Source organism: Castor canadensis, chromosome 7 (assembly GCF_047511655.1).
Source record: "Castor canadensis chromosome 7, mCasCan1.hap1v2, whole genome shotgun sequence".
NCBI classification, from domain to species: Eukaryota; Metazoa; Chordata; class Mammalia; order Rodentia; family Castoridae; genus Castor; species Castor canadensis.
The window spans coordinates 84,743-156,831 of NC_133392.1; the positions used below are offsets into that span (position 1 = coordinate 84,743).

Below are 72,089 nucleotides of genomic sequence, written 5' to 3' on the forward strand. Positions count from 1 at the left end.
AAGAATTACCCTCAGACTTGAGATTCTGACAGTTTGTTCTGCCTCTTCTGTGTTGGCTGATCCAATTGAACTATGTCTATCTGTGTGCACCCATAAATGTCTGATCCACAGAACCACCATCCCAAGTCCTGACAGGTATACTTCTTCCATTTGGGGAAACAGGCTATCAATCCTGGGTGCCTCCAAAGAGCATGGCTTTTCTCAGCTAAGCTCTTGCTCAGTTGCCACTACCCACTTCAATAAACCCAAATCCAGGCAAAAGGGTCACTGACTGTATTTGTACTGTTGTGGCAGGGTAGTCAGAGGAGAAACCAAGCGACACTCAGAGGAGTGGAGAACTCAGGTTTTTATTTTTTTTTTTACGCCAGCGGGCTCAGATGTGTACCTGTGTCTGAGCCCTGAACAAAGGATTCACAAGATATTTAAAAGGTAGTGTAGGGCATCAGGTTACAAAGATGTGCTCAGGTCATGGTGTCCTAACCAGTGAGTTAGATTGTTTAGGTTAATTGGGCTGGTAGTGAGCTAGGGACCTAGTGTTGTTTAGATAAGAACAGTAGGGGAGACCTGCTTTGGAAAGTTTATTTACAAGTGGAGACAAAGAAAGGCAGGAACGGGTGCTTATCTCTGCATGATGCCTTTCATCTCGGTCCTGAACTTTTGCATGGCTCTAATGGGCAATTCCTCACAGCTCTGTCCGAGGTTACAGCTTTTAATTGACAGTTTACCATGTTTTACAACCCTGTTTCAAGGCTATCTTCCTCTTCAGTACCTTTGTGCCCTACACCTACACATTGTGAAGTAAAGAATGTTGTGTGCCCAGAGTCCCCTCCCTTCTTCAGTACATGGTCAGGTTTTCAGGGCCCTCCTTCTGCCACCTCTCAGAGCCTCTTTCATCTCAGTCAAAAGTGAAACATTACTATGCCTCATGAGGCTCTGGCTACCTGGACCTCCACAAACACCCCTTGTTCTACCTGAACCTCCCACTATCTATCTACTTCAAATTGACTAATGTGAATAATGGCGTAGGGCTTTTCCTCATTGAACACATTTGAATTCCCTTAATGCCGTCTCCAACGCATGTTGCTGACCGTCAAATGAATAATTTATCTCTGTTTCTGTCCATTGTCTATGGCAAGGCACCACACAACCACATTGACAAGTTTGTGGGAGCCATTATCCCTCTCCTAACTGAATATCCACCAGCCAGTGGCTGTCCCACAGCTTTGTCTGTTGCATCCAAGGAACTCAGTTGGCCGGTGGTACTATCTCAGGCCTCATCTTTCTAAGTGTCTGGGCAAGACCATTTGAGGAACTGTTGTGATCACAAGGCTATTCGATCTTTTGTGCTTAGCTTTTGCTTCACATTTTTGGGTTCCCTACACCTCATTCCCATACATCAGGGTGATACTCAATCCATATCACCATCAGCAAAAGACTCCATATCCCAGTACCTTCATTCTGTCCTCCATCAGTGTCACCTCAGAGCTGGAAGACCCTTTCTGTGGTATCTTCCTGAACAGTTCCATCAAAGACTCTCACTTACAAAATGGCCTTACACCCACTATCTCTGTGAACACGTCCTAAGGCCCTTCTTTGCCCAAATGCTGAACTTGTCCTCTGAGCTCCACACAAAATGACCCAAATCCCACTTTAAATTTGCCCCCTTGGCTTCAGCTGTGCTTGTTTCTTCATGATCTATTTAAAGTGCTCTTTGCCTCCTGCTGTGTATTGAATTGTGTCCCCAAAATGTGTTGAAGTTCTGGTGTCCAGTTTATGAATGTGATCTCACATTCACAGATGTACCTAGAGAAGATAGAGTCATTAGAATGAGTCCTTAGTCAGTATGTCAGAGATACACAGGAAGAATGCATGTGAGGTCAGAGGCAGAGACTGAAAAGGGCATTTATAAGCTGAGGTTCTCAGGTTAACAGCAACACTTGAACCCAGAGGAGGCAACAAAGGATTCTCTCCTACTGGCTTCAGAGGTAGAAAGGCCCTGTTGACTAATTTATTGTGGTATTTCCGCCCAGAACTATGAAAAAATTAATTTCTGTGGCTTTATGATTCATAGCCTCTGATAAACTGTCACCAGTGCACTGAGAATATCCTACACATTTCATCAAAGTATGTAAACCAGCTCATAAGGACCTGGGTGGATGAACTGTTCATATGGGCATGGGAAGAGGGTCCAGAGTGTTATTCCCTGAGGTGGACTAAAGCATATGTGGTACAAGATGTAAGTTCATCCTTGAACCCTAGAGTGAAGGTGTTGCTTGTATGTTGATTACTTGATGGATTTTTCTCTGAATGTAAAATGGCACTAGTGGAATGAAGTCCAATATCAGCAGGTGAATACTGAGAGTATTTCTCCTGTACTATGGGGTCCTCTCCATTCCTCCCCACTGTGAGATGAGAGCACTGCAGGGGTCAGCCATGTCCAAAGCTCCTCATTACTGAGTTGAGATTTTAGAGAATAAATCATGATAAGCAATGAAAACAAAAGCTGGTTCTTCTAAGATTTCTACAACATTGACAAACTTAATTTGTTTTACCAAAAGTCAAAAGAAGACTTAATTACTAAAACCAAGAATTAAAAAGCTGACATCATTAAAGGACTTTTAGACAAAATTAGTTCTATGGAAATAGTAAGGACAGGTATATGCCAATATATTAGATATCTTCAATGAACTGAGCAAATTTATATGTTCACACAAACTAGATTCAAGGAATAATAGTAAATTTAAGTAGATTTGTAATACATAAGGAGATTGAATTAAACACTAAAACTTTCCACACAAAACAGACAAAATAAGCAAATGTTTGGGTCTAAGGCCTTATTAGTAAATTCTAGCAAATATTTCTTTAAAAAATTAACATTGATCCTTTGCAAATTTCTCCAAGAGCACTTCCAAATTCTGGTATCAAAACATAAAACAACAGCATAAGGAGAGAAACTACAGACAAGTATCACTCATGAACACATTGAGAAACATTCAACAAAATACTAAGAGACAAAAATCAGTAATATATGAAAAAGGAAGGAGGACAGAAGAGAGGGAGAGAGAGAGGAAGGGAAGAAGGGAGGGAGTGAGGAAGGCAGAGGGAGGAAGGGTGAGGGGGAAGGAAGAAGGAAGGAAGGAAGGAAGAGAAAGGAAGGAAACAAACTCCATCATTTGATAAAAGACCATCTACAAAATCAACAGCTAACGTACAACTTAGTGGTACTTTAATGAGTCCTATCTTCTTAGTCAGCTTTCATTATCATAACAAATACCACAGATAATCAAGTTAATAAGAGAAAATATTTATTTGGCACATACTTGTAGAGGTTCTTGGCCTTGTTATTTTTAGGCCTGTAGTGAGGCAACACATCATGGCGGAAGGCTATGGCAGGGCTAAGACACTCATCCATAGGCAAGCCAGGAAAACAATAGTGAGTAGAAGATGCAAGGTTCAATAATTCCTTTCATGGGCACACTCTTAATGACCCAAAAATATTCCACTAGGCCCAAATTCTCAAAGCTTCCACCACCTCCCAATAGCACCATGCCAGTCCCAACCCCCAAGACAAGGGCCTTTAAGACATTTAAGATCCAAACCATAGCACTGCCTCTTAAAATCAGGAATAAGGCAAATAGATGGCATGTCTGGGGAACATTGTACCAGAGTTCATAAGTAAAGAAAAGAAGTAAGTATACCCAAATTGGGAAGAATAAAATGTATTTCTATGTATTCACAAATGCATTTCCTGTATACACAAAATCCTAAGAACTTCAGTAAGAACACAGTTAAGTCTAATAAACAGCAAGGATTCAGAATGAATATACAAAAATAAACTTCATTTGTACATATTCACAATAAAAGTCTAAAATAAAAGAAAGTAACTCACTTAAAATAACTTCAAAGAACAAAATTCCTAGACTAAACTTAAGTAGTACAAATATTAAACACTGAAAATCATATAACACTGTTGAAATAAAGTAAGGTCTACATAAGGAATTCCCACATTCATGGATTAGAAGATTTACAGGAATGAAGATGGAAATAGAAAAGCAAATCAAAAGCTCATAGCAATCACAATAAGAATTACAATGCTTGTTTGGAAATATTGACAAGCTCATCCTAAAGTTCATCAGGAAATGTAAGGGACCAGAATAGCCAAAGGAGTCTTGGAAAAGAAGAACGGGGTTGGATGACACACAGTTTCCATTTCACAATTTACTACAAAGCTATGGTAATCAAGGCTATGTGGAACTGGCATGGGGAGAAAGAGTGAATGGAATAGAATTGAAATTCTAGAAATGAACTCATTATGATGACCAATTGCTTTTCACAAGGGTGCCAATACAATTCCATAGGATACGATTAATTTTTTCAACAAATGGTGTTGGGAAAAGTGAATATTCATATGTAAAAGTGTGGACTGAAATCCTTTCTCACCACTTACAAAATGGAACATAGAGAAGAATGCAGGAGTTAAACTAACTGTTCAAGGAGAATGAGATGAGGAGGAAGAGAGCATGAGGAAATGAGACTTTGTGGCCTTGGGTTAGACAGGTGGCAACTCAGTAGAGAAAGGTGGCAACTCAGTAGAGAAAGGACAGTCTTTGCAATGAATGGTGTGGAAACAGTTTGATGTGCTTTCTTCCCCCAGGCCCATCCTTCATCTAGTTAATCCTTCAACTCAAAGTTTAAATGTCACACCACACCAGAACACCTAAGGTAAACCCATCTGTGATTCATTGACATAGTTCCTGTTTTGCTTATGGCTTTCCTCCACATTTTGCCTCATCTTTTAGTCATGTTTTTGTGTGACCACAAATGCTAGCAAGGATGCAGGTGAAAAGGAACTCTCATCCACTGTTGGTAGTGTGTAAACTTGTGCAACCACTGTGGAAATCAGTGTGGAGGTTCATCCAAAAACTAAAAATAAACCATTTCATAAACATCAGTCGCACTACTGTAATATAAGCTATAGTCTGTTGTTCACCCAAACAGTACAGTACACCAAATGCTCACAGGTAACAAACAGACATACCCACACATTCTATAAACATTTTTTGTGGATTCAGATTATAGGGACACATGCATCACAAAATGTTAACATTACACCACATGCAACACCATGTGACACCAACACTCAAGGGACAGTCAGGCCACACATAGCACATCATGCAGGGAGAGGTGCTGAGACCTAGGTTGAAACTGTGATTTAGCAAACTTTGACGTGCTGCATGTTCAGGAAGAAGCCACTATGATGCATCTGACTCACATGTGACCTTTTGGGATGTTGGGAAATGAAGACTTTCAGTAGGAATAAGAGGACCAAAAACTCTTCTCATCTACAGGAGATTTTCTTCCCTCAGGTCTGAGTGACCAACAAAGCCCTGGAACAAAATATGAAATGAGAATTGGAAAGATGAAAGCACAGGCAAGCCATGCCTGCCAGGGGTCCATAGGAGGCATGGCCAAGTGCAAGGTTTCCCATCACTGGGACAATGTGTGGTTGCTATTACTTAAGGGGCTTGAGGGATTTGGGACTGTACATTACAAGATCCTACAATTCTGATCTAACCAGCAGTGAGATTTGACTAAAAGAGTCAGAGAAATATCTAATGTTTAAGACCACTGAATGTACTAGATGTGTGGCAATGACTAAGGCTTATTAAATCTTTAAAAAAGTAGTGAATCAGGTATTCTCTGGCACAAAGTATGGTGTTCTCCACAAGCACACTGTTGGACAGCCATCCTGGGTGATGTCTCAACCTATGTCCCCTAGATTCAGGATGAGTCCAGTATGAGTTCTTTTCCTCCCTCAGTGTCATTTAGGGAATAATGGGAGTTTATTAATGGATGTTTTGAGCTCTTGTTTCTCAGGGTGTGGATGAATGGGTTGAATAAGAGGGAGACACCATGTTGTACAGAATGGCAATAACCTTGTCCAGAAGTCCAGTGGAGCCCAGGGCTGACCCAACATAAGTGTAGAGCAGAGTGAAGTTATGCAAGACAACAATTGCAAGGTGGGACTGCACATGGAGAAGGCACTCCGCTTGCACAGATGCTGAGGATGCTGGAGATGATGCAGCTGTAAGACGTCATAGTCATCAGGAGGTTCAGGCCAGTTTGGAATATGTCTGTCTTGACATCATTGATGAAGGATGGGCTGAAGGACAGCAGCAGTACAGAGGGGATCCCTCAGAGGAAATGGGCAATTAAGTTGGGATCACAGAAACACAGTCGCAGGACCCAGAAGTTGAGAACAAAGGAAGTGAGAGCCCCTGTAGACCACATGAAGACTGCCAGGGCCACACAAGCCCTTCTACTCATCAGGGAACCATAGTGGAGTGGCCAGCAGATGGCCAGGTAGTGGTCATAAGCCATGGTGCAGAGGAGAAGCTCAGAGCTCAAGACCCAGGAGAAGACAAAATCTGGGCTAAGCAGTGCCAAACCTTGGGCAGGATGGTCACAGTTTAGACCACACCCAGCAGGGCTAGGATGACCAAGAAAAAACACACAGGAGTATAAAGGTTGGGGCTGCAGTGGATGACCATGATGATCAGGACATTGCTGGCCAGGGCCACCACAAACAGGGTGAAGAAGAAGCAGAGGAGGGTGGCCTGCAGCCAAGGGTCACCCATGAAGATTTATAGGAAGAAAATGATCATTGCCAGCTGGTTCCCAGGGGCCAAGCTAGTATGAGGGTCTGGGAACACAGCTTGGATTTACTCCATGACAATGAGTAAGCTTTATTTTAAGTAAACTTTTGGAAAATATGTCAAGAATTGATTCACATAACGAGTGACCTGTCTGATAGGAAAATAATGGTTTAAAATTTCCACTCATGATTAAAATGCACTTGGCTCACTCATTAAAGCAAAGAGCAGGCCAGGGGCAGGTTACGCAAAGACTCTTTAGACACTGGGATCAGGTCCCTGTGAAATGGGACTACATGCCTGCGATTCCACATAACATGGAGGCAGAGATGTCCATGAATATGTCACCAGGACACATTCTCCTGTGGGGGGACCAGCTGAGGGGAAGGTGACAAGACAGGGTAAATCTGCAATGGGACCATGTGTGCTGTGGAAGCAGGACATGGGCATGCTTTAGAGCTGGATGGCAGTCTTCTGTGGGAAAGAGGAGAAATACACAAGAACCAAAGCAGGTGTCACACTCTCCCTGCACAGACACGAACATGCTCACTGTGACAATACAGCTCCTCCTTGGGGAGGCAGAAACAGGCCCAGATCTCCTCCCAGGTGCTTCCCTTTGACCAGAACACCCAAGAGTGAAGAGCAGCCAGGAGCACAGGTGAAGGCCCAGAAGCTGACCATGAAGATCATACCAATCCTCAGTCTGAGCAAGATGGCCTGTGCTCCTTTGCACTCAGGGATCCAGAGCTGGTGAGACACTTCAGCTGGTGCTGACCCTGGGGCCCTAGGGTCTCAGATCTGCTCCCCTCTTGCTACACCACAACAGACCCTGCAGGGCTTCCCAAGAGAGCCAATCCAGTGTATTTGGGCAGATCCAGCCAGTACTACATGCTGCAAGCCAGTGTCCCGTGCATGTCTGGGACACACAGACCTTGAAGACTAAAAGGTCAGGCTCCACACACAGCAGATAGAGTGCCCTGGCTCCTCAGGCCCAGACAGCTGGAGCTGTGCAAGCATGGGTCCCATCAACCTAATGAACAAGAATAGGACCCCTGCATTGAGGCTCATGAATCAGAAGCAGGCACCAGGCTGGGGGTGACAGGACCTCCCAGTGTGGCCTTTCACAGGGACAGCCCCAAGGATGAGAAGCTATTTTGTGCTCACCATCAAAACTAGAATGGAAATGAGTATCAGGGACCTGAGCAAAGGTTGCTTCATGTGTTTCCAGTGAATGAGTTCTAGATCAAATGGAGCTGGAGATTTGGGTGTTGGGTCTGCATTATTGTAACTCCAGAGCTCTGTGGCCTCCTCTATTTACTCCATCCGTCCAACTCCCTGGAGTGGAGCAGCTGCTCCCATTTGAAAACCAGCAAAACTAATGACACTGTGGAAAAGCACCATCATGGCTAGAGGCCTCAAGCCCCTCTTCCAGGGACATGTTGAATCTCCCTTCTGTTCATTTTGCTCCTACCCAGTCCACATGCCCTGGGCCACAGTCCACTCCTGCTCAGACTGCACCATCAGTCACTGGTCAGTGGCTGGGGTATTCACATGGCTACCCTGAGTACCACATGTTCCACACATGGTAGCCAGATGTAGCAAAGAGTCTGCAGGATGCCCAGTTGAACTTGAATTCCTGAAAGTGAGCACACTTTCAGTTCACGTATGTCCTAAATCCTGCTGGGAAATTCTGACACTTAACAGTTCCTGCCACTGATCTAAAGTTAAAGTGGAAATGGAGGTCCTAAATATTATCTGGACACCTTGGTCCAGACTCGACAAGACATCCCTTCTCTGTGCATGTCCTTGAAGTCAGCAGCATTCAGGGATGTGTCAAAGTTAACATACCTCACAGGTAAACTCTCCAGGTAAACACTGACCTCCGAACACCTTCCTGTCCCCAACCCCATGCTCACCTCAATGTCTCCTCTACAGTAACCTGCCCAACGTGACCTGACACAGACTGAACGCTAAGATGCCAGGCAGAACAAGAGTGGACACACTCAGGGGCCACATTTCCTGCTGAGAGAGGGAGGGAGGTAGTCTCTCTGTACTCTGTCCACCCTCAGTCAAGAGGTAAGGTGGAGAGAGGCACAAGTGCCCTGGGAACAGGCATGGAGGACGGTGCCCACCAGGGCTAGGTGCAGGGGCTACAGCAAAGAGGCTGACCCTCTAGTTCCTATAGTGGAATCCAGTTCCACATGCTCCTGAATCAAACCTACACGTGTTGATCTTGTTTTGTGCATTCGTGAACAAGACACACAAACTATGGAAACAAACACTCAGTTTCCAAGAGATTAGAAAAATCAGGTGACCATCAAGCCCAGTGTGGCCCTGGGCATCCATGCTGGGCTCCCAGCAGAGTCAGTGGAGAAAAGCCTGAGCAAGATTGTGCCACCACCCTGAGTCCATGCATCCCTCACCCCATCCTCCTGTGATATTTATTAGAAATCCTTGAACCTTTTTGCTGGACATCAGAAATTCTCACAGAACCATGTGTGTGTCCTCCTGACACAGGAGGCCCTGGGGCCCTCAGGTACTCAGACTCAGGAATCTCCTGATTCGACAGCTGAAAGGGGATGGAGAGGTAAAGCCTGATTGTGAACAGCAGCACACACCAGAGTTGTTCTAAATTAGTGAAACATTTCAGATGAGGACATGATGGATGTGGACACAAGGGCAGAGAACCCTGCCCAGGGAGAGCAAGGCCTGGCACTGGAAGAAGGGCCAGCCAGGGCTAAGGTCCCCAGGTCCTCACCATTCCATTCATGCTCTGATGGCCATAGTTTGCTGTTCTGGGTCCAGAGGTGGCTGCTGGCTTCAGGTAACACTGGTTTACATAATTTTGACTTTGGTCATATTATGCAATCCAATCCCTCTGGACGTCTGCCTTATGCCCTCACTGAGGTGGCCTTCATGTTGGTCTGTGAAGTCTATGGTAGAGGGTCATACAGAAAGCCATCCCCAAAGAGGGAACGCTTCTGTCTTAGGGGAGTTGAAAAGGACGGTGGTCTTTTTGCTGCATGTGGTATGAATCCAGGCACTGCAAGAGCAGCTCAGTACTTGGCACCCAAGTCTCAGGTAGAGACACAGCCTTGGAGGGCTCATGGGTACAACTGGCTCAGGTTCACCAGGAAAGGTTCTGTACTCTCTCTAATCTCACCGACTTATTCTGGTGCTCTGATGAGGAAATGTGAGTTGGAAAGTGAACTATTTACTTCCTGTATCCTGACTGACTTGGAACATCCAGTTGGGAGCCCAGGCCAGACGGGAGCTCAAGACCAGGCTGCTTTGCCTTTGTGCCTGCACCCATCAGGAACCCTGGGGTCTTGGTACTAGACAAAGTCCTGCTCCCCCTAGCATTTATTGGCCAGGCTTCTTAGAATGGACTCATTCATTGATCATTAAATTCTCAGACTTTCTCACCATGAAGAAAATTTCAGACTAAGAAAATCCTACAGCATTACAAACTGCAGACAGAAAAAACAGAATGAATATGGAGATAGTATCATCGGTGTCAGAAGGACTTTATTTTCATTGGAAAATGTAGGACTTTAAGTACTGATTTTTTAAATTTTTATGCCTGTGCCCAAAAATAATATCCTTTGGCAGAAATGATGCCATTTCCACCATTGTTTCCTTGCACTTCCAACTATCCGGTGTTGCCAAGTGTTTGCATAGCCTGAAGTTTTTATCATCAGGAAGAAAATTTGAGGTAATTCTAGACTTACAGAAGAGTTCAAAAAACACTACAAGGTTGCCACACCCTTCACCCATCTTCCCTGACCTTCTTCTATGACCTTACACAACCATCTAACCTTTGTTGGATAAGCACTAACCTCAGTGCATTATGACATCACTAAGCACAGAATTCATTTAAGTCACCAGTTTTCCCACAGATGCCATTTTTCTTCTGAGGACTCACTTTGCCTGTCCTCTCCATGGGGAAATCTCTGGTTCTTCCTTGTCTTTCATTTCTGGGAGGCATTTCAGGACTACTTATTTGCAAAAGGCATCTCAATGTGGTTGTCTGATGTTTTCTCAAGGCTGGTAGAGGGTAGGAGTTATAGGAGTGTCTGTAGGTTACTGTCCCTTCTCAGTGCATTGCCCCAGGGGTCTGCCCCACCCATGGGTCTGCACAATAACCTGAACTTGGACCACTTGCCTACAGCAGTATCTGCCTGGCTCTTTACTATAAAGTTATTCTTTGTCATAATTTGAAATTTTTTAAATGTTGTGGAATGGAGGGATGGGTCTGAGACTATGAAAATATCCTGCCTCTCTTTAACCTCTCACTCAGCAATCTCTTCAGGACTGGAGGATCTAGCTTGAGGCAATACCTTGAGGTATTCTAGGTATTTAGAATTCCTTGAGGAATATCCTAGGTATTTAGAATTCCTTGAGGAATTCTAAAGGTGAATTCCTATTCCCCATTCCTTGCTTATGTACTCCTTGGAATTCTTCTGAAAGGAAAGGTCATTCTTCACAACTTATTTCTTTTTATTTTATTTGTTTATTGTTTTAGACGATGTCTCACTATGCTGTTCAAGCTGGTCTCAAATTACTGAATTCCAGGAATCCTCCTGCCCCAGCCTCCTGTGTAGCTGGGACTACAGTTGTGATCCACAATACCTGGCTTTTATTTATGTATTTATTTCAGAATGAGCTCATAGATTTCTTCTTTGTCTTGAGTTGGGATCCAACATGGTCACTGTTGGTATTATGGCTCAAATTGTCCCTATTTTAGCCATTGGGAGCACCTTCAGGATAGCTTCTCCAGAATAGACATATTCCTCACTTTCTTTTTATTATGTCCCATGGTCTGTCACCAAAAGGTATTACTGATTCATATTTCATTAATCCTGTTCCAATTCTTTTGTTGACCTCTTCTCCAAGGAGCGTAAATTCTGTTTATTGGAGAACAGAATTCAGAAACCAGGATCTAGGTATAAAGAGGAAGATAGCCTTGGAACAGGGTTGTAAAACATGGTAAACTGTCAATTAAAAGCTGTAACCTCGGACAGAGCTGTGAGGAATTGCCCATTAGAGCCCTGCAAAAGCTCAGGACTGAGATAAGAGGCACCAAGCAGAGATAAGCACCCATTCCTGCCTTTCTTTGTCTCCACTTGTAAATAAACTTTCCAAAGCAGGTCTCCCCTGCTGTTCTTATCTAAACAACACTAGGTCCCTAGCTCACTACCAGCCCAATTAACCTAAACAATCTAACTCACTGGTTAGGACACCATGACCTGAGCGCATCTTTGTAACCTGATGCCCCACACTACCTTTTAAATATCTTGTGAATCCTTTGTTCAGGGCTCAGACACAGGTACACATCTGAGCCTGATGGCGTAAAAAAAATAAAAACCTGAGTTCTCCACTCCTCTGAGTGTCGCTTGGTTTCTCCTCTGACTACCCTGCCACAACAGGTAGAGACTATTATTGTGTACTGCACTGTCCCCACTGCTGATCCCACTGTAGGAATAGACCTAGAAAATACATGCTTGTGTACTAAGTCAAGTGTAATGCACATCTATGTTTCTACTTCATATATATGTGTATGTCTATGTCTATCCATTTATCCATCTAGCTATGTGAATACATCTGTGTATAAGTTAATAACTCATACAGATATCCCATTCCAGTCCAACACCACAGGTCTTATTTAATTCTCTTCCCTTGATTAGCTTCCTTTCTTCAATCCATCACCCACCCAACCAACCATTCATATATCCATCATACCTCCATCTGTCACCCATCCACTTACCCACTCATTAATCCATCCAACCATCCAACATCCATCTATGCATTATTCCATCCACCCAACATCCATCCATGCATTATTCCATCCACCCATGCATATATCCAATCATACATACATCTAAATATCAACCTATCCATCATTAACCTATGTGTCCATCTATCCACCCAATAATCCATACATCTACCAACCCAATACACCATTCATCTACCCATTTCCTTACCTCCATACATGTACTCATCCATCATTCATACCACCAATCATTCATTCATCCACCCACAAATCAACTATCCATATATCTACTCATCCATCCACACAAACATTCACCCATGCACTCATATACACAACATCCATCTAGCCACCCACCTAACCACCCATCTACCCATCCACCTATTTATGCATCATCCACTCATCCATTCATTCAGCCATCCATTCAATTATCCATCCACTGATCCACCCATCCTGCCATACATCTATCAATCCACCCTTCATCCTACCCACCCATTCATCATTCATCTACCTGTATGTTCATTTATCCACCAGTCCACATACCCATCCATCTACCCATACAGCCAGGCAGTCAAATGGACACCAACCCTTCATTCCACCCACCTATCTATTCGCCTGTAAACCCACACACTGACATGCCCAACTATCTACTCATCAAATCACCCATCCACTCACACACAAAAACACCTACACAACAACCAGTCAATACATCCTCCACTACCCATCTACCCACCCATTCACCCACACACCCACCTATCACATGACTTTCACAATCTATCTATAAATTTCTACAAAAAAAGAACACTAGGATTTGATTGGGACTATAGTGAATCTATAAATCAACATGGAGAGAACTGATATCTTGACTATATTGAATCTCCAAATGCATGAACATAGTATAGCTGTCTGCTAGTTTGGTCTTAATTTCTTGCAGCAATGTTTTATGAATTTTAGTGTACACACTTCCACATGTTCTGTCATATATGTCACTAAGTATGGGGACTTTTTTATTGTTTTAGTATGCTTTTCTCTATTTGAATCATAGACTGCTCTGCATGAATAATCTCATGTGCAAATAAATATAAGCTTACTGCTTACTTTCTATCTGATGTCCTTCATGTCTTCTCACCTTCTTATATTGGCAGAAAATTCTAGAACAATGTTCAATAGAAGCAGTGAGAGGAAATATGTTATGCTGATTTTTGTTCTTAGGGAAAACTGCTTAGTTTTACACCATTATGGGTGACGGTAGGTGCCAGTTTTTCATAAATGACCTGTAGAAAATTGAGGAAGAGCTCCTGTTTTCCTAGTTCACTGGACAAAACAAAAGCATACTGAAGAAAACTCAGAAATTTGGAACAAAAGCCATCAAGTTTCAACTTTGTAATTTGGCTCTGCAGAGTTACAGAAGTAGTGAGCACAGTGGAAGTGCTGAAAGGACAGTGAAGGAAATTTAAGCAAAGTATTGAACTGCTTAGATGTAGGAAGAGGAAAGTGATACTAGAAAGCACAAAATACTCTCAGGAATTATCCATTTTTTGTGTCCATTTCGTATGAATTATTAACACAGAACACAAAGGAAACAGGAGGGCCTCAGAAGAGTCCACTTACCACATGGTGGAACCTTCCACCAAAGGCATTTGAATCCCAGTGATACCCTAGGGAGCACATGCAGGGGGCTGTGAGGGGAGGGGCTGCAGTATGAGCAGCTCTGTCACCTGTGAGGCTTCCTGCCCCACATCATCCACACCACTCTGTAGAAAGCTTGGTCCTGAAGCCAAGAGTCACATTTAATTGCTCCTGAGAGCTTTCACTTTGAGTTTGCCTCCCCAGGGACCCCAGGTTGAACACTTACCATGGTCTCAAAAAAGCACAGGTGTCCTTGAAGGCCAGGAGACACTCTGTCCAGAGATAGTCAGAAGGACACTGGAGACACCTTTGATGCAGAAAGGAGCATCGTTGCTCAGCACAACACTTACTTTGGGCCAAAGCCACCTTCACAGATGCTCTCTGAGACCACTGTGACAGGCAAAGGTGAGTGCAGCCTGTCCTCCTTCCCTGTGATCATTGGAGCTTCTCAAACACCATTTCACCATGAAGGTGATCTTCAAACCAGTGCTTGACCTCAGCTTGCAGAGACAGCACCACACAATAGTCATGGTTTTTTATGATTAAATTTTATAAAAAGTGGTGGATCACATCAGGATATGGTAGACAGCTTTGGTTTCATGCTCTGTCATTTCAAAAGCAGAATATCAAACTTGATTTCATGACCAGAGAGTTTACTCATATCTGTTATTTTTACCTTATGTTCAGATCCTGGCCTCCTCACTCACCTTCCCTGCCGGTCACACTAGTTTTGCAATGAGATCATCTTTGAAGAATCTAAGGTCCATATCCATGGCTAAGATCCAAATCTGTCCTTTCAGCTATGGCCCCCACAGAGGACTTCGAGAAACTGTCAGAGGGTAGCCTCTTTTTTTTTTTATTCATATGTGCATACAATGTTTGGGTCATTTCTCCCCCCTTCCCCTACCCCCTAGCTTACCCCCATCCCGCTCCCTCCCTCTGCCCCCCACCCCCTCGCTACCCGGCAGAAATTATTTTGCCCTTATCTCTAATTTTGTTGAAGAGAGAGTATAAGCAATAATAGGAAGGAACAAGGGTTTTTGCTAGTTGAGATAAGGATAGCTATACAGGGAGTTGACTCGCATTGCTTTCCTGTGTGTGTGTGTGTTACCTTCTAGGTTAATTCTTCTGGAACTAACCTTTTCTCTAGTTCCTGGTCCCCTTCTCCTATTGGCCTCAGTTGCCGCAAAATATCTGCTTTAGTTTCTCTGCGTTGAGGGCAATAAATGATATCTAGTTTCTTAGGTGTCTTACCTATCCTCACCCCTCCCTTGTGTGCTCTCGCTTTTATCATGTGCTCATAGTCCAATCCCCTTGTTGTGTTTGCCCTTGATCTAATGTCCACATATGAGGGAGAACATACGATTTTTGGTCTTTTGAGCCAGGCTAACCTCACTCAGAATGATGTTCTCCAATTCCATCCATTTACCAGCGAATGATAACATTTCGTTCTTCTCCATGGCTGCATAAAATTCCATTGAGTATACATACCACATTTTCTTAATCCATTCGTCAGTGGTGGGGCATCTTGGCTGTTTCCATAACTTGGCTATTGTGAATAGTGCCGCAATAAACATGGGTGTGGAGGTGAGATGGCACCCTCTTATCCCAATGTTGAGAGACCAAGTTTAAGTGCAGAAAGAGGCTGTCACCTCCCACAGAGGTGAAGTGAAAATACTAGTCCACTCATGCTGGTGCTGGTTTTGTTTCATTCCAACTTCCTCCCTCTATCACTCCCTTCCTTTCTTTCTGTCTTCCTCCTTCTCTTATAGAAGATCATACAATTACAGTAGTAATGCATTTTGGTTCCTGGTTTACTGGTTTTTATTTTCTTTGTAGATTTTTGTTTTATGGTTACTATGAAGTTTATGAAAATATCCTTCGACCATAACATCTCATTTTGAAATAATAGCAACTTATCATGATCAGTAAATTTAGAAAACAAAGAAAAAACACTAATAACAATTCCTCACTTGCAACCCATTCCTCCCCACATTTTGAATCTTAATATCCCATATTGTGTGTGGTTGGAAGTATTAGGGTTTGAACTTACAGCTTCCTGCTGACAAAGCAGGTGCTCAAGTGCTTGGGCCACATCACCCATCCATTTTGTTCTGGTTTTAGTCAGAGATGGGGATGGGGATCTCCCAAAGTAGTTACCTGGGCCTCAATCCTCCTGACCGCAGCCTCCCCAGTAGCTTGGATTTCAGGTGTGAGCCGCTGGCTTCCAGCTAACGTGACATTTTAAGTCATTTCATATTGCCTAGTAATTTAGAAATATAGTTATTTTTATTGGCTTGTTTTTAATCTGCATATCAAAGACATTAATGTCTCTCATCTCACATTTGCTGTACCCTGAATTTGTATCATTACTACTGTGAGTTTTAGACTTGCTGATGTTTGCTTTATACTAATTAGTATCCCTTTATTTCACCTCAAAGATGTCTGATTAGCATTTCTTGTAGGACAGGTTTGGTGATCATACAGTCTTTCTGTTTTGAATGGAAATGTGTTTATCTCTTCTCTTCACATTTGTAAAAGTTAGTTTGGCTTGATATAGTATTCTTAGTTGGCAGGGTTTTTTTTTTTCCTTTACTACTATTAAAATCTCATCCCACTTCTGATTTCTGTAGAGAAGTGTGCTCCAGGTGAATCAAGACACCCTTCTGTGTTATTTGTTTCATGACTTGGCTCTGAGTTGCCAATTTTCTCTTTATCACTACTGTTTGGGAGCTTGATTACGATACTTGCTAGACTTGTGCAAGTCAAATCTGACTGGTGACATTACCGTCCTACACCTGGATATCTGCATTCTTCTCTGGGACTGGAAGGTTTTGTTTCTATCTCTACAAGCTTTTTATTGGTATGGCATTCTCAAGTCCTTCTTGAAGCCCAGTCATCTAAGTGTGCCCTCTTTTTGTATTGTCCCAAAAGTCCTCCAAGCTTTCTGCATTCTTTTTTATTTCTCTTTTCTTCTGCAACCATGTATTTTCAATTACCTTTCTTGAACTCACTAACCTTTCTTCTGTTTGATCTATTCTGCATTTTAAATTTTCTTAGTGTATTTTTCAGTCCAAAGATTTCTGTTTGACTTTTCAAAGACTTCTTCTACTTCTCTGTCTTGAATCAGATCTTTGCATTTCCTTAAAATGTCTGTTTTACATTCTCCATATGAGTCTTCACCCATGTTGATACCTGTACGGCGCATTTCTGGTGCCATAATTTAACTGTTCATGGTTCAAGGCAAGTCAGTGTGCAATATTGTGCATTGAAGGATTATGTATTTACTACAGTCTTTATTATCTGGGTTTGTTTGTATCTGCCTGCTCAGAAATTCTAAGAACACCATTTATTTTCTCTTGGCCTACAGTCATGTACGCTACATCAGCTTTAGATGAATAAGTTCAGTATTGCCGTGGGTTCTCTGTTGGTGTGCTGTTATTGATTCAGCACTGGAAGGAGATCTAGCCTAGATCCACAGTTGGTGTGTTGTTCAACATGGGCTGAAGGACTACCTTAAAGGCAATCCATATCTACAAGGCTTCCTGGAGCTGGCATAGGCCCAGACACCTCATACACAGTCACTGCCTTGTGGTCAGGCACTGCAGAATTCTGCCTGGCTTTGGGCAGAATTACCATGGAGGGAACAGCCCCATGCTCCCATGCCATGCCTTGCTGTCACCTCCCTTTTCTTTCTTTATTTGGTTATTCTCTCCATAGCTTATAGTCTGACATCTCAATGCTGTGTCACAGGGGGGCTGACAGCCTGCTGAAACAAGCATAGCACTAGGGCAAGACTAAAGTTCACTGCTATTGGCTGCCTACTACTGAGGCTGACTCTTGGCCCCAGTCTGCTACAAGCAGCCAGAGGTGGTACTGGACATAATACAAGTCCAAGAGATATGCGCTGCTCTTCCCCTCCTAGCACTGTTCCAGAGGCTATGTCTGTAGGCTTTTGCTTGGGATGGGAACGTTAGGACATACCTGGTTTTAAGAGTATGGCACTGAGTTCCAAGGCAAAGTGTTGTGCTTACTACCTTGTCTCCTCCCAGTGAATGGAGTCTTGCTCCACGCTGTGTTGCCTGAAGGTTGGATAACATTGTGAAAGCAGTCCCTTCACCACTAAGGCTGATGTTAAGCTGGGTTAGCTAAGTCTCATAGCTGCCAGGACCTTCATTTTCTCAGGAGTGTCTTTAGGTCCACACTGTAGTAGGTGGTGATGCAGGCTAAGACACATGTTCATCCCAACAGATTACAGGACTGTGCCTACTGCTGGGGTAGGTCTAGAGGCTTTGCCTGTAGGCACCAGCCTGGAGATAGTTATACTGTTTAAGGTTGAAGGACAGTTGGTAAAAACAGTCCCTTGGACACCCAAGGTGTCCCTAAGCTGGGTCACACCTGAGTCGCAAAGTGGCAGGTACCTGTGCAGTCTGCTGGTGTGGTCCCCTGGTTCACTCCCAGTTTGGCAATGATGAAGGCCAAAACATGTCTGTCTCGTTAGGACACAAGTTTCTGCCCAATGCCAAGTCAAGTGACAAATCTCTGTCTGTGTGCTCTGGTCTGGGTATAGGGGCTTTTGGTTTTTAAGTGGTACTGGGTCTCACTTCAGTGAGTCTGGCATTGACTTCAATGGTAAAGTCTTGTACTAGCTTTTCTGTTCCCCAGTGGGTGGAGTCTTCCTCTAAATGTGTTGCCCAATGTTGGGGGAGGTGAGGAGGGGTAGTCCTTGCCTGCCTTGCTAATGGTTCCCCAGGCTCAGCCTGTGGATACTAGACTGAAGGCAAGTGTTACAGGACCCTGCACAGCACTGGGAAAATGATGCATATCTGGTGTGAGTTTCAACTTTAAGGCCTAGATTTAATTTCTTCTCCCTCTCAAGCCGAAAGCCTCTCTCTGGTCATGAGCAGCTCTTTGCTTCCTGCCTTCTCCAATGTGTCTTTTCTTCTTTTTTTTTAATTTCTTTTATTCACATGTGCATACAATGTTTGGGTCATTTCTACCCCCCTTCCCCTGCCCCCTCCCTCTCCCTCCATTTACCCTTGCTACCAGGCAGAAACTATTTTGCCCTTATCTCTAATTTTGTTGAAGAGAGAGTATAAGCAATAACAGGAAGGAACAAGGGTTTTTGCTTGTTGAGATAAGGATAGCTATACAGGGAGTTTACTTGCATTGCTTTCCAGTACATATGTGTGACATTCTAAATTAATTCTTCTAGAACTAACCCTTTCTCTAGTTCCTGTTCCCCTTCTCCTATATTGGCCTCTGTCACTTTAAATTTTCTGCATTAGTTCCTTTGCATTGAGGAAATCAAATGCTATCTTGTTTTTTTTTTTTTTTTGGGTTTCTTGCCTATCCTCATACCTGCCTTGTGTGCTCTTGCCTCATCATGTGATCAAAGTTCAATCTCCTTGTCGTGTTTGCCCTTGATCTAAAGTCCCCATATGAGGGAGAACATACGATTTTTGTTCTTCTGGGCCTGGTTAACCTCACTCAGAATGATGTTCTCCAGTTCCATCCATTTACTTGCAAATGATAACATTTCGTTCTTCTTCATGGCTGAGTAGTATTCCATTGTGTATAAATACCACATTTTCTTTTTTTTTTTTTCATTTTTCTTTTATTATTCATATGTGCATACAAGGCTTGGTTCATTTCTCCCCCCTGCCCCCACCCCCTCCCTTACCACCCACTCCACCCCCTCCCGCTCCCCCCTCAATACCCAGCAGAAACTATTTTGCCCTTATCTCTAATTTTGTTGAAGAGAGGGTATAAGCAATAATAGGAAGGAACAAGGGGTTTTGCTGGTTGAGATAAGGATAGCTATACAGGGCATTGACTCACATTGATTTCCTGTGCGTGGGTGTTACCTTCTAGGTTAATTCTTTTTAATCTAACCTTTTCTCTAGTTCCTGGTCCCCTTTTCCTATTGGCCTCAGTTGCTTTAAGGTATCTGCTTTAGTTTCTCTGCATTAAGGGCAACAAATGCTAGCTAGTTTTTTAGGTGTCTTACCTATCCTCACCCCTCCCTTGTGTGCTCTCGCTTTTATCATGTGCTCATAGTCCAATCCCCTTGTTGTGTTTGCCCTTGATCTAATGTCCACATATGAGGGAGAACATACGATTTTTGGTCTTTTGAGCCAGGCTAACCTCACTCAGAATGATGTTCTCCAATTCCATCCATTTACCAGCGAATGATAACATTTTGTTCTTCTTCATGGCTGCATAAAATTCCATTGTGTATAGATACCACATTTTCTTAATCCATTCGTCAGTGCTGGGACATCTTGGCTGTTTCCATAACTTGGCTATTGTGAATAGTGCCGCAATAAACATGGATGTGCAGGTGCCTCTGGAGTAACAGTCTTTTGGGTATATCCCCGAGAGTGGTATTGCTGGATCAAATGGTAGATCGATGTCCATCTTTTTAAGTAGCCTCCAAATTTTTTTCCAGAGTGGTTGTACTAGTCTACATTCCCACCAACAGTGTAAAAGGGTTCCTTTTTCCCCGCATCCTCGCCAACACCTGTTGTTGGTGGTGTTGCTGATGATGGCTATTCTAACAGGGGTGAGGTGGAATCTTAGTGTGGTTTTAATTTGCATTTCCTTTATTGCTAGAGATGGTGAGCATTTTTTCATGTGTTTTCTGGCCATTTGAATTTCTTCTTTTGAGAAAGTTCTGTTTAGTTCACATGCCCATTTCTTTATTGGTTCATTAGTTTTGGGAGAATTTAGTTTTTTAAGTTCCCTGTATATTCTGGTTATCAGTCCTTTGTCTGATGTATAATTGGCAAATATTTTCTCCCACTCTGTGGGTGTTCTCTTCAGTTTAGAGACCATTTCTTTTGATGAACAGAAGCTTTTTAGTTTTATGAAGTCCCATTTATCTATGCTATCTCTTAGTTGCTGTGCTGCTGGGGTTTCATTGAGAAAGTTCTTACCTATACCTACTAACTCCAGAGTATTTCCTACTCTTTCTTGTATCAACTTAAGAGTTTGGGGTCTGATATTAAGATCCTTGATCCATTTTGAGTTAATCTTGGTATAGGGTGATATACATGGATCTGGTTTCAGTTTTTTGCAGACTGCTAACCAGTTTTCCCAGCAGTTTTTGTTGAAGAGGCTGCTATTTCTCCATCTTATATTTTTAGCTCCTTCGTCAAAGATAAGTTGCTCATAGTTGTGTGGCTTCATATCTGGATCCTCTATTCTGTTCCACTGGTCTTCATATCTGTTTTTGTGCCAGTACCATGCTGTTTTTATTGTTATTGCTTTGTAATATAGTTTGAAGTCAGGTATTGTGATACCTCCTGCATTGTTCTTTTGACTGAGTATTGCCTTGGCTATTCGTGGCCTCTTGTGTTTCCATATAAATTTCACAGTAGATTTTTCAATCTCTTTAATGAATGTCATTGGAATTTTGATGGGAATTGCATTAAACATGTAGATTACTTTGGGGAGTATCGACTTTTTTACTATGTTGATTCTACCAATCCATGAGCATGGGAGATCTCTCCACTTTCTATAGTCTTCCTCAATCTCTTTCTTCAGAAGTGTATAGTTTTCCTTGTAGAGGTCTTTCACATCTTTTGTTAGGTTTACACCTAGGTATTTGATTTTTTTTGAGGCTATTGTAAATGGAATTGTTTTCATACATTCTTTTTCCGTTTGCTCATTGTTAGTGTATAGAAATGCTAATGATTTTTCTATGTTGATTTTATATCCTGCTACTTTGCTATAGCTATTGATGATGTCTAGAAGCTTCTGAGTAGAGTTTTTTGGGTCTTTAAGGTATAGGATCATGTCGTCTGCAAATAGGGATATTTTGACAGTTTCTTTACCTATTTGTATTCCTTTTATTCCTTCTTCTTGCCTAATTGCTCTGGCTAGGAATTCCAGTACTATGTTGAATAGGAGTGGAGATAGTGGGCATCCTTGTCTGGTTCCTGATTTTAGAGGGAATGGTTTTAATTTTTCTCCGTTAAGTATAATGCTGGCTGTAGGTTTGTCATATATAGCTTTTATAATGTTGAGGAACTTTCCTTCTATTCCTAGTTTTCTTAGAGCTTTTATCATGAAATGATGTTGGATCTTATCAAAGGCTTTTTCTGCATCTATTGAGATGATCAAGTGTTTTGTCTGTTAATGTGGTTTATTACGTTTATTGATTTTCGTATGTTGAACTACCCCTGCATCCCTGGGATGAAGCCTACCTGGTCGTGGTGGATAATCTTTTTGATGTGTTGCTGAATTCGATTTGCCATTATTTTGTTGAGGATTTTTGCATCATTGTTCATTAAGGAGATTGGCCTATAGTTCTCCTTTTTGGAGGTGTCTTTGCCTGGTTTTGGGATAAGTGTAATACTGGCTTCATAAAATGTGTTTGGCAGTTTTCCTTCCCTTTCTATTTCATGGAACAGTTTAAGGAGGGTTGAAATACCACATTTTCTTAATCCATTCATCAATAGTGGGGCATCTTGGCTGTTTCTATAACTTGGCTATTGTGAATAGTGCCACAATAAACATGGGTGTGCAGGTGCCTCTGGAGTAACCTGTGTCACAGTCTTTTGGGTAGATCCCCAAGAGTGGTATTGCTGGATCAAATGGGAGATCAATGTTTAGCTTTTTAAGTAGCCTCCAAATTTTTTTCCAGAGTGGTTGTACTAGTCTACATTCCCACCAACAGTGTAAGAGGGTTCCTTTTTCCCCGCATCCTCGCCAACACCTGTTGTTGGTGGTGTTGCTGATGATGGCTATTCTAACAGGGGTGAGGTGGAATCTTAGTGTGGCTTTAATTTGCATTTCCTTTATTGCTAGAAATGGTGAGCATTTTTTCGTGTGTTTTTTGGCCATTTCAATTTCTTCTTTTGAGAAAGTTCTGTTTAGTTCACTTGCTCATCTCTTTATTGGTTCATTAATCTTGGGAGAGTTTAGTTTTTTGAGTTCCTTATATATTCTGGTTATCAGTCCTTTGTCTGATGTGTAGCTGGCAAATATTTTCTCTCACTCTGTGGGTGGTCTCTTCAGTTTAGAGACCATTTCTTTTGTTGAGTAGAAGCTTTTTAGTTTTATGAGGTCCCATTTGTCTATGCTATCTCTTAGTTGCTGAGCTGCTGGAGTTCACTGAGAAAGTTCTTGCCTATACCTATTAGTTCCAAAGTATTTCCTACTCTTTCCTGTATCAACTTAAGAGTTTGGGGTCTGATATTAAGATCCTTGATCCATTTTTAGCTAATCTTGGTATAGGGTGATATACATGGATCTAGTTTCAGTTTTTTGCAGACTGCTAGCCAGTTTTCCCAGCAGTTTTTGTTGAAGAGGCTGTCTTTTCTCCATCGTATATTTTTAGCGCCTTTGTCAAAGAAAAGTTGGTTATAGTTGTGTGGCTTCATATCCAGGTCCTCTATTCTGTTCCACTGGTCTTCATGTGTGTTTTTGTGCCAGTACCATGCTGTTTTTATTGCTATTTCTTTGTAATATAGTTTGAAGTTGGGTATTGTGATACCTCCAGCGTTGTTCTTTTTGCTGAGTATTGCCTTGGCTATTCGTGGTCTCTTGTGTTTCCAAATAAATTTAATGGTAGATTTTTCAGGCTTTTTGATGAATGTCATTGGAATTTTGATGGGAATTGCATTAAACATGTAGATTACTTTGGGGAGCATCGACATTTTTACTATGTTGATTCTACCAATCCGTGAGCATGGGAGATCTCTCCATTTTCTATAGTCTTCCTCAATCTCTTTCTTCAGGAGTTTGTAGTTTTCCTTGTAGAGGTCATTCACATCCTTTATTAGGTTTACACTTAGGTATTTGATTTTTTGGGGGGCTATTGTAAATGGAATTATTTTCATATATTTTTTTCTCAGTTTGTTCATTATTAGTGTATAGAAATACTAATGATCTTTCTATGTTGATTTTATATCCTGCTACCTTGCTGTAGCTGTTGATAGTGTTAGGAGCTTTTAAGTAGAGTTTTTTGGGTCTTTAAGGTATAGGATCATATTGTCTGCAAATAGGGATATTTTGACAGTGTCTTTACCTATTTGTATTCCTTTTATTCCTTCTTCTTGCCTAATTGCTCTGGCTAGGAATTCCAGTACTATGTTGAATAGGAGTGGAGATAGTGGGCATCCTTGTCTAGTTCCTGATTTTAGAGGAAAAGGTTTCAGTTTTTCTCCATTAAGTATAATGCTGGCTGTAGGTTTGTCACATATAGCTTTTATAATGTTGAGGTACTTTCCTTCTATTCCTAGTTTTCTTAGAGCTTTTATCATGAAATGGTGTTGGATCTTATCAAAGGCTTTTTCTGCATCTATTGGCATGATGAAGTGGTTTTTGTCTTTGCTTCTGTTAATGTGGTTTATTACGTTTATTGATTTTCATATGTTGAACCACCCCTGCATCCCTGGGATGAAACCTACTTGGTCGTGGTGAATAATCTTTTTGATGTGTTGTTGAATTCGGTTTGCCATTATTTTGTTGAGGATTTTTGCATCAATGTTCATTAAGGAGATTGGCCTATAATTCTCCTTTTTGGAGGTGTCTGCCTGGTTTTGGGATAATTGTAATACTGGCTTAATAAAATGTGTTAGGCAGTTTTCCTTCCCTTTCTATTTTGTGGAACTGTTTAAGGAGGGTTGGTGTCAGTTCTTCTTTAAAGGTCTGATAGAATTCAGCAGAGAATCCATCAGGTCCTGGACTTTTCTTTTTGGGGAGACTCTTGATTGCTGCTTCAATTTCATTTTGTGTTATAGGTCTATTCAGGTGATAAATGTCCTCTTGGTTTAGTTTTGGATGATCATAAGTATCTAGAAGTCTGTCCATTTCTTCAAGATTTTCAAACTTATTTGAATATAGGTTCTCAAAGTAGTCTCTGATGATTTCCTGGACTTCCATGGTGTTTGTTGTTATCTCCCCTTTTGCACTTCTGATTTTACTGATTTGGGTTTTTTCTCTCCTCATTTTAGTCAGGTTTGCCAGGGGTCTATCAATCTTGTTTATTTTTTTTTGAGAACCAACTTTTTGTTTCATTAATTCTTTGTATGGTTTTTTTGGTTTCTTTTTCATTGATTTCAGCTCTTATTTTTATTGTTTCTCTCCTTCTATTTGTTTTGGGATTTGCTTGTTATTGTTTTTCGAGGTGTTTGAGATGTATCATTAGGTCATTGATTTGAGATCTTTCAGTCTTTTTAATATATGCACTCATGGCTATAAACTTTCCTCTCAGGACTGCCTTTGCTGTGTCCCATAGGTTCCAGTAAGTTGTGTTTTCACTTTCATTGACTTCCAAGAACCTTTTAATTTCCTCTTTTATTTCATCAATGACCCATTGTTCATTAAGCAATGAGTTATTCAGTTTCCAGTTGTTTGCATGGTTTTTGTCTTTATTTTTGTTGTTGAGCTCTAGTTTTAATGCATTGTGATCAGATAGAATGCATGGTATAATTTCTATTTTCTTATATTTGCTGAGGCTTGCTTTGTGCCCTAAGATATAATTTATTTTGGAAAAGTTTCCATGGGCTGCTGAGAAAAATGTATATTTTCTAGAAGTTGGATGAAATGTTCTGTAGACATCAACTAGGTCCATTTTATCTATGGTATGTTTTAGATCTAGGATTTCTTTATTGATTTTTTGTTTGGATGACCTATTTATTGATGATAGTGTGGTGTTAAAGTCTCCCACTTTCACTGTGTTGGAGTTAATATATGGTTTTAGGTCCTTCAAGGTATGATTGATGAAATTGGGTGTGTTGACATTGGTGCATATAGGTTGATAATTGTTATTTCCTTTTGGTCTATTTCCCCTTTTATTAGTTTGGAATGTCCTTCTTTATCTCATTTGATCAACGTAGATTTGAAGTCTACTTTGTCCAAGATAAGTAGTGCTACTCCTGCCTGTTTTCAGGGGCCATTGGCTTGGTAAATCTTCTTCCAGCCTTTCATCCTAAGCCTATGCTTATTTCTATCAATGAGATGGGTTTCCTGTAAGCAACAAATTGTTGGATCCAGCTTGTCAAATGGTGCCTTTTGATGGGAGAATTAAGTCCATTAACATTAAGTGTTAGTACTGATAGGTATGTGGTGATTCCTGTCATTTAGTTGACTTAGTTGTTTGAAGGTTTGATTGTGTGTAGCTAAATCAATGTTACTCTCTACTTTCTTGCTCTTTCTTTTCCTGTGGTTTGGTGTTGCCTGCCCTTTCATGGTTATGTTGGGTTTTACTTTCTGTGTGCAGAATCCCTTCTAGAATCTTTTGTAGTGGTGGCTTTGTGGTCACATGTTGTTTTAGTTTCTGCTTATCATGGAAGACTTTTATTGTTCCATCTATTTTGAATGATAGTTTTGCTGGGTAGAGTATCCTGGGGTTGAAGTTATTTTCATTCAGTGCCCAGAAGATCTCACCTCAAGCTCTTCTTGCTTTTAATGTTTCTGTTGAGAAGTCTGCAGTGATTTTGATGGGTTTACTTTTGTATGTTACTTGTTTTTTCTCTCTTACAGCCTTCAGTATTCTTTCTCTAGTCTCTGTAATTGTTGCTTTAATGATAACATGTCATGGGTTAGTTCTATTTTGGTCAGGTCTGTTTGGTGTTCTGGAGGCTTCCTGTACCTGTATGGGCATAGTTTTCCTAGATTTGGGAAATTTTCTGTTATTATTTTGTTGAATATATTACACATTCCTTTTTCTTGCACCTCTTCTCCTTCTTCAATGCTCATGATTCTCAAGTTTGGTCTTTTGATGGATTCAGTAAGTTCTTGCATTTTCTTTTCACAGATCTTGAGTTGTTTAACTAATAGTTCTTCACTTTTCCTTTAATTACCATTTCATCTTCGAGTTCTGAGATTCTGTCTTCTTCTTGTTCTAGTCTACTGGATTGGCCTTCCATTTTGTTTTGCATTTCTGTTTCATTCTTTTTTTCTGAGGTTTTCCATATTCTGAGTCTATTCCTCTTTAATGTTGTCTATTTTCATCTTGAGTTCATTTATCTCTTTATTTATCATGTTCTTTGTTTCACTTTGGTGTTTATACAGTGCTTCTATGGCTTCTTTTATTTCTTCTTGTGCTTTTTCAAATTCTCTATTTTTGTTGTCTTGGAATTTCTTGAGTGTCTCCTGTGCATTTTGGTTGACCATATCCAGTATCATCTCTATAAAATAGTGACTAGAGGGAGGAAGCAGAAAGTGTGCTTCTTAAAGTAATCTCTTGGAGAGACGCTGGAGATACACCTGGCAGGAAAAACCACCAAGAAGAGGCAAAACTCCAACACCTCCCCACCCCTAGCCCGTGCATAGCATCCCCACACCACTTTAAACAGAGAAACCAGGAGGGCTCCCGTGCCACCTTATGCCAGCTTCTAACCTGCTTGGGAGACCACCAGATATCATCATTGTTACTATTACAAGGTAGACAATACTGAATTACACAAAGTACAAGGACAGTAACCGTAGCAAGGGGAATGATGGGAAGACCGAAAAAAGAGGGAAACCACTTCCCCCCCAAGAATAAATTAGTACAGGAACCAGAGGGAAATGAAGAAAACAGATGCCCAGATCCAGACACCAACAAAACAAAGATAAACTATGCCAAAGAACCCAATGAAGCCCACAAGAACACCCTGAAAGAAGAAATCCTTTCTTTTTAATATAATAATCTATGCTCTCTTACCTGGCTTCCTTACCTCTTGTGAAGGCAGTTTGGTGCATGAGTAGCTTTCCAAATTAGTGTGTCTATAGTTGAGGATCTTAGCCACCATCATCTCCACCACATTAAATGATGTTTTAGTACTAAATGACCTTTGCATTCCCAGGATAAACCCTTAACAATCAGGGTGAATTATTCCTTGAATATGTTGCTGGATATTTTGACCAGGGTTTTATAAAGTATTTTTATACATGAGCTTAGCTTATCATTTCCTGTTATGTATTTTCATCTTTTCTTCTTTTTTTTTTTTTTTTGCTGTTCTCATAAAATGAGTTGGAAATGGTTTCTCCTGCTCTGCTTACTGAGTTTCATCATTATTTGTCTAATTTCTTCATTAAGTGTTTCCTAAATCTCCCTGTGTAACCATCTGGGAGAACATTCTTAATTTTTTTATACCAATTCAATAACAGTTAAATTTCTTTCATATGAATGATTTTTCTTTTTTTGCTTGGTTGATATATTTTAAGTAATTTTTGCATTTTTCCATGATTTCAAATTTTGTCATGAAAATTTTCAATACTTTGCACTTTTTCTTTTAAGATGTGTGTTCTGAAGTTAATTCCTTCTTCCTCTCACATTAATGGTGATTTCCTACTTTATTCTCAATTAACCTTTCCAGGCTGCTATCAATTTAAGTTAGCCCCTCTAAAGGAGAAGCTTTTAACTATTTTCTCTGTTCTTTATTTTATGATTCCTTTGTCTGCTTTCCTTTATCATTCCCTTCTTTCTTCTTACTTTTTACTTTCTTCTTACTTAGCCTCTTATTCACTGAAATGTGGAAACACAAATTATTGATTTAAACCTTTCTTATCTTTGAAGGGATTTATTTTTAATTGTTTAAAGCTGTAAGTTTGTCTCTATAACTTTGTTTCCCACAAATTTGATATGATGTGATTTCAATCATTCACTTGAAAGTATTTTCTCATTTCCCCTTGGTATGTTCTTTAGAAATTTCTTATTTATTTTACACATATTTAATATTTTGTAGATATGCTGTTGATATGGAGTTAATTCTATCATATTCAGCAAATGTATTCTGAAATTTTTCAATACTTTAAAATTTATTAAGCCTCTCATGGCCCAACCTGTGGCCCATGTGGGTGATGCTCCACGTGTTCTGAGGCACATGCATCCTGCTAGTGGTGAGTCTGTATCTGTAAGCTGGTAGGTCAGGGTGTTTGTTTTATGGCTGTTCAGCTCTTCTGTGTCACTGTTGACTTTGTGTCTGCTTTTAAAATTACTAGTAAAGGCAAGAAAATCACCAGATGAATATTCAGGCTTTGCAGTTTCTTTCTTTAATTTTGTTAATTACTGTTCCCTAAATTGTGATGCCTTACTATGAGGCACATCCACATTTATTATAAAATTGACTATTATCATGTGGAATTCCTCTGTGTCCCTGGTAACACCTCTAATTTTGAAGTCTATTTTTATGATATCATTATAGCTCCTCTGCTTTCTTGAACTTTTTGTTTGCATGATATTTCCTTTTTCTACCTGACTTTCTATTTAAATTATGTTCCTTATAGCATGTAGTGAAGAGTTGCATGTTCACTCTTTCTGACACTTTTATATTTTGGTTGGAAGATTTTTAACATAATTATAGTCATATTTGGTTCTACCACATTTCAATTTTTGTTCTATCTTTTATGATTGTTCCTCAATTCCTTCTTTCTTGCATTTTTGTCCTATTATACCATTATTACTATACATGCTATACTAATGTTTAATGTTTTCAATGGCTTCATTATCCAATACTATATTGTTGCATGAATCTCAAGCTGAGATACAGGACACTGAGGCAGTTTAGCAGGAAGCAACATTTATTGTGCCGACACAGACTCGTGTCCAAAGGCTAAGCCCCGAGAACAAAGATGTCTCATCTTGTACACTCTTGCAAACAGGTTACAGAAGAAAGAAGCAAAGCTCAACCCACATGTGGCTGCATGTGACTTCATTTGCTATTTCATTCCCCCAGTGCTATGTAATATTCTTCATGTTTCAATTTTTAAAGTTTTGTCTCTCTGCTTTGCCATTTCTTCCTCCTGCCTCATTATCAGAACACAGTCTGTCTGTTTCCTCTTCTGATCCTCCTCTCTGCTACAGTATCTACTGAAACACTGTCTCAAACATTTTTTAAAAAGAAAAAGAAAGGAGGGAAGGGAAGGAGAATTGGAGGGAGGAGGGAGGAAGGGAGGAAGGAAGGAGGGAGGGAGGGGAGGAGGGAGGGATGGAGAAAAGAAGGAAGGAAGGAAGGGAAGGATGGAGGGATGGAGAAAAGAAGAGAGGGAAGAAGGGAGAGAGAGAGGAAGGAAGGAAGAAGGGAAGGGAGCAAGAAAGGAAAATTACAAAATTGTGTATATTTCTGTTGTACATGGTGTTTTGAAATGCAACCATATTGTGGGCTAGATAAATAAGCTAATTAACACAGGCATTACCTCATGTTCTTACCATTTTTTCAGTGAGAACAATTTTGTACAGCAACAATGTACACATTACTACTACTGTCACCATGGCCCATTACAAAAGGCCAGAACAGACTCCACTTAACTGAAACTTTGTATCTTTTGTTCAGTATCCCCCTTCTAATGCCAGCCTCTGGTCACCACTATTCCACTTTCTTCTTCAGTAAAGCTGAATTTTTTTAGATTTTGCAGAATATTGAGATTATGAAGTATTTTCACCTGTTTCATGCAGCTGTACCAGAATGCCACAGCCTGGGTGATTTATAATGAGATATCTATTATTTCACCATTGTGGAGGCCGGTACTGCTTATCAATTGTCAGCATCTGGTGAGGACTCTTCTGCTGCATTATCATATGGAGGAAGCAGAGAGAGAGAGAGAAAGGGCCAAATTTGCCTTTTTCTAAAGGCATTGGTCAGAGTCCCAAGGGCAGAGCCTCCATGGCCTATTCTTCTCTTTAAAGTCTCACCTCCTCTTTTTCAGTTTGTTTTGTTTTGTTTTTTGGTACGACTGGGGTTTAAACTCAGGGCTTTGCACTGGCAAACCAGGCACTCTACCACTTGAGCCACACCAAACTGTGACTCTCCTCTTCCCAACCTCCCAAGTAGCCAGAATTATAGGTGTGAGCCTCCAGCGCCTGGCTAGGTCTCACCTCCTAATACTGTTACAAGGGCTATTCAATTTCAACAAAAGTTTGAGAGAGGACAACCATTCAAACCACAGAAAGCAGTATTTTTCTTCCTTTGCTTGGCTTAGTTCACTCAACATGATGTCATCCAAGTTCATCCATGTTGTCACAAATGAAAATGTTTCTATGTTTTAAGGCTGAATAATATCTTATTTGAGAATGCACCATATTTTTATTTATGCATCAATTTATTGTTGATCACAAGATCAGCCTATGTATTGTTTATTGTACATAATGTTGCAGTGAACAAGGGAGTACAGTTATCTCCTTGACGCATGAATTTTTTTCCTTGGGGTATATTCCCAATAGCTGGATCACATGGTGGTCATAGTGTTGTGGGAATCTCAAGCTGAGATATGGTACACTGAGGCAGTTTAGCAGGAAGCAACATTTTATTGTGTGGACACAGACCTAGTGGACTTGTGTCCAAAGGCTGAACCCCGAGAACAAAAAGACCTCACCTTATATACTCTTGCAAGCAGGTTACTGAAGCAAAAAGCAAAGCTCAACCCACTTGAGGCTGCATGTGATTTTACTGGCTATTTCATTTTCCCAGTGCTATGTGACCTTCATTTCAATTCTTTAAGTTTTATCTCTCTGCTTTGCCATCCCTTCCCCCTATTTCATCAGAACACAACCTGTCTGTTTCTTTTCTGGCCCTCCTCCCTGCTATAGCAGTTCTAATTTTTTTTCAGAATTATATAATGGCTTCCATAATGGCTGTACTAATTTACTTTCTCACCCACAATGTACAAGTGTGTCTTTTATAATTTCCTCACCAACACTTATTAGCTTTTGTCTCTTTGGTAATACCCATTCTAACAGGCTGGAAGAGATGCCATTCTGGTTTTAATTTGCATTTCTCAGTGACTAATACTACTGACCATTTTTTCACTTGCCTGTAGGCCACGTGTATGTCTTCTTTTGAGAAACATCTGTTCATCTTCTCATTGGTTGTTCAGTAATATGTTGGTTAATATCCACATTTTGTGGATTTACCCAAGTTCTTCCTGCTATTGATTTGTAGTTTCATATCTCTGTGGACAAAAAAGAGCTTACTCTGATCAGTCTTCTTCAATTTGTTGTTTGTTTCATGGCTTCACACATAATCTATCCCAGAGGACATTGGGTGCCATTTGGGAAGAAGGTATCTCTACTGCTGCTGGACGGAATGTGCTGGATCTGTCCGTCAGGTTCTTTGGTCTAAAGCATATGTCAAGGCTGCTGTGGTTAGGATGGAGTGTGTCCTCAAAGTGTCATAATTTTATCTGATATATATGTAGTTTCTTTTCTGACTTTTGGTTCCAATGGATTGAATACCATTTTCTGCCTCTTTCCTTTAATCTCTGTGTATGATCTTAAAGGTGAAATAACCCTTACATATACCACATAGCAAGCCTTGTTTTTCAAAATCAGTTATGCCCCTCAATGACTTTGTTTGAAGAATTTAATTTGCATCTGAGGCATTTTGGGTATTTAAGGACTTAATATGCTGTTTTGTGAATTATTCAGATATTTTCCTTTGTCTGGAGTTCTTATTGCGACATAGGTTTTCAATGACATCATTTTTGTGAGATTTTTAAGACATTGGTGAGGCGGGCATAACCAGCCACTTCTGTGACATCAAGGAAACCTGCTCAGACATACATACTGTCTGCATGGGTGTATGGGGTAAAGTTGATGTTCAGCAACCCCAGGTTGGCATAGGAAGCACCTATGGGAATGACAGCAATCTTTGACCAACTCAAGGGTTAGTAGTGAGCTGGGAAGAAAATAGGTTATGATTCTTATTATGGAAAAAGCTTTAGTAAAAATTAGTAACAGAAACACAATGAATTAATGTAAGGATTCAGATTAAAGAGTAAACTGAAGCAGTCATTATAAGGGAAAATGGGCTTTATTCATTGGTCTTGACTAGGACTGGGTAAAGGTTTCATTGAATAGGTCATGGTTGTGCTAGATGTTGAAGCATGAGGGCCTTTTGCCCTGGACAAGGAGGAAGAGGGAGGCAATGGGCATTCAATGGGCACATTTGGGGTTCAGGAGTCAGGGTCTAGATTGTGGGTACACGTGAACTTAGGGGAATGGCTGTAAAAGTTACTGGGCCATGGCAGATGGGCCAGCCATGTCAGATTATAGAGCTTCTGATTTGCCTGAGGACTCTGGAAAGACACAGTCAGCATGAATTGTGAGAAGGAAGGCCAGCGACAGGGTTACTTTTAGGGTTTTCAACCTGGATACATTGGAGAAAATGAGGGACAGGACTGGAAGGACAAACCAGCTACTTTGTTTCCAAAATTTTAAAAATTTTGTTTTTTAAAATTACTGAAATGAAAAATGTCTGAGGGCATGAGATGGGATATGTAATATTTTACCTGCAGACTTGGATGAGTGGTTGGATGAGAGGAGTAACAAGATGCAGAAAAGCATCCTTAGTTCATTGAACAGGTATTTTCCTATAGTCTACTATGACTAGAAGTTAAAATAAGACATTGAGGCAGAGAGGTGCAGTTCTGCTCCGTGGAACCCACATTCCCACACTGACACACTGGATGGCTAAGAGTGGGTTGCCTTGTGTTGCCATTAAAGCCACAAGTTAAAAACATTTGGTAAATGGTGAGGACATAAGCTATGGGAGTGTTAACTTTGAAGTACCTCTAACCAGGCTGGGAGGGAAAATGTAAGAGGCATCTCAGGTCATGCCCTCCAATAGGCACCTCTGCTGAGGGAGCACGTGCTGTGGAGGTGAGGGCACAGGGATGTCTCCATGGCACCTTCTGCAGAACACAGCACTTGGAGGTGTTGGAGCAAGAAAGAGCACATAGCTCCTGAGTGAAGGATGCTCCACACACTTACATATTTGTCCCATCCTGCAGGACACATCAGCGTGGGTAGCGAACCTAGAAGGGGAAGAATGAAGGGACAAGAGACACGAAGGATGACAGCAAGACAGGAGTTCTGATCAAGCTGCAAAATTTTATTGTTCACACAGGGGTATTTATGTGCTGAGGGAGTGAGGGGTATGACGAGGTGCAGGCTGGTTGGCTGGTTCTGCTATAGGACTTCTGATAGGGTGCACGTTCGCGCCGGCAGCAAGGTAAACTCCCGGAAGAGAAGCAGGGACGGCGCCATCTTGTGCTGGAGGTGGAGAAGTTGGGACAAACAACCGCAAAATGTTCCAGGGCAAGGTCAAGACAGAATGGCTCACAAAGGGAGCCTTGTCTCCGACATTTCCCCCTTATTCTTATACAAACATGACCAAAATATGTCGGCTTATTGAGAGGGGATGACAGAGGCCCAGTTCCTCAGGGTGGAGATCATTTTTGCTTTGTAAGCAAGCGTCCTTGCTAAGTTCTCAAGAGAATCTCCTTGGCATGTTTTTTGAGGAGGCAGATTTTTTAGGAGCATGCCAACCGCCATGCACCAGGGCATGTCATACAGAGGTCTTGGGTCTGGGGATCCTAGGATCCACCCTCCTGCAGTCTTACCTGCACCCTCGTTTAGAAAAGCCTTTATGATCACTCTCCCTGGGTGCTGCCTCCCCCAAGCAGAGGGGCCCAGTGGAGGAGGGCCCAATGGGCGATGAGTGGTCAAGAATGTTATATAAGAACAGGGGGTGGCAGAGAGAAAATTTGGAAACCCAGATGGAGCATTTAGTGAGTTCTTATTGAAAGGAGGGTCTCAGGAGCACGGTCTTCCATATCCAGACGATGATAATGGACCTGTATAGGCTTAGAGGCTAAGGTGTTAATTTGTTCTTTAATGAATTGTATCAGCCTGTTTATAATGCAGGGCCCTATGATCACAATTAAAAGTAGACCTAGCAAGGGGCCTAATAGTGGAAGAAGGTAGGGTAGAATTCCATTAAGCCCAGTCCAGAGGGGGTTTTCAAATAGCTCCCTTCATCTCTTTTCTAAATCTTCTTGAAGCTGTTTAATTTTGGTGCGTACTATGCCTGATTTATTGGCATAAAAGCAGCATCTTTCCCCTAAGGCCAAGCAGATACCTCCCTGGTTGGCTGTTAGCAGGTCTAAGCCTCGCCTGTTCTGAAGGACTACTTCTGCCAGGGAGTCTATTTGGTCCTGTAAATCCTTAATGGTTCCAGATAGAGTTTGTACATCATTTATAAGTTGTTGAGATAGGCGACGGTAAGAGTGTATAGCTGTGCCTAAGCCAGCTGTACCTGTGCCTATAGCTGCTGTTATTCCAAGGCTGGCAAGGAGCGGCAAGGCTTGTATTGCCCGTTTATGTCTTTTAATTAAGGTGTCTAAGCTAGGAATGGGCAAAGGTTCATCTCCTGAAATAACAGTAATGTCTGGGAGTAATAAGGCAACAACACAGCCACCAGTCCAATTTGCTGGAAGCCTGGGGAAGGCTGAGTTTCCTCCACACAAAAAAACTGTACCATTGGAGGGACAAAGAACTGGGGTGGGTGAGGAATAATTTAGAACTGATGAGCAATTTCCAAAAGAACTAACCCCAACGTCAATATCATAAGAATTATTTTGCATCCTGCCTTGAAGGCATACTGTAGGTGCATCCATAGGCTGTACTTTAAAGGGAAGTCCAGATTGGCAGGTATCCTGATCATTTATGGTGGAGTTAACAGGTATTGCCATGGGCATTATTGCTCCTGTGGTCATGCAAAGCCAGCAATCCTTAGCAAGGGTGGGGTTGGAAGTGTTAAGCAAGGAGAAGGTATTTCCCAAAATATCTAATGTATTGGGATCTAAATCTGGAATCTGAGATTTAGGCAACATTAAGGGGTGATATGTGAGTTCGGGGATTTGGGGTTTTAAAAGCTCGATTATTTGAAGATGTTTGACAGCATCCGTGGGTCCTCCACCATCAGAGACCCCTGTAGGAGGGCGGGAAGCCGTCTGCATAGCATTTTGCCCAATTTTAACAAGTTTTAAAGTACCATTATCAAAGGGTGCACTTTTGAGAATGTCATTAATCAAGTTCCAATAAGAAAAGGCGGTCACAGGGGCTTTTTCGGGGCCAAAAGATTCATAATAGTCTTTTAAACAGTCTCCGACCCGGAGCCATCTTTTACCATCAATGGTTCCTTCGAGAGGAAACCAAGGACATAAATCTCCTATGTAACAAAAGAATGACCTCAAGTCTTTTTTCTTAACAGGCGCCCCTCGTGTCTTGAGGGCCTCCTTGAGGCCTGAAAGAAACAAATCATGTGACGACACTGCTTGTCCCAGGGTGGGTCACTCACCGTTCGCCGTCCTCACTCTCCTCCTGGATCTGTCTCTCGGTTGCGTTTGCCGAGGCGATCGCGAACTCCGCTTGGCGCCAAGCCTTCCCGGAGGACGGTGTTCTCCCCGCAATCAAAGGAATAGCTACAGCCACGTTGGGCACCAGATGTCCCGTCCTGCAGGACACATCAGCGTGGGTAGCGAACCTAGAAGGGGAAGAATGAAGGGACAAGAGACACGAAGGATGACAGCAAGACAGGAGTTCTGATCAAGCTGCAAAATTTTATTGTTCACACAGGGGTATTTATGTGCTGAGGGAGTGAGGGGTATGACGAGGTGCAGGCTGGTTGGCTGGTTCTGCTATAGGACTTCTGATAGGGTGCACGTTCGCGCCGGCGGCAAGGTAAACTCCCGGAAGAGAAGCGGGGACAGCGCCATCTTGTGCTGGAGATGGAGAAGTTGGGACAAACAACCGCAAAATGTTCCAGGGCAAGGTCAAGACAGAATGGCTCACAAAGGGAGCCTTGTCTCCGACACATATTGAAGAAGGTGAAGAAGGGGTGGCTGCTCTTAGGACACAAATCTATAGGACAGAAAGTTCAAAGGTAGAAAATGAAAATAAAATGAATGATATGGGTTTACAAATGATGTTGGGAAAGAGAAGGGATGCATAGGCTTCCATACAGGAAACAATTTTGCTTCTTCATTCTTGACAGCATGCAGAGTTTGAAGCTGATCCCCTATAAAACATGAGTCTGAAGTGAGTGCCCTGTAATCTCTTCTTAGAGAGCTTCAGACAGAGGAGTGGATCCAGGGCTACTTCCTCCTGATGGCAAACCCTAACCAGACAATGGTCACAGAGTTTGTGCTTCAGGGGTTCTCAGAGCACCCCAGGTTGCAACTGTTCCTGCTTGGTTGTTTACTATCCCTGTACACTGTGGCCCTCACTGGCAGCATTCTGATCATTGTTTTGGTCAGCTCCAGTGCTGGCCTCCACAGTCCCATGTACTTTTTCCTCTGCAACTTGGCCACCATGGACATTATCTGTACCTCCTCAGTGCTGCCCAAGGTACTTCTAGGCTTAGCATCTAATGAAAACACCATCTCCTTCCAGGGGTGCATGGTCCAGCTCTTCTTCCTTGTCTGGTCTGCTTCCTCTGAGCTGCTGCTTCTCACAGTCATGACCGCTATGTGGCCATCTGCTTTCCCCTGCACTACAGCTCCAGGATGAGCCCACAAATGTGTGGAGCCATGGCCATCGGTGTATGGGGTATCTGTGCTCTGAATTCCCCCATCAACACTGGTCTGATGCCACGCCTGTCGTTCTGCGACCCCAAGGTCATCAATCACTTCTTCTGTGAGATCCCCCCATTCCTGCTGCTCTCCTGCAGCCCCACGCGTGTGAACAGCATCATGACTCTCTTGGCTGATGCCTTCTACGGAGGCATAAACTTCCTGCTCACCCTGCTGTCCTATGGCTGCATCCTCGCCAGCATCCTGCACATGCGTTCCGCAGAAGGGAAGCAGAAGGCCTTCTCCACCTGCTCCTCCCACCTCATCGTGGTCTCTGTGTACTACTCCTCCGTGTTCTGTGCCTACATCAGCCCTGCCTCCAGCTATAGCCCAGACAGAAGCAAAGTGGCGGGTGTGCTGTACTCGGCCCTCAGCCCCACACTGAATCCCCTCATCTACACCCTGAGGAACAAGGAAGTCAAGCACGCCCTGGGGAGACTCTTACCCTCTCTCCAAATTAGGTGAGAAGTGTAGGTTGTTCTTCCAGTTTCCCAGGTATTCCATGCTCTACATCCTGAGAGCAAGATTAAAGAACTGAGACCTAGATAAAACCACTTTAGAAGAATTACCCTCGGACTTGGGGTTCTGACAGATTGTTCTGACTTTCCTGTGTTGGTTGTTTCATTTGGACCATGTTGTTTTTGTGCACTCAATAAATGTCTGATACACAGAACCACAATACCAAGTCCTGACAGTGCACTTCTTTTATTTGGGGAAACAGGCTGCCATTGCTGGGTGCCTCCAATAAATTGGTTTTTCTCAGGAAAGCTCTTGCTCAGTTACCGCTACCTCCTTCAATCAACCCAAACTCCAGGGAAAAGGGTCACTGACTGTGTCTTGCCTTGTTGCCCTACACCTACACATTGTCAGGTAATGAATGGTGTGTACCCAGAGTCTTGCCTCCCCTCGGTACATGTTCAAGTCTTCAGATCCTTTCCTCTGCCAGCCCCTCAGAGCCTTCCTTTATCTCATAGGCAAAATGATCCATCACTGTTCCTCCTGAGACTCTGGCTACCTGGACCTCACAAACACTTCTCATTCTACCTGGACTTGATGACCCTGTTGTAGCTGTATCTCCCACTGTCTATCTAGTTCTAAGTTCATCTGAAAATCCACATAGTGGTTCATCTCTTTGACCACGTTTGAATTCCCTTAATGCTGTCCCTGCCCCATGTCGGTGTCTGTCTAGTGAATAATTTGTCCGTTTCTACCCCTTGTCTATGGAGGAGCTACCACATGAACACGTTGGGGATAACGCAGGTGCCATCACCACTGTCTTACATGAATATCCCACCAGTCAGTGACTCTCCACACCTTAATGGGCTGCATCCACTGGAGTTGGTGTGTTAGTGGTGCTAACCTGGGTCTCGGCTTTCTAAGTGTCTGGGCAGGACCATGGTTGACACCATTTTAGGACCAGTTGTGATCACAAGGCTGAACTGTGCTTTTGAACCTGACTACTGCTCCCATTTGTCAGTTCCCTGCACCTACTTCCTATACATCAGGGAGACTCACAATCATTTCTCACCATCAGCATGTCACCCCATGTCCCAGTACCTCATTTTGTCCTACATCAGTGTCACTTCCTATAGGATTTACCTGACCCAATCCATCAGGAACCCCCTCCCCCAAAATGGCTTTATACCCACTATCTCCTCTGTGAACACGTCCAAGGGCCCTTCCTCATTCAAATTCTGAGCTTGTCCTCTGGGCTCCGCACAGAATGGCCCAAATCCCACTTTAAATTGCCTCCATGAGTTCCAACACAAACTCTTTACTTCAGCTGTGCTTGTTTCTGCATGATCCATTTAAAATGCTCTTTAACTCTTACCATGAGATTAATTTTGTTCCCCAAAGATGTGTTGAAGGCCTAGTGTCTGGTTGTGAATGTGATTTCCTTTCTGGAAGAGGCTCCTTGCAGATGTAGCTAGTGAAGATGGAATCATTAGGGTGGGTCCTTGTCCACTATGACACTGACCCACAGATACACAGGAAGAATTCCATGTGGGGTCAAATGTAGAGACTGGAGTGAGGTGTCTTCAGGCCAAGGATCTCAGGATTGACAGCAACACCACAAGCCAGAGGAGGCAACAAGTGATTCCAATTACCTTCTTTCCAGGGGGAACTCACACACCTGGCTTTACTGGTAAAGGAGCAGGAGCAGGAAGAAATGCTTGGGAAGTACTTGAACTCCCATCAGTCTTATATCCCTTGAAGTATACTGTTTATCTGACATTTTGGCTCCCATATTCAGGCCATTTAGGAGCCTGAAGATCACAAAACATCAGGACAACCACGCAAACACACCCCTTTCAAGGAGTGACCAGGAGGTCTATGTTTTAGCTCCTTTCTGCACTGATCTCAAGGATCAGGGTAACACCTGAATGTGATTGTGCATTTATTTAAAACCACCTATTTACTATGATTTAAGGACATTTGTATCCACTAGTTCCTTCAGTCCTTGAGTGAGAGCTGTAAGATCTGGGACACTCAATGTGTAGACAAAATCCTTCCAGAAAAGTAAAAGAAAGAAATTAAGAAGGTGAATGTGGTTGATATATTTTCTATACAAGAATGAATATAAAATTTTTAAACCTGCTGAAATCACCATAAGAAGGGGACTAAAATAGAAAGGAGAACTATAGAGAAGATGAACCAATTCTGGTTATAGTATGTATATTGTATATATTATAGGACATGGAAATGTCACAGTGAAACTCCCTGTATAGCTATCTTAAACAAACAAAAAATGTCTTTTTTCAAAAATGGAGAACAGAAAGGTAAAACAGGTCCTGTATGGGGTTGGTACCAGTGGGAGGTGGGGAGGATATAAGAAAAGTGTGTAGGAAGGTGGATGTAGTGGAAATACTATGTACTCATGTATGAAAATGGAAAAATGAGACATGTTGAAAATATTCCAGGAATGGGGAGAGGACGGAACAAAGGAGAGTGATGGAGGGAGTGAATTCAACTACAACAGATTGTATGAGCTTTTATAAATGTCACAATGTACCCCCAGCACAACAATAATATAATAACAAAAAAAATTTTAAAGAATTGGTTGACCTGCTGTAGGCAGGAGCGAAGGCTTTGAAGTACCAAACTCCCATTCCACCCCTAGGAGGTCTATAATTAGTAACCCAGTTAACTCAGTGATGCAGCTTACTTAGAAGCTCAATCATCAGCTATGATTGAGGTTCTCATGCGTAGACATTAGAAGTAGCACTTCACTAGTTTTATCATCAAAACCATGGTTAGGTTTCTAGTCAACTAAATTGACACATACATGAAAATTATATCTATGCTCAAATTCCATACTTTGGTAAATAGTTGTTATGGCAAAAACTGGTACTGAGTGTTCATTTTGTCTTCGGGAGAGAATGGTTTGTATTCTAGGGAATACAGACACACTTATGTTTTCAATCACTCTATCAATGCTTCCGGCCATCTCACCCTCATTCTTAGATTCACACTCCAACCACTTGCCTCTCTCCTACACTTCTGTCAGTCCACCCACCATCCAGTCACCTATACACCCACCCATCTACCCATCCACACATCCATCCATCAATACATCCTTCCATCCACCCACCCACTCTTCCATCCATCCATTCATCCATCCATCATCCATCCACTTGCCCACTACCCATCATTTATCTACTCACCATCCATCCATCCATCCATCCACCCATCATCCATCCATCCACCCACTCATCCACCTGTCATTAATCCACACATCACCCAACCATTCATCCACCCATCCATCAGCTCACATATTCACCCATTCATCATTCACCTATCTTTCTAATCATCAGTCCACCTACCCATTCAGCTACACATCTACCCATACACCTATCCATGACTCCATCATCCATCCACAAACAAACACACACCCATCCATCTACCAATCCTTTTACCCATCATTCATCCATCCATTAATCCCCAATCCACTCTCTCATCCATCACTCCTTACTCTCTTTCTCCTTGCTGCTCCTTACCTGCTCCCCAACCACATCTCTCTTACTCCCACTATACTTTTATTTCCCTATTTTCTCATCTCCCTCATTCCCACTTTTACTATTCATCTGCATGGACTTCCTCACAACCTTCTGTCTGGAGTCTTCTATCTGTCTATCCTACTCTCCTTGTTAGTCCACATTCATCTTGTCCCCATCACTCTTCTAGCATCCCTATATTCATCCATCTTCCCCTCTTCTTCCTTCTCCTTTCTCTGTCTTCTCCACTCTGTCCATCTTTCCATCCATCTTTTCTCCATCTTTTCATCCTTCATATTCTTCCTCATTTCATGTCCATCTTCCTTTCATTCATCCTTTCCTCTGTCTTCCTTTTTTCCTTCATCCTCTCCATTTTTTCATCTTTCCCTTGCCTTCCCTTCCCTTCCAAGAAGCATCCATCATCTCATAATTCCATCCTCTATTTTCTCATCTCTTCACTCCCATCTTTCTTCTATCCTTACTTGTGTCTGTGCGCTCTCCTGTCCTATCTCATCCTTCTTTCAGTGCTCCTTCCTCCTAGCACCTTTTCTTTACTCAGTAATACTAGGTCCATTATTTCCCACTACCTATCACGATGTAGCAGTTTGGGATGGATTCAAACAAAGGTATTAATCTTTGTTGGAAAGCTGGTTACTAATGTGATTCTCATCAGCCATTACTGTTACCTTTGGTTGCTGGTGCATTCCCAATTGAACCCATTAGTGGAGATCATGCTGGTGCGGGAGTGAATGCTAGCTGAAGTTTATGCACAGTGGCCTCTGTTGGCTTCCTTCCCAGCATCAGCCCCTTTCCTCCTTCCTCAGAACACTCCAAAAGTTTGGGGCTCCTCTTCTCCCCCAGCTATACAGGAAGGTGCTGCTTGGTGTAATCCAAATATTCCCATAGTAATCCTTTGGTAACTATTACTCATTCATGGTAGTCATAACCTACCCTGGCCCCATAGTCTGCAACAGGAATGCCATCCAAGCACAGACAAGAGGCCATGTGCTCTCCCTGTTGAATGCACTATAGTTTTCCTCCCAATGATGATCTTGTTTCCCTAGTTGGCTAGGAAGAAGGCAGCATGTTGACAAAGTCAATGTTCTACAATGGCAGAGAACAAAATGCCCTGGGCTTCCCATGCTGGGGAGCAGCTACAGACAGCACTGACATTGAGCAGAAAGATTTCTGGTGGAAAATATCTGGAAAAAGATGTCAAGGTTCTGCAGAGCATTTAAAACTCTCTAGAAGTTCCTTTGTGTCATCACTAACGTAATGGTGATAGGAGCCATTGAGCTGTTCAACCATCCAACCACTTCTAGATCCACTTCGTGTAAGACACACCTTCATAGCATGTTTCCTCCTTCACCTGTGATTCCCACATGTGTGATGTCCATCAACCATTACGTCTCCAGTCCCTTCTTTAATCTCCCCTTGCCAAACCAGCATGGCTCTCACTTCTGCAAGGATTGTTCAGCTCAGTAACTGCTCTGACCTCCTGGACACAACCCTAACACAACCTGTAAGAAGGATTAAGATGGAAATGTCTTAACACAAAATTCTGAGTGATATGGCTTTGACAACAGCCGAACTATCACATGAGTCTAGAAAATGACCCTATAAGTGGATTAGTTCTGAGCCACATTGCTTTTTTATATTTCATTTCCATGAATTGTCCATCTATTGTCAGTAGTTAATGTAAACACCTTTGTCTTCAAATTCTACATTTGCTACATACCAGTCTTCAGGTTGCCCTATTTGTATTGGCCTAACCTCAAGACTACATAGAGCACGTGATTCTAAATAGGAGATGTGCGAGTCAATTTTTGCTTCACAATATAAGATGATGATTAATATATTTGGATACATTGGGCAATACTCAGATATGAATTCAGGTCCTTGTGTTTGCTAAGCAGGTGCTCTAACACTTAAGCCATACCCTCAACACTGTATTTTAAGTTATGAGAACAGAGTTTTCACCTCCTTAAGCCAAAACCTCTTATCTTTAGATTTCCTGCAAAAACTCTAAAGGCTTTCTTGAGGGCCTCACTGACAGCCTTGCCTCTTAGGGAATAGATTAGAGGGTTCACAGAAGAACTCAGAATAAAGCACAGCCAGGACCTCTCCTGTCCATTGAGAGCAGCTGGAGTCTGAGTTCAGGTGCATGTGGATGATGGTAACATAGTACATAGTGAACTCCACACACTGGGGGAGCACATGGATAAGGTGTACCACTTCCTCTCAACCATGCAAATCTTTGGAATAGTGGCATGATGAAGCCATGGAACATCACAGTGAACAGAAGTACATAACAGTAAAGATGTCATCCACAATTGTCATGACATCATTCACATATGTGGAGGAACAGTAGAGCAGTGGCAGAGGAGGCTGTCACAGAAGAAGCAACCTATCATGTCGGGCCCTCAGAAAGACAACTGTAACGTCAGGCAGGTGTTGTCCCAGCACCAAACACGCTGATACCTGCATAACTCCAGCCATTGCCACAGATGCCCTGGGGCTCCAGGAGCCATAGAGTAACAACTGGCAGATGGTCACATAGCAGTCATAGGCCATGACCATGAAAAGTAGCAATTCTGCTGCTAGAGGCCATGCAGGCCCCATAAGAGGAGATGGTTGTCTCCTCACCAACCAAGATCTCCAGCAGCTTGAGTACCACGATCCATACACAGCAAAGATGACAAGGAAAAGGAAAATGGGAGCAGAGCCTAGAGTTAAAGGTGGTGGGCACCATGATGAAGAATTGCCACAGAGAACCATGGAGTAGACAGAAGAGGGTGCAAAAGAGAACAGAGCTGTGGCATTTTTGAAAGGTAGGCAGGATGAATATATAACAGCATCTGATGACTCATGAATGTTTGACACTTCTGTTCAGGATCTTTCTTATTCTACAACTAAGCTGGGGAAAAAAATGTCTGAAATCAATCAAGACACTGTCATTGGTCAGATTTTCCCAGAACTTAACAATTGTGTACTCCACTAAAGTCATTGCTCATTAACTAACTTGATCCTCTAATATAACAGGACAGACAGAAGCACTTGGCCCTGCCCCCATCCTGCCATGAAGCACAGGCCTGGGGACCAATTCACAGCCACATCTCTCCACATACACAATGATATCACAAAGGGCAAACCTGACCATGCCACATCTGCTCAGGCTGCTTGGGACCTGCCCTGCTCAGAGGCTGAGGCCCTTCATGAATTCTTCTGTGTACCCTCCTATTCCCTCTGGCTGAGTCACACTCTGTGTGTACCCTGACCAGCTGCTTCAGATATGAGCTTATTCCTCAATGAACAGCAAGAAATTCACAAAGTCACTCTACAACATGGAGCCTGGACTCAAGAACTGGGAGCACAACCTGCTAAGGGGTGGGGGGCCAGAGGCTGATCCAAGGAAATGCAGAGGATCCAGGTGCAAACTGAGGTACACCTGCAACCAGGAGAAACAGCCAAATCAGTGAGCGGACAGAAGTGAGGTACGAGCTGTGAGGTGCAGTCAGGACCAGAACAAGAAAGGAAGACAGTCTACTGAGACTCAACCAAAAAAAGACCAAATGTGGTTCACACATTCCTGCAAGGAGGAGAGGCTGACAGGCAGAGGGATGCTCAGATACACAGAACGTAGCCAAGCAAAGAGATGTCAGGGCTCCTGGGGCACAGATGCTGCTTCAATACCATTGACACTCTGTTCTGGAAACAGTGCAGGTGGGTGTCATGGAGTCTGGAGAGACTCTGGCAGCAAGAGCTGGGACTGCTGACTGCTCTCCCTCTCATTCCCTGTCCCAGTCCACTATTGCCGTCAGAATAGAGTTGAAACCCCTCGCCCACTGTCCTTTAAACACAGTGCCTACCCCATGTCCACTGAGTTGCACAGAATTATTTGGAACCTAGGTAGAACAGACCTTCCCCACAGCCCTCACACAGTTTTCTTGTAGTGCTTAGGAAATGAGCACAATCACAGGTGTGTTGTGCATGTTCGTAGGTGTGTTGAGCATAAACACAATCGCAGAGCAGCATTTCAATTGAGAGGTTTTCATGTTGGAAAGATGCCCAGCAAGCACAGGGAAGCTGCCTCCATTTCTGAAGTCTTCTCGGTAATTGCTCAACTTCTGTGCGATGGCGTGGTGTCAACAAGGATATTCTTAGAAGTGCAGTTAATACATCATAGAGCAGTTTTAACTTTTAGGAAGCAAGTTTTCAGGATTGTCAATGTCAATGGGAAAGGTAGAGAAGGGGAAAGGGAGGGAAGACTGGGCTTATCTGGCCCTGGCCCCACATCCTTAGGTCCCCACAATGAGCCCTGAAGTCAGAATCTCATGCTGTCATGTCCTTTCCCAGGCCATGAATGGGAACACTGCAAAAAAAAAAAAAGAGTATTTTCAATCTGCAAGTGCTGGAAGCAGAGGGGAACTGCAGTCTAACATGGACATCCTTCAGAAAACCTTAGGGCAGGCATGGAGGATGCAGGTACTTCTGGCCTGCTCTCTTCCCTATTCACAGGGCCACAGCTTAGCCTGGGATGGATGGACACAATGCTGATCCAGGGCTGACTTGACATCTTGATAAGTAGCAGATTACTACAGCAGTATGTTCTTTCAGAGAGTGGCAGTCAATTCTGACTTGAAGGGACTCTTCCCTGATGTCCAAGACAGAGCACTCAGCAGCCAACACACAATTAAGGCGTGCAGACCCTGATAGCGAAGGAGTAGGGTGGGGAGAAGGAGGGGGCAAGGGGATAAGGGAGAGGGTGGGGGGAAGGGGGGAGAAATGACCCAAACATTGTATGCACATATGAATAAAAGAAAAAAAAAAGGCGTGCAGACCCACCTGGGAGAGTTGGCAGAACTTAATGCAGACAAGTTAGAACAGTCTTTAAGGGCAAGCTGCATGTCTATCCAGCTGTCCTGGGCCTGGCCATTACTGCCTCACTGGGTCCATTACCCATGGCTGAAGACCTCCCTCTATCCTATGCTTCCTCCACATTGCTGTCCCCTCCTGGGTGGTCCCTTCCACAAAGCTTAGCACATTAAAATCAAACAAGCATCCAGGCTGGTGGTGCACATCTGTAACCCCAGAACTCAGGAGGATGAGGCAGTAGGATCTCAAGTTCAGGCCAGTCTTTGCTAAATATAGCAAGACCTTGTTTTAAAAACAAAAAATCAAAATGATCAAAAAAGCAATCTCCCTAGATGTCCATCCCATTCCAAACAAGGTTGTGATGGACCCACTCTTAATGGACCTCCCAGCCCAGGGTCACATTGAGCTTTGCATTACTAAACCAGACACCTAGGCTCGAAGTCACTCACCCTCTCTGCTATACCTAGGAACTCTCCGGGCTCTGGGCCAACTTAGGCTACTCAGGGATTCAGGATCTCATCCAGACCCTCCCAAGGCAGCATTTCACCCAGTCGGTCCTCACACCCCTCCTCCTTCGGACCTGAAGTCAGGTCTTGGCCCTCACCCTTACATGTGCTCAACTAGTTCCAGGGCTGCTCGCTGCTCATTGCCTTGTGACCCCTGATCTCAGTACACCTGTCGCCCTTCCCAGCCCTTCCTTTATGCCCCAGGGTTCCCATTCCACTCTCAGCAATGCCTCTCCCAGTCCTTTCCCACCCTCGTCCCACAGGTAGCCCTTTCCAGACAGACATCCAAAGCACAGGCTTTTCCTATGGAATTAGTCTGACCTGGTCATGCCTGTTGAGATGCCCTCCGCCCTCACCCAGCCCTCATTCCTGCAGCAGTAAAAGCCAGAAAGCCACTTGGAGAGTTGACCCTCCCAGTGCAGTGCCAGTGTCATGGCAACAGTGTGACCTGCAGAGATAGGCAAGAGGCAGAGATGAGTTGAATGGAAGGCCACCTGCAGAGCAGCCTCCTAGCAAGGAGACCTCAACAGGGCTGCCTGATGGAAAAGTTGCAGGAGTCCAGCTTTTCAAACTCTACAACTCCCATCCTCACCCCTCCCCAGTCATCAGGACCACAGTGGCCTACCCCTTACTCTTCCCAGGGAGGCCACAAGCTTGGGAACAACACTTTCAGGATCAAACCCCATGTCCTTGCTATCTCATTGCTGTATTTAGCCACCTGAATAGCTTTCATTTAAGACTGAGAAGCACAGATCCTCAAGGATGAACATGATTGCTTCAGAGGCTGATAGAGCTTCAGTGTTGCACATGGAGCCACATGGACTCAGCACCCAGGGTAACTCCTGTGGAGGCCCTGCCAGATTCTGCTTCCCTCACACTAGCTGCACAGAGCCCTGGGAACTCAGAGCCTTTAAGGGACTAATTACCTGAAGGAACATCAAAAACTGGGGAGCAGAACTGTTTAATGAGCAGGCACTAGAGGCAGCCTTGTAACCCAGAGATGCTGTCCACCAGCCTTGGCTGCACTCCATCTCACCCTCTGCCTCTCTTCTGGATCACTCCACAGAGGACTTGGTTTAATTCAACTAACTTACACTGTGGTGCAGTAATGGAGAAAAGTAACTGCCTTGGGGAAGGGATCCTGACAACAGTAGACATCTTTAGACACATTGGCTGTGCAGGGACAAAACCAGTCACCAATCCATCTCTCACTGTCCTTCCCACTCATTCAGAGACCCAGTAAAACCAGAGACACAGTGCACAGACTTGCTGCTGCCCAGAAAGAAGCAGCAGAGTACAACGTGAACAGACAGAGTCAAAGGACAAATGGAAAGGCCAGAAGACCTGGACAGTCCTGCTCAGGACACAGCTCTGTGGCCCTGGCTCAGAATGGAATAAAGGGGATGTGGAGGCCTCATGCCAATGAGTATCTGAGTTTCCTAAAGGCATTAGGATCATCTGACTTCATCTTCATTCCAGATGACAGAGGTGGCGACCCGAGAAGCCTGCAAGGGAAGAGACTCAAAGAGCCCCCAGCTCTATTTGCTGCCACTTGAGTTGATTGTCAGGACACTGTGGTTACAGAGTCAGTAACCCCACTCAGTTGTGGGGGGGTCTTTGCAAAATGCTCCCCAGCACTGTGGGATCCTCAACTCAAGCTACAGATGAGCAGATTCAGGGCTGGACTGATGCTGAGAAGTGTACAGAGACCATCTAGAAGTGGGAAGAGGAGGTAAGGCAGACACAGGATGCTGGCAGGGATCAGTCATAGGACACCAGGAAGCAGGAAGGTCTTATCCCCCACAGAGGTCTGTGACCAGGGTCATGAGCTTAGTTCCTAAGTGGGGGACCTCACAGAAGAAGTGGGTGACAGGGTGGGTTGGGGCTGAAGAAGGACAGTCACCTGAGCCTCATGGTGCAGAATCCAGCATGCCCACCACCCAGACCACACAGCCCATGCCCCGCACGCACCCAGACTCATCTAGGGTCCTAGTACAGCAGGCCATATAGCGGTGGAGGCAATGTCCATGAGGGACAACAACTGGGAACGAGGCCCAAGAACCAGGGAAAGATGAAGTCCTGTACCTTGCAGGCAAGAAACAGACATATTCACCTGAGGCCAGGGTCTCCTGCAGCCAGGCCCAGCTCTGAAGCTCACCATGCCATGTCTAGCAGTGCAGGTTCACCAGGAGGATGGACCTGGGTGTATGCAGCCCAGGTCAGCCCTGTGAGTTGCCCACGAGGGCCAGTGGTACAAGGCAAGAAGGGGACTGTGAGCCCAAGTGTATTTGGAGAAGCCCCCAAGAAGCAGCAGTATGGATTCCAAGCCCAACCATAATTTCTCAGCACTGGGAGGACAGTTGGGAGTCCTGTGGTCACTTTCCACAGCCAGGCCCTTCCAGAACTTCTGGGTCTCAGCCAAAACCCATTTTGTTAAATGGGTGTGGTTTGCTTTTCTTGTTAGAAAAGCAACTGTATATTCATCCCACAAATGTCAGAAAGTATAGATGAGAAAAAGAAAGAAGGAAAAAAATCTTTGTATCTTCCTCCAGACAGAGAAACAAAACCCATGTCCTCTCAGCCCTTTGTTAAAGAACCACAACACCTTTTTAAGAGGTGTCATTTTGGAAGTTTTAATCCAATTTTCTACTTGATATATCAATACTTTCCATGGCATCAATTGTATTAAAACCTCATGGCACATGCAGGTGTGACTTGTGTCTGTAGGCACCCCATTGTTGATGCACCATGACTTAATCACAGAGTACTGAAGTTAACTTCATCTTTTTCTAACTTATCATCTGCTCCAGCAAAGAACTCCTTGACACTAAGCTTCAATGGGTCAACAGCCATGTATTGTTTAAAAATGCAAATCAATGAATGGATTTTACATTTTTATGGAAGCACAGAAAATAGCAGCCTATCAATTTCAAGAGCCAGTAATAACACTACACAACTCAGACTATTGACTGAAAAATATTAAACATCTCCAGTAATTTGGACAGTGTGACGCTGTCATACTGGATGAGAGGAGTAAAATCTCCACACATGCACAGCAGTTATCTTCAACAAATACACCTGAGATCCTTTTTTAGTTGCCTAAATTTTAGAAAATGTTTTATCAAGCCCTGTAATAGCAAAATATTTCCAGCTTTACTAAAAAAAGTTTAACAATTAAAGATTTAAAGAGATGTAACTGACAGCACATACTACATCGTGATCTTTTTCTCTTCCTAACACAGTGACAGTTTCTTCCTTTAAAGTTTTTAATCCAGTTATATTTACAGCTTTATTGGTGAAGTGGCATCTAGATCAGGTGTTTGATATTTATTTACCTTATGTGCCAGAGTCTAAATATATTATCAGTCTTTGTATCAAAGATGTACTGACACAAAGTCTGATGACCTGAAATGTCTTTGTTATCAATTTTTTAAAAATGTTTTCTCCTGGATGTGAAATTCTCTTTTACAGGGTTTTTATGTTTGTTGGGACTATACTCCATTCCTTGGCCTTCCAGCCTCCATTGTTTCTGGTAAGCAGTCAGCCTCCATTCACAGCATTGCTACCCTTTGTGCAATGTGCTGTTTTCTCTGGCTGCTCTCATATTTAGAAAACTCTAAAAACCTCTTAAATAAACTGTTAAAATTTATAAATGAGTTTAATTACATTGCAGGATACAAAACAAACATACAAAAATCAGTATTTGGTAAATTGGGAAGCAAGATGGTGGATTGCTGACAGCCCGAACCATGAAGCTCTCATAAACCTGAATGAAGGTGGAAACTGAGGGCCCTGGAGGACCCACAGCCAGCAAGTAGCAGAGCTCTGCATGAATGCAAAAAGAGTAAAGCAAAAGGTTGGCACTCCCCACAGCCAAGAGCCAAGCACCAGGTTCTCCATGTCAGAGGGGAAGCCAAGAACTGGCATGGAGAAGATTGGTGCCCAAACAAGAAAGGTCCCCAGCATGTGACCTGCTGAGGAAAACCGCTGGGACCCAGAGAGCAGAAGTGGAGCACACTGCATGGAGTGTCTCTGAACAAAGACTCTCCCTGGAGTCAGCGTGCCCATCAGGGCAGTAGTGAATACCAGTATGGAAAGTTACCCACCAGGGAAAATTCACTGAGACCTGGCAGCAGCCCACAGAGGTCCCAGGGAATGTGACACAGGGTAGCCTAAGAAGTTGCTGAGTGCACTGCAGAAGCAGTAGCAGAGAAGGTGCCACTAACAACAAGCTGCATCTCCAACCCTGCCAGAGACCTCCACCAGTGACGACCTCTGGACAAAAACCTGCACTTGTGTATAACTACAGTCTGTAAGTTCTGGGGAGCTTAAGAGAGGGGGCAAGTTGCAAGTGTGGATGGAGTGAAGATAGTAAGTTGACAGTACAAACTCTAGAGATCCTACTTAGAGCTCCAAACACCCTCCCACTCACACACTCCTCAGCATCAGGCAGCATTCCAGAGGCAAGTATACAATTAACCTGCCATCTGGTGGACTTAATGATGCTGACATAGGGAGATCAACTGCTCAGAAGATAAATAGAAAATTCACAATTTTTGCATAAAGTTTGTGTTCATTGCTGTTAAATCTGTGATGTAAGGGTTTTTTACTCATTTGTCCATAACTTCTTTTTCTGTACACTCCAACAGCAGTTGTTCATTTTCCCCCTAATTTTCTCTTTAGTCCTACCGTACTCCCTTCTTCTCTATAGTCAACATATGAAAGCCCCATAACCCACTTTTAAGTTTGCAATCCTAGACCATTTCTTCTACTCTCCTTTTCTATCACCCTCCCCCAACTTACACTTTCTACCTGTCAACCACTAGAACAACTTCCTGGTTCTCAGTTTCCCCTCCTTCTGTCTACTCACCCATAATCTTTCTTCACTACCAATACTTTTAATAGACAAATAGATTCTCAGATTTTTTTCTCCATTGTTTTCTACTCTCTCTCCCGTATATTAATACCTACATGATCTTTTCTTCTTACCCCAGTCTGCTTCTTAGTTAACCCCTTCTATTAGCTCAGCTGCCACTCCTTCCTGCTACATAAACTTTTCACCTCATATTATCTAGTAGAGATACCCTCCTGTCTCCCTCCTATCACAATCCTTACTACCTTTAGCCTTCCAGGACCACCATGATGATTCATCTTTGCTCCAATAGAAAACTAAAGATACTGGGATAAAAGCAGTAATTGATCCTCATTTGGGATTGCTGTAATTTCAAGGCTGCAGCTTAACAACTGAAACAGCTTTAACAGCTAAGCCTAGTCACCCTATGTGGAACAGGAGGTAGAATCCAGTATCTCAAAAACAAGAAGCTGAGGGGCTTACTATAGAGCCACTAACCACCCCCTCAATCTAGAGACAAGAAAACACACCAGAGCTCAACTACCACCCGGTCCTGCATAATCTTTCATAAAGCCCCAACTAAAGGACACAGAGGATTAGGACCTACAACCAAAATTGACCCCAGATGCATAAATCTCAATGCAGATACATGAACCGACAAGGCAGCAATTCTCCCTCAAAAGCCAACTCTGCCACTAAGGATCTAAACAACAGCAAAGAGGAGAAAATACTCAAGTATTGAATTCCAAAAAATTATAGTAAAAATGGTCAGTGAGCTCAAAGAAAAGACACATAAGCTAGTGACTGAACTCAAGTTCACTCGCCACGTCTTTTCCCTCTAATTTACTATATATCCTATCCAAGGAGTATCCTATCCAGGAGTTTACGTTTGCTCCAGTTGATAGTTTTTGTTTCTCTACTGAGGGTCACCACTCTTCCATAAGTATGAACACATTTCGGTTTGCATCCTTGAATGTGGTTTGAGTGCTCCACCATCTTGGTCATCTCAGGGTCTATAGTCACATTTTCCTGTTTCATTGTTGGTCCGGTAGCATTTTGTTATTAGCCAGTGTGAATGGTGCTTCCTAAAGGGAGAAATTTGTTCCCTTCCTCTGAGAGTGGTGAATTTGTGCTCTGGCAGGCAGTTAAATTACTAGTGGACATAGGAGACTCAGTTTTACACTTTGTTAGGAGTTAATGTTCACTTTGCTAAGACAGATCACATTTGGTTTAGACCTCAGTCTTAAGGTAAATACCTCAGTCTTGTGACATGGTCTTCTGTGCTTAACTGTGGCCTTCTGGCTTGTAGCGATGACCATGAGGTTTTTGCCAACCTCTCTCACTTGGGTGAGAATTGGATTTCAAACTCAATTTCTCTCATGGTGGGAGGTAGCTGAAACACCTGTTAATGTTTGTACTTTCCAGAGGTTCCTTTACCTCACGTGCTTTGAGAGTCCACCTTTCATGCACAGCTATGGTGTCAGCCAATGTCCAAAAGCCCTTGGCCATATTGTCCCCTGTTTTCTCTGAGACACGCTTCTTCAATTTCTACCTGCTCTGTGGCCACAGTTTCTGCCCCTTACACCTTAAACCAACAAGATAGTGGCTTAATGGTACTTATAGCTATTGTACACACTACTGATCATGGGGTTTACTCAGGGAAATACCTGCACAACAACGCAAACCTCTTTTTTTTAACTCAGGGATTCACACTTACTAGGTAGCAGCACCTCTACCACTTAAGCCAAGCCCCCAAACCAGGATTTACATCTTTCAAAAATTAAATTCTCTCTGGTTTCTGAGTTGATCACTCTCCAGTACTTGAAATAGTTGTGGTTTTTAAAAAATGATACGTTTTCAAACTTACAAAATGTTTTTGGCAGTACTTGGGGTTGAATTGAAGCCTTGAACTTGCTAGGCAGGCACTCAAACACTTGAGCTGTGTTGCTATCCTTTTTTGCTTGGCTTATTTTTGAGATAGGATTTCACCTTATGCCAGGGACAGCATGAACCTGGACTCTCCTATTCATTCTTCACTGCATAACTGGGATGACATTTGCACACCACTGTACCTGGCCATCAGTTGAGATGAGGTCTCTTTAAGTTTTGCTTTGGTTGGCCTCAAGCAACAATGCCTGCTGAGTAGCTGAGATTATAGACTTGAGCCACCACACACAGCTGGAGTTTATGGTTTTCTTTATGAAGGCTGGTGTGGTAGAAGAAAGAGTTCCTTGTCTCCTGCTTAATCTCTTTCCCTAAAAATCCTTTAATGGCCTGTATTTTATTCTAAAGTACAAAATAAATGGGGTTTTTAAGAGTTTGAATACAGTGGTCTGGGGACAGGAGGATGCCCAAGGCTTCAGTGAGTGGGAGTCTGAGGCCATGGTGGCTCCACTGACCATTGCCCGCCCCAAGCACTGGGGAAGCACAGAGCCTCCACCAGGAGTTGATTTGGAAATGTCCATGATGACCTGACTGAAAGAATCAGGATATAAAATCATATCCCCAATGTGAGTCCATATTTATTAAATTCTGCATATGTATGCAAACAAACAGAAGACTGAAAGTCACAAGAACATTAAGAAAGACTTCCTCTGCATGGAGTCATACATGTTTGCTTTTCTAATTTTCTCCTTTATACATACCTATGTTTTCTATTTTCAATAGAATACAATCCATATTTAAATTGAAAAAATCCATGGTTCTTCTTTAGGGACTTGCTCCACAGGGAGCAGGAGAAACCAGGAGTGCATATGAGTCAGGAGTGTGGGTCACCTTGGGGATTCCGGGACTGGGAATCCCCAAGGATTGCTTGGTATGGACACTCACATTAGTACAGAGTGCTTCTCCCAATCCTGGAGTGAATAGGGACAGCACAATACCGAATTTTGTCTTTAGATCTCATCTCTGAGAGCACCTCGACAGCATCTCTTCCCCTGGCATCAGAGTAGCAAGGCAGGCAGAGTCCACACATTTACAGGTCCAAGCTTGAGGATGGGTCCAAGACCATTACAGGCTCTTTGATGTCCTCATGTGCAAAGCTCAGCGGCTCCTGGCTTGAACTACACTCTTCTGCTCACTTTTATTCAAATGCCCGTGGTACTTTCCACAGAGATATGGGATGTGTTTCAGCTAAAGGAAAAACAGAGAATTCTCACTCTTCCTTTACTAACTGTGTTGAAAAATGGCTCTGCCTGACCTTCCCAGAACTCTGCTTAAAGATCTAATTGGAGGAAATAGTCATTGTTTCCCTCATTCATTGTGGTCATTCACTGATGCCTACTGGGTACCTGCCACGTGCATGGTGCAGGGATAGAAAAGAGCCAGACATTGCACTTGCCAGCAAGGAACCCAGAGTCTGCAGAGGACTGGGGGAAGAAAAGTCAATATGGGGCTGGTGGTATGGCTAATGACCTTCTGGCTAGCAGGCACAAAGCCCTGAGTTCAAATCTCAGTACTGCCAAAAACATTAAAGGAGAATAAGAGAAGTCAATATTGAGGAGAGACAGAAAAACTGACATGGAGAAGACAAGCCAACACAGGGTTGAGAGCAGGCAAGCCAACATGGAGGAGACAGACAAGTCAACATGGAGGGGAACAGAAAAGACAACATGGATGGGAGAGAGACAAGCCAACATGGATGGGAACAAATAATCTATAATAATATATAATCTATATATATAATAATATATAATCTATAATCTATAATAATATATAATATATAATAATATAATTTAAATAATGGATGGGGGGAGGGATAGATAAGCAGACAAGAGGACAGACAAGTCAACATGGAGGGGACATACAAGTCCAACATGGAGAGCTCAGACAAGATAACAGGTCCTCACAATTCAGGTCCTAAGAAAATCCCCAGGATCTTCAGATTGCTCCAGGCCAGGGGTGAGAGACTGGATAGTGAGTGGGATCTCAGGATCTTGTGAAGATTTGTCTAAGAAATCAGCTGCCCTTAAAGGGCCAAGAGTTCCATTCCCTCTCAGTTTCCTCTCTGTGGCCATGTCATCCCAACCACATGGGTTCTCACACCCTGCACCCAGCCCTGTTTTGTTATCTGTCAGGGGAAATGGCAAGGGATTGGGTTTCTATGAGGTTCCCTTCCAGAGACTTCTCTGGTGCCCAAACTTTCCTGAGCCCAGAGCCAGGTCTGACCAGGAAGCCACCAGCTGGTATTGTTGGAGTCCATCGAACAGAAAGGAAGGAAGAAGCAACCCTATATCCTGTCACACTGGGCCCACAGCAAGTTCATGTAGTAAATTTGGCAAGAGCCTTGTCAAAGTGTCTCCATTAAAGGTGGTAGAATTTGGAAACAGACTATTCCTGAAAACTTTGTTTACAGGACAACACATCCTCCTAAAGCCCCAGCTCCCATCAGCTCCCCAGCACTGGGCTAACCTGCATCTGTAACAGAGGCAAAGGCTGCCACTGTCCATGAACAGAGAACACAGTCACAAAGTAGTGTCACCCAAACTCCTGTAGTCCCCAGTGCCACAGAGCAGGGCAGTAGGTTCATGCAGGCTCATTTTCAGGACAGAAGTCTCCTGAGTGCGACTTTGACGTCCTTGTTCCTCAAAGTGTAGATGACAGGGTTCAGGGTGGGTGCCACAGACGTGTAGATGACAGACACCACTTTGTCCTTTTGCAGTGAGTAGCTGGACGAGGGGCGGATGTAGGTGTAGATGACAGTGGAGTAGTACATGGTGACCACCACGAGGTGGGCAAAGCAGGTGGAGAAGGCACGCCGCTTGCCCTCGGCCGAGCGGATATGCAGGATACTGGCCACGATGAAGCAATAGGAGAGGACTGTCACTGAGAAGTTCCCCACAGCCAGGAACACATCTACAGTGAAGGCCATGGCCTCGTTCAGGCATGTCGGGGCGCAGGAGAGCTTCAGAAGTGGGGGGATCTCGCAGAAGAAGTGTTCGACCACGTTGGAGCCACAGAATGGCAGGTGCAGCATGAGGCCAGTGTGCACACTGGTGTTGGTCAGACTGATGGTCCACACAACCATGGCCAGGAGCACACAAACCCAAGTGTCCATCCGCGTGCTGTAGTGCAGTGGCCAGCAGATGGCCACATAGCGGTCATAGGCCATGGCAGAGAAGAGCAACAGCTTGGCCCCCATTGACCAGGTGAAGAAGAAGAGCTGGGCCATGCAGCCCCAATAGGAGATGGTCCTCCCAGCCACCATGCAGTCCAGCAGCTTGGGCAGGATGGTGGAGGTGCAGAGGATGTCCACTGCAGCCAGGTTCACCAGGAAGAAGTACATGGAGGTGTGCAGGGCTGGGCTGGCGCTGATGGCCATCACTATGAGCAGGTTTCCAGAGAGGGCAGCAGTGTAGAGGCAGAGGAAGCCAAGGAAGAGAAGCCCTTGCAGGCGAGGTGTTTCTGAGAATCCCAGGATGAGGAACTCAGTGACCAGCATCTGATTCATTTCAGGACCGGAGTGGGTCTCAGATGCTCAGGGGCAGCTGCTTGGTGTTGGTGGCTCTGACAGACTGGAGAGAGAAGAAACACCACAGTTTCAGCTTATTCTGAAGAGCCCACCCCTCAATGTGTGTGCACACTTAGAGGCAGAATTTCAAACATGGGGTAAAAATGTAGCTCTGTGCAACCAAACACTGCAGGTAGAGACATTGTTCAGGGTGTGGTGACCTCCTTCTCCCTGTTCCCTGGGGACTTGGCTTCCTGCTTCATTTGGATGGGTCCTTTCCCAGCCCACAGGGAGCTCTTGGCATGCATAGGAAGGGGGTTTCACAGGGGACTGAGGTCTGCTTCCTTTTGGGAAATGGCAGAGGTCATGTTTACTGCCCATACAGCTGCTCAGCATGGCTAGGAACATATAAGGGAATGAGAAAAGCTATCAAACAAAATGCCCCCTACCTCATCTTGTCACATTCAACAGCACCTGTTGAGGTCAGCCAAGTGTCCTCACATGCCACCCGTGCACTTACCATCAGACATTGATGTCACTCAGCTGGTGTCACTGGATTTGGTGCAGCAAGACCTGTCTGTAGGTCAACCAGACCCTCCTCCCTCCCCTTGTGCAGGACTGAGCCCCTCTCAACTGCAGACCCTCTGCCCTCCCCCTATGCAGTTCCACCCACCCCAAAAACAGAGGTGCACCTGACCTACAGGTAAAACTTTTAGCACAGGATAGGGATCCCAGATAAATCTTAAACTGTCATCTCAGGCTCAAGTGTGCCAACTTCCAAATCATGAGATAATGCTTGGATTTTTATATAAGTTATTGCTTAAACTTGGGAATACTGTGCTTATTTTTAATTTTCCATTTGTAAATATATCACTGGACCACATCCACTTAATTTTAAAACATTAATGTCATACAGCTTTATAAAGCTGGGGCCTTGGCAAACTATTCCCTGGAGTTGGCTTAGCTCTTGTCTCTCCTCCTCTGTCTGCTTTAGGGGCAATATCTGGGAGGTGTACGACCTTCAGTGAATATTACAAGGACATGTTCCTGTGAGGATAGCCAGAGAATGACAGATGATGTCAGCCATGAGAATGTGCTTACTGCCATGAAAGGTGCTCATTCATTTCAGCCAGGGATGTGTTATACTGAGAAGGAAGGAGGACAGTGAGAGAGGAGAGAGAGAGACTGGGAGAGAGACAGAGAGAGACAGACACTGAGAAACAATATGTCATAAAAACAGACAGGAAAGGAAGGGGGACAGAAACAGAGACAACATGGCAGAAAGACAGATGCAGAGATAATCAGAGGGAGACAAAGACAAAGACAGAGATACAGAGAGAGTGAGAGAGACAGAAACAGCAAGACAGGGAAAGACAGAAACAGAGAGGCAGAAAGAGAGACAGATATGATACAGGGACAGACAGATAGAGAAAGAAGTAGAGACAAAGCACAGAGAGTCAGAGAGACACAGAGTCACATAGAGAGAGATACAGAGAGACACAGAGATTCACAGAAAGAGAGAGATAGAGAAAGACAGCAAAACAGTGAAAGAGACAGAGGCAGAAAGAGTCATAGAGAGACAGACAGAGATGAGACATGGAAAGACGGAAACAGAGACAAAGTGCAGACAGAGACACAGAGTCAGAGAGAGACAAAGACAGGGAAAGACAAGAACAGAGAGGCAGAGAGAGACAGAGACATTCAGAGTGAGAGACAGAGAAAGCAAGACTGGGAAAGGAGAACCAAACTGAGAGATTTTAGCTATAATTTGTCCAAGCTGCTCATTACGTTTTTTTCACTTGACTTCAGAACTTTTGTCCTCAAGAATGACAGCCAAAGGAGTCTCACAATCTTAGTCACAAAGCAGCATGCAATTACCCCATACCAAAACATTGTCATTTATATTCAACAAGTATGACTTACAGAATCACCATCCCATTTCAGCAGGGGCTTACAAAAGGTGGTGAAACCTGTCCTGGAATTCCTTCTTGGTGACCTCTCAAGAAACTTGTTTCCCACTATTGCAAAAGAAAATCTAGTCATCAGCTTTCTTAAAAGATGAAACTGCTTTAAGATAAAAATTTAAAAAGAGCAAAGTGGGTTACATCACCAGGTACAAGGGGAAAGTAGGAGGCCTGTGATGAGGACCTGGGCTGTGCACAGTCTGTAAGAGCCAGAGACAATGCTCACAGGGAGGTACTGGCCCTCAGGGACCAGTTAGGCAGAACCACTCTGCCCCGTTGGGCAGGATCCTCTAGGGAACTGACCAGGGCTCAGAACCGACAAGCTCTTCCCAAGGAGTTCAACTCTCTTGGAACAACTGGTGGTCCTCAGCTGGGATGGACATATGTTATGCTGTACTGTCCAGGGCTGGCTATCCAACATCTGTGTCAGGGACAGTGGGAAAGTTGGAGCTGACAGGCCAGCAATGGGATGGATGCTCATACCAAGGCAGACAAGCCTTCATTCCAGATAGAAGGCTGCAAAACGCCAACACCAGACCACTCATTTGGTCACTGGCACAGGCTGCTAGTGGGCATCACCTGGAGTGGCTCCTCAGAGTGGCTAATGGCAACATGTTGAAATCACAGGCTGTCAAGGCTATCAGCATTCTGGTCTTTTGTGACCATTTCCTTACACTTGAGCAAGTCTAGACATCACCTAAACCTGGCAACAGCTCATTTTTAGAACTGAAATTGTCCTGTCCTAGGCAAATGATACCCACCCAGGCTTATAGCCCTGAGGTTAAACAGACTATCCTGTTCCCCCAGAGAGGTCAGCTTACCACCATGGCTTTTCAGAGACCCAACCATTTGATGTGGAAATGTGGCCAGCTGGTCACCAGCTCTTCTCAGACCACAACAAACTGCTGACCTTGACACCTTGCCAGGTTAGGGCTGTGGCCATGAAAACATGTCAGGTTAGGGCTGACCTTGATGCTCACCTACACTGCCTCAGGACAAGGTTTTAGTCCTTAATCTTTCACTTTATCTTCCACCATCAGCATCTCACTGGGCTGCTTGCAGAGACAGGAGGGGTGATGGGGAACACCACGTGTGTTAGTTATCACCTGCTTCCAACCAGCATCTCTGGACCTCCTTTACCTCCTGATATGCATATGCACTGAAGCCAGTGCCCCTGGTTCTCACACACTATTCCAGCATGGGGACTAAATGCCCATACATTCATTAGAAATTTTTCAGTCATCGCTCTGCTCCAGGCCCCAGGCTATCTCTAAGGCGCAGTGATGGGCTGGCCATGACCTTCCCTCCCCATGAATCAAAACAAGTGTACCTGGCACCATGTGGAGAAGGCAACACAGTAAGGGGAACTAACAGGCCCATTTGACTGATGGAGGGGGTGGAGCTCACAGGGGAGAAGAAGGAAGGAAAAGAGATTAGTACAAGGGGAGCAGATCCAAACAGGACATTGGTGATACAGTGTGTAATCTGGCATTGCTCGGGGTGTGAAAAGGATCAATTCCTCCATCTGCATTTTGGAAGACAATCTGAGAAAAAGGAGGAAGGCTACCCCACAGCAACCTGTGCTTAGTAGGTCAGGCTCACTCTATTCCTTCCTACTCTAAGATCCAGGAGAGCTGGCCACATTTGCATTCAAGCCCTCTCTGGCTTCCTCTGTTTTCCCTTCTCTACACATCCCTTGGAGCCCTCAAGCAAAGGTTGGGTAAGGGTAGAAAGTGTCCGTGTCCTGAGCTGGACCTTGAGAACAAATCTGTTCATAGTCACATACACCAGGGCAACCTGCCTGGCCCATGAGGGAGCCAGGATTCAGACACTCACATCCTTCACAGTGATAGGACCCAAGGACCATTAGCAGTTTCAGATAACAAGGTAGCCCCAGAGTGTGCACTGGGCTATCTTACCCCACAGGGCTCTCCAAGTATACTGGCTCCCTCCTGATGGGCACTGAAAATGACAGTGTTTCCCTAGTTCATGAGATATGGAGACACACAGCCAAACCTGTGGACAGGGGTGTTCTTGCTGCAGGACTTTTTAGAACCTAGTTGTCATGGTGTGGATATGAAGCCCCTCCCAAAAGTCTCCTGTTGAAGACTTGGTCTCCACTGAGGTGGAGCTTTGGGGCAGTAATTGGATCATGAGGTTTTCCACCTAATTTAATTTATCATTGATACATTGATGGATTCAAAATTGGATGAGATTGTGTGAGAGGTGGTGAAAACTAAGAGGAGGCCCTATTTGGAGGAACTATGTCACTGGGGGTGTGCCCTGGAAAGGTATACCTTGTACCAATCCCTTCCTTTTTTTTTTTGCTTCCTGGCCATCATAAGGTAAGCAGTCTCCTCCATCACATGATGGAGGAGAACCACCTGATATTCTGTATCACCTGATGTCCAAAGCAATGGAGCCAGCTGACTGTGGTCTGAAATTGTGGACCAAAATAAATCTTTTCTACTTCAAGTTACTTTAAGTATATGGTCACAGTGGCCAAAAAACTGACTAATACAGAAAAATGTTACCAAGAATAAGAATTGCTCCTGTGACTGAACACACCATATGAGTCATAAACCTTTGAAACTAGTTTGTGGGAAGAGTTTAGAAAGGTTTGGAGATGCTGGCTGAAGAAGCCCTAGGATGTTGTTAGCATAGATTCCTGGGTTGTTCTAGTATGAGCTGAGAAGACAGAATGCTGATTTTCATGTAGACGATACTCATGTACTCATGAAGTTTAAGACAGAAGTGAGGAGTCCACTGGGATTGGACTGGAAGCCATTCATGTTACATTATGATAAAGAACTTGTCTTATGTTCAGCATAAACATCATGAGCAAGTTAATTTGGTGAAGGAATTTTCAAGGCAGCCCAGCACTCAGGCTACAGCATGGGTTTTGTTGGCTCTTCTTCACCAGATTTACCCTGAGAAGTGGAAGCAAAGCAGAGAAGAAGGATTTGAAGAATGTGAAGTTTGGCCAGATAACAAGCACATTTATAATTAAGGACAAAGATGGTGTGGTTGTTAAAAGGATTAGCATCATTAAAAAGAAGCCAAGACTGGAATTCCAAGATGGTGGCTAGAGGGAGGAAGCAGAAAGTGTGCCTCCTAAAGTAAAATCTTGGAGAGATGCTGGAGATATACCTTACAGGAAAAACCACTGAGAAGAGGCAAAACTTTGACTCCTCCACACCTCCAGCTGGTGCAGAGCATCTCCACTTCACATTGAACAGAGAAACCAGGAGGGCTCCCATTTCACCACCAGACAGCAGCACCCAGAAGGCTTGGGAAGACACGGAACACAAGGTGAGCTAAGGGGTACACAGTACTCCCACAGACAATCCTGGACCAGATCAGCATAGCCCCCTGGACAGACTGACCCCCACCAAAGGAAAAAAGAGGAAAAAAAACTAAATAATAAGCAATAACAACAAAAAAGACATGTAGCAAAGAGGCCATGGCATCCTGAGCACCGAAAGGGGGGGAGGGGAAATCCCTCCTGGAACTGTAAATAAACAAGCCGGCTGGAGAAGGCAGGAGAGGCAGCACATGCCCAGCAATCAGGAGCGGGAAAGCTTGTAAAAGCAGTGGTGGGAGGAAAACTCCACAGGAGAGGGGGAAGACCCACTTCCCATGTGAACTGTAAATAAACACGCAGGCCTGAGAAAGTGGGTGCAGTGTCACCTTCCCCAGTGTGCTTGGAAAGGGGAAGGCTTGTAGCAGTGCCTGTTGCGTGCGTCCAGGAGAACTCAGAGTAAACAAAGCCTGCGGGGCCAGGTGAGTATTAAGCTCACTCCTGAGATCTGCATAAATAAAACCTCCAGCAACAGCAAACTGACAGCAGCGAGCAGGTGAGCTGCAGCCTCAGATAGCCATTCGGAGAACTGTCTCCAGACTTTTTTTTTCTCTCTTCCTTTGATGAGACAACAACCGAACTACACCTGCAAGCTGAAAAACTTACTGAAACTGTTTTGCATTTGAACTTGGGAAACTTTGTGCTGTTTTTTTTTGTTTTGTTTTGTGTTGTTTTGTTTGGTTTGGTTTGGTTTTTTTTCCCCTTTGATGAGACAACAACAGAACTACTTCTGAGACACCATCTCCAGGATTGGAGGCTGAGAGATGAACATCAAAATTATTAAGACTGAAACTTTATTGCATCTGAGCTTGGAGATTTTTGGTTTTTTTCATTTTTATTCATTTTTTATTTTCAATCCTCTCTCTGTCTCTCTAAGGCCTGTTCAGCTTACTGTTGATTAGTACATGATCTCTCCCTGTTAATATCTTTGAAACTTTTTTGTTTGTTTCTTTGTTTTGTTTTTTTCTACTTGTTTGTTTATTTGTTTTTCCCTTTTTCTTTAACTTCTTTCCCTCTCCTCTCACCCTTCCATTCTAAATATCACCATTGTTAATATTACAAGCTAGAAAATACTTAATTGCACACAGTACAGGGACAACAACAACACCAAGGGCAATGACGGGAAGACAGAAAAAACATTGAAACCAATTTCCCCACAGCAAAAAATTAGTACAGGAACCAGAGGGAAATGAAGAAAACAAATACTCGGATACAGACTCCAAAAAAATGAAGATAAACTATGCCAAAGAACCCAATGAAGCCCACAAGAACAATCTAAAAAAAGAAATACTACAGGTACTCAATGAGAATTTTATAGAGATGATACTGGATATGGTCAACCAAAATGTACAGGAGACACTCAAGAAATTCCAAAACAACAAAAATAGAGAATTTGAAAAAGCACAAGAAAAAATAAAAGAAACCATAGAAGCACTGTATAAACATCAAAGTGAAACAGAGAACATGATTAATAAAGAGATAAATGAACTCAGGGCAAAAATAGACAACATTAAAGAGGAAACAACTCAGGACATGGAAAACCTCAGAAAAAACAATGAAACAGAATTGCAAAACAAAATGGAAGGTCAATCCAGCAGAATAGAACAAACAAAAGACAGAATCTCAGAACTTTAAGATGAAATGGTAATGAAAGGAAAAACCAAAGAAGTATTAATTAAACAACTCAAGACCTGTGAAAAGAAAATGCAAGAACTCACTGACTCCATCAAAAGACCAAACTTGAGAATCATGGGCATTGAAGAAAGAGAAGAGGTGCAAACAAAGGGAATGAGTAATCTATTCAACAAAATAATAACAGAAAATTTCCCAAATATAGAGAAATCTATTCCCATACAGATCCAAGAACCCTCCAGAACACCAAACAGACCAGACCAAAATAGATCAACCCCATGGCATATTATCATTAAAACAACAAATACAGAAACCCAAGAAAGAATACTGAAGACTGTAAGAGAGAAAAAACAAATAACATACAAAGGTAAACCCATCAAAATCACAGCAAACTTCTCAACAGAAACATTAAAAGCAAGAAGAGCTTGGGGTGAGATCTTCTGGGCACTGAATGAAAATAACTTCAACCCCAGGATACTCTACCCAGCAAAACTATCATTCAAAATGGGTGGGGCAATAAAAGTCTTCCATAATAAGCAGAAATTAAAACAATATGTGACCACAAAGCCACCACTACAAAAGATTCTTCAAGGGATTCTGCACACAGAAAGTGAAACCCAACATAACCATGAAAAGACAGGCAGCACCAAACCACAGGAAAAGAAAAAGCAAGACAGTAGAGAGTAACCTCAACTTAGGTACACACAATCAAACTTTCAAACAACTAAGACAACTAAATGACAGGAATCACCACATAACTATCAGAACTAACACTTAATGTTAACGGACTTAATTCACCCATCAAAAGGCACCGCTTGACGAAATGGATTAAAACAGAAGATCCAACAATTTGTTGCTTACAGGAGACCCATCTCACCAACAGAAATAAGCATAGGCTTAGAATGAAAGGATGGAAGAAGATTTACCAAGCCAGTGGCCCCCGAAAACAGGCAGGAGTAGCAATACTTATCTCGGACAAAGACCTCAAACCTACATTGATCAAATGAGATAAAGAAGGACATTCCATACTAATAAAAAGGGAAATAGACCAAAAGGAAATAACAATTATCAACCTATATGCACCCAATGTCAATGCACCCAATTTCATCAAACATACCCTGAAGGACCTAAAAGCATATATTAACTCAAGCACAGTGGTTGTAGGAGACTTTAACACCCCATTATCATCAATAGATAGGTCATCCAAACAAAAAATCAATAGAGAAATTCAAGATCTAAAATATACAATAGATCAAATGGACCTACTTGATGTCTACAGAACATTTCATCCAACTTCTACACAATATACATTCTTCTCAGCAGCCCATGGACCCTTCTCCAAAATAGATCATATCCTAGGGCACAAAGCAAGCCTCAGCAAATATAAGAAAATAGAAATAATACCATGTATTCTATCTGATCACAATGCAATAAAACTAGAATTCAACAACAAAACTAAAGACAAAAAACATGCAAACAGCTGGAAACTGAATAACTCATTACTTGATGAACAACGAGTCATTGATGAAATAAAAGAGGAAATTAAAAAGTTCCCGGAAGTCAATGAAAATGAAAACACAACCTACCAGAACCTATGGGACACAGCAAAAGCAGTCCTGAGAGGAAAGTTTATAGCCATGAGTGCATGTATTAAAAAGACTGAAAGACCCCAAATCGATGACCTAATGATACATTTCAAACTCCTAGAAAAACAAGAACAAGCAAATCCCAAAACAAATAGGAGAGAAATAATAAAAATAAGAGCTGAAATCAATTAAATAGAAACCAAAAGAACCATACAAAGAATTAATGAAACAAAAAATTGGTTCTCTCAAAAATTAAACAAGATCGACAGATCCCTGGCAAACCTGACTAAAATGAGGAAGGAAAGAAACCCAAATTAGTAGAATCAGGAATGCAAAAGGGGAGATAACAACAAACACCATGGAAGTCCAGGAAATCATCAGAGACTACTTTGAGAACTTATATTCAAATAAATTCTAAAATCTTAATGAAATGGACAGATTTCTAGACACATATGATCATCCAAAACTGAACCAAGAGGAAATTAATCACCTGAATAGACCTATAACACAAAATGAAATTGAAGCAGCAGTCAAGAGTCTCCCCAAAAAGAAAAGTGCAGGACTTGATGGATTCTCTGCTGAATTCTATCAGACCTTTAAAGAAGAACTGGTACCAACCCTCCTTAAACTGTTCCATGGAATAGAAAGGGAAGTAAAACTTCCTAACACATTTTATGAAGCCAGTATTACACTTATCCCAAAACTAGGCAAAGACACCTCCAAAAAGGAGAATTATAGGCCAATCTCCTTAATGAACATTGATGCAAAAATCCTCAACAAAATAATGGCAAACCGAATTCAACAACACATCAAAAAGATTATTCACCACGACCAAGTAGGTTTCATCCCAGGGATGCAGGGGTGGTTCAACATATGAAAATCAATAAACATAATAAACCACATTAACAGAAGCAAAGACAAAAACCATTTGATCATCTCAATAGATGCAGAAAAAGCCTTCAATAAGATCCAACACCATTTCATGATAAAAGCTCTAAGAAAACTAGGAATAGAAGGAAAGTACCTCAACATTATGAAAGCTATATATGACAAACCTACAGCCAGCATTATACTTAATGGAGAAAAATTAAAACCATTCCCTCTAAAATCAGGAACCAGACAAGGATGCCCACTATCTCCACTCCTATTCAACATAGTACTGGAATTCCTAGCCAGAGCAATTAGGCAAGAAGAAGGAGTAAAAGGAATTCAAATAGGTAAAGAAACTGTCAAAATATCCCTATTTGCAGACGACATGATCCTATACCTTAAAGACCCAAAAAACTCTACTCAGAAGCTTCTAGACATCATCAATAGCTATAGCAAGGTAGCAGGATATAAAATCAACATAGAAAAATCATTAGCATTTCTATACACTAATAATGAACAAACTGAAAAAGAATTTATGAAAACAATTCTATTTACAATAGCCTCAAAAAAAATCAAATACCTAGGTGTAAACCTAACAAAAGATGTGAAAGACCTCTACAAGGAAAACTATACACTTCTGAAGAAAGAGATTGAGGAAGACTATAGAAAGTGGAGAGATCTCCTATGCTCATGGATTGGTAGAATCAACATAGTAAAAATGTCGATACTCCCAAAAGTAATCTACATGTTTAATGCAATTCCCATCAAAATTCCAATGACACTCATTAAAGAGATCGAAAAATCTACCATAAAATTTATATGGAAACACAAGAGGCCACAAATAGCCAAGGCAATACTCAGTCAAAAGAACAATGCTGGAGGTATCACAATACCTGACTTCAAACTATATTACAAAGCAATAACAATAAAAAAGCACAGTACTGGCACAAAAACAGACATGAAGACCAGTGGAACAGAATAGAGAACCCAGATATGAAGCCACACAAATATAAGCAACTTGTCTTTGACAAAGGAGCTAAAAATATACAATGGAGAAATAGCAGCCTCTTCAACAAAACTGCTGGGAAAACTGGTTATCAGTCTGCAAAAAACTGAAACTAGATCCATGTCTATCACCCTATACCAATATTAACTCAAAATGGATTAAGGATCTTAATATCAGACCACAAACTCTAAAGTTGATACAGGAAAGAGTAGGAAATACTCTGGAGTTAGTAGGTATAGGTAAGAACTTTCTCAATGGAACCCTAGCAGCACAGCAGCTAAGAGATAGCATAGATAAATGGGACCTCATAAAACTAAAAAGCTTCTGCTCATCAAAAGAAATGGTCTCTAAACTGAAGAGAACACCCACAGAGTGGGAGAAAATATTTGCCAGCTACACATCAGACAAAGGACTGATAACCAAAATATTAGGGAACTTAAAAAAACTAAATTCTCCCAAAACTAATGAACCAATAAAGAAATGGGAAAGTGAACTAAACAGAACTTTCTCAAAAGAAGAAATTCAAAAAGGAAAGCTAAACATTGATCTACCATTTGATCCAGCAATACCACTCTTGGGGATATACCCAAAAGACTGTGACACAGGTTACTCCAGAGGCACCTGCACACCCATGTTTATTGTGGCACTATTCACAATAGCCAAGTTATGGAAACAGCCAAGATGCCCCACCACTGATGAATGGATTAAGAAAATGTGGTAGCTATACACAATGGAATTTTATGCAGCCATGAAGAAGAACGAAATGTTATCATTCGCTGGTAAATGGATGGAATTGGAGAACATCATTCTGAGTGAGGTTAGCCTGGCCCAAAAGACCAAAAATCGTATGTTCTCCCTCATATGCGGACATTAGATCAAGGGCAAACACAACAAGGGGATTGGACTTTGAGCACATGATAAAGTGAGAGCACACAAGGGAGGGGTGAGGATAGGTAAGACACCTAAAAAAGTAGCTAGCATTTGTTGCCCTCAATGCAGAGAAACTAAAGCAGATACCTTAAAAGCAACTGAGGCCAATAGGAGAAGGGGACCAGGAACTAGAGAAAAGGTTAGATCAAGAAGAATTAACCTAGAAGGTAACACCCACGCACAGGAAATCAATGTGAGTCAATGCCCTGTATAGCTATCCTTATCTCAACCAGCAAAAACCCTTGTTCCTTCCTATTATTGCTTATACTCACTCTTCAACAAAATTAGAGATAAGGGCAAAATAGTTTCTACTAGGTAGCGAGGGGGTGGGGGAAGACAGAGGGGGCTGGAGGTAAGGGAGGGGGTGGAGAAAGGGGGGAGAAATGACCCAAACATTGTATGCACATATGAATAAAAAAAAAGAAATAGCTTACTAAGGCCAGAGTTTTAGAGAATGTTTTAGAATAAAAATTGTCAGGATATTAAAGTATGTGGGGTAGGGGTGGGGATGGAGTTGGAGGGAGGTGGCCCAAACAATGTATACACATGTGACTAAATGTAAAAAATGATAAAATACATAAATAAAATAACATATGTGTGTATATACACTATGAAAAAAAAAAGAATTCAAATACTTTGCACCAGTACATAGGAAAGATGCCCTGAGGGATCTCAGAGTCCACACATTGCATTTGAAGTCCCTCCCTTGAAAAGAGAGAGCCACTAAGGCACCCTGCTTGCACAGGGCTGCCTACAAAGTTGTTTCCCCAGGATTTGTTACCATGTGTTCAGTCATCCAGACACAAAGAGACAACTGCAACCATGGGCCAAGGAGACGTGACCACTGCTCAAGCTGGTAGCAGATCTTGGTATCATCCATGTAGAGCTGGTTTATAGGCATGCAGAATGCAAGAATTTCGGGGTCATAGAGGCCTCAACTCTCAATGGAAGGCCTATGAGGCCATACAGTGTGTAGCAGGGTTGCTATTCCTGCTGGCAGTCCCTGAGCGGGACATGGTGAAGCTGTGAGAATGAAGCCAAAGATGCAGTGGAGAGCCAACCAAGTTGGAGATCAGAAATGTGGAATGTCTGCTGAAAAAAGCAGCAGCAGTGAGTAGAACTAGCCCAGGAGAAGCCATGTGGGCCAATCCTGCAAAGCCACAGGGGAGGGCTGAACATCAAGCCAGGATATGCCCCAGATGCTGGACAGCTACAGGATGTTTTGAGCTTCAGGTTTAATGTTTGCCTTACTGGATTTTCCTTCTTGCATTTGTCCCTTTCCCTCTTCCTAGGCCCCTATTCCTCCCTTTTGGATGGGAGGGTTTTGATGTCATTTACTCTGTGCCATTGTACGTTGGAAATTGTGGGACTTGTTTTTTTTTTATTTTTGCAGAGGTTCACAGCTAAGAGTTTGCTTAGAGTCTCAGAACAGACGCTTTCAGGCAATGCTGAAACTGTTAAGACTATGCAAACTCTTAAAAATGGACTGAATGCCCATGTGGGTCTGAAAGCCTGAAAGAGGCAGAGGAGATATGGACCCAAAGTGTGACTGAGGCCTCCCTCCAGGCATGCACCCAGGTGGAGACTCACTGAAATGCTTCCAACAACACACTGTAAACTGTGGGAATGGGGCAGTGACCTCATTACTGCTGCTCTCCCAGTGTTCTTAAAGTCATTTTGACTTCCTCTTTGACCAAATCATTTGAATGAATGTTTTTCAGCATCCAAGCAGTTCATTATAAAGTTACCTTTTGTTATTAATTCTAACAATGCTGATGCCATAGTTTGGACCTGGGTGTCTCCCAAAGGTCCACGTGTTGAAGGCTTCGTCTCCAGCCTGTGGTACTGTGGGAGGTGTGGACACTTAGGAGGTAGGGCTAGTTGGAAGAAGTTAGGTCACTGCAGAGGGGTTTGAGGGGAACACTAGGGCCTGATCCCTTCCTCCCTCTCTTTTTCACTGTTCATAAGGTGAATGAGCTTCCTCTGCCACACTCTCTGCCATGATGTGATGCTTCACCACAGACCCAAAGGCAATGGGACCAGCCAGTCATGGAATGAAACCTCCAAAAGTTGAAGCCAAAATATACCTTTCCTTGATGAATCTCAAGTATTTGTTATAGTAATGAACAGCTGAGGATGGCAAAGGCCATGTAGACAAAGTGTTTTATTTAAAGCCCGCTCTATTTCCTTGTGGTCCAGTGTGGACACAATGACAGAATGGCCAGATTCCTGCTGTTCTGTGAGTGAGCCAGTACTGCTCCAAGTGTTGTATGAGAACCTTCTCAAGTTCTCCGTCTCAGCTAGACAGGATCAGGCTTTAAATGTTCTGTGGGTGTTAGTCCTTGGATCTGTATGGACATGAAGAAAGGTTACAAGTTTTATCAGACTTCCACACGTCACTCTTTCCTTTCCTGAAAACTGGCAGTAATGACAGACACCACTTCTTGACACAGCAGCACTCAGATTTTAATTTCCTTTTTATTATTACTAATATCTGAATTCTGAGAAAATTTTAGCAAAATCTTCTTGCTCTGGTTGATTCTTCTTAGGTTTTACACAGTTTTTCATTTCTGTTATTTAATGCAATGGAGAAAAGCCAAAAACCAACCTCAGAAGTTTAAGCCATTTTCTCATTCAAATCTATGGTGTGAAAGTTGTTGGAATCAAAGCAGAGTCACCTTAGGTCAACCCTAACAGAAATAAACAAGTAAGGCCAGGAGGCTGTGCCTGAGAGTAACTGTCACAACTGCATCAGAGCACAAGGATATCTGGACCCCATCTGGCAACCTTGGCTGCTGCCATCCTTGTTATTAGTCCCAGTGGCCATAGATCATCATTTTAAAATATCTGATGTGAAGTTCTACACCATCTCCCCAGATCACCACAGAGGGATCAAGATTCAATGTGTGAATCCTTGGGGCAAACTGTCTGGAGTTCTTCACTGTGATGAGTGAGTGGTGAGAGTGGATATCCCCACCTTGTTGATTTTTGCAAGAGAGCCCTGAGTTTTCCCACGAGTATCACATTAGCTGTAGGGTTTTGCCAATGCTGCTTATCAAGTTGATGGAGTTCCCCTCTATTTCTATTTTTCTGAGTTTTTCCCTTATGCATGGGCATTGGTTTTTGCCAAATTTTTTTTTCTTCAGATTTGTATGATCATGTGATTTAGAATATTAATATGGGAGTTACATTGCTTGATTTTTGAATAGTGAAATACCCTTGCATCCTTGAAATGGATTCTACTTGCTCATAGTATATGGTTCTTTTCATGGGTATCTTGGTCAGCCCCAAAGCATCTGACTCTAAGAAGGGAGCAGCATGTTGACTCTTCCTGGCCATGCATGTTCTCATTGTACCCCTGAACCTGGCCATCTTTGCTCTGGTCAGGTCTCCCAGGTGCCTGCAAACATCCATGTGCTTCTTCCTCTGCAATCTCTCCTTCCTGAAGATCTGGTTCGCCATTGCTGGCATACCCAAGATCCTCTCAAGGTGGAGCCATCTCTTTGGTCACCTAGACATGCATATGTACTTTACCTTCTCATTGGGCCTTACTGAGTACTTTCTGCTGGCCATGATAGTCATCTGCTACCTGGTCATCTGCCTGCCACTGCTTATGGTAACATCACGATGCCTGGGCTGGCATGTGGTTCCCCTACACTCCT

At 42.9% G+C, this 72,089-nt stretch overlaps 1 protein-coding gene, 1 long non-coding RNA gene and 2 pseudogenes across 2 annotated transcripts; 1 reads left to right on the forward strand and 3 right to left on the reverse strand.

Annotated features, from left to right (window-relative positions):
* Positions 1–5,821: 5,821 nt before the first annotated feature.
* Positions 5,822–12,659, reverse strand: LOC109701187 (olfactory receptor 13A1-like; annotated as a pseudogene).
* A 21,198-nt stretch (positions 12,660–33,857) lies between these two features.
* On the reverse strand, positions 33,858–36,637 carry LOC141424721 (uncharacterized). The gene is made up of 2 exons (XR_012449572.1): positions 36,129–36,637; positions 33,858–34,039 (listed from the first exon to the last, which is right to left on the reverse strand). It is a non-coding gene; the product is annotated as an uncharacterized lncRNA (long non-coding RNA).
* Positions 36,638–36,937: 300 nt separating this feature from the next.
* Positions 36,938–37,934, forward strand: LOC109701186 (olfactory receptor 13A1-like; annotated as a pseudogene).
* An 18,235-nt stretch (positions 37,935–56,169) lies between these two features.
* LOC109701190 (olfactory receptor 13G1-like) lies at positions 56,170–57,078 on the reverse strand. The gene has a single exon (XM_020186623.2). The coding sequence runs from the start codon at positions 57,076–57,078 to the stop codon at positions 56,170–56,172; it is 909 nt and encodes a 302-aa protein (XP_020042212.2).
* Positions 57,079–72,089: the final 15,011 nt, after the last annotated feature.

Bases quoted from the DNA above. Each gene is read 5' to 3' on its own strand.
- LOC109701190 (XM_020186623.2), bottom strand. From the start codon at position 57,078: ATGAATCAGATGCTGGTCACTGAGTTCCTCATCCTGGGATTCTCAGAA.